Genomic DNA, 53,558 nt, shown 5'->3' on the forward strand with positions numbered 1-53,558 from the left:
ATATAATTGTACAAACATGATATCCAAAATTAAAATAGAAAACGAGAATTTCCTAACAGTGCATGTGATCTCTATTCATCACCTATACACAGTTGAACATAATGAATAAGATACGAAGAGTCTGATAATCAGGTCCCTTGAATGTGAATTGGGAATAAAGGGTTAGAACACCTTCTAAACACACTTTCTTTAATCTAGTGAGACATTTCAAGGTTAAAATCCGAGCAAGGGAGTAGGGATCACATAAGAATTACGATAGACAAGATCTCAAAAAATGGTGTACCAAACATGAGGTAGAAATAATGGATCATAATTGATGATAATCACATATCTATCACAATCACATATCTACGAACAGTTGAATGTGTGTTTCTTTTATTTTCTTGCCCTTGATTTACTTTGCTTAAAGAATGCAAGTTGGAAAGAGATAGAAAGAGTTAAAAGGATACTTATTGAGATTAACCGACAACAATCAAAAGTTTGATGTATCCACACAATTGACATATATATGATCATTGGATCAAAATCAAATGATACATATTTTAAATTGTTGGTATTTTTTTATTTTAAAAAAATAAAAATCATCCAATCTCAATCAAGTGAACAAAGATATATTGAATGCGTCAAATTCGATTCTAAGAATATGATTTAATCAATAAGCCTTTCATGTCTTGAGGATCAAGTAGTTTTCGACATTCGCTCTTCAATGCCTACTTCCTCAAATCATTGAGATACCCTCTTTTAACGACCAAATAATTTTTTGTGATTGTAAATCGGATCAACCAAAACAAATTCAATTTAAACCACGTTTAATTGGATTGAATCAAACCGCATATAATGTTGGGTGAGATTGTTCTTCTAACACTAATCTAAACTACACTATGAACGCTCGATTGTAAATTACAAAGTGTGCATTTTAATATGGTAACCTATGAAGCACATATACTCATTAGATTAGGTGTGTTTCAGTGTCAGATACGTGTAGTGTCCAACACCGACACATATAATTACATTAAATTATAATTTTTTTAAATTATTAACCATTTCGGTATCAATGTCCGTACCATATCTAATATTTGAGTCCGTATCCATGCTTCACCCGTTAGATGAGTGACACCATGCACCCTCCACCTCACCTCACCTCACCTCACCTCTATTAATGGTTTATGAGCAATGGTCTTCGAAAGTACACACACATCATGAATTAATCAGCCTTTTTTTTTCAACTTTACAGTGTTTGCTTTAAGACCAACTGGAACAACCTGCAACCCTTGCAGCTGTACGTACTTTGATCCCTGCATCACTGCTTCTGCTTCACATCTCGTCACTCATGAAATAGTAAATAGTAACCCCATTCTTTACTACTACTATCATTGTTTCCCCATTAATGTTTTTACTGTTTTTACGTCCTTTTTTTGTCTGTTTCCTTAACGAGCTAGTCTCTCTTCTGTATTATAAACAGCTAAAAACCTCAGTGAGATTTTCTCTGATTCCGTAACCCACCACTACAGTATCAGAACAAGAATCACTCGTGAATCCTCTGCCATCTACCTTTCTTCATAGTAATTCTCACCAAAAATAATTAATAATCAAATTTAATAATTTACCTTTAATTGTTTTGAGTGATCACTAGTTACATTAAACCATAATTATAGGCAATAACGAAAAGTAGCTTGTTGTTTTTTTGGTTACAAACTTACATGCATGCCTTTCACTGACCAGGACCTTATCAACTTTTCCTTATTATTTGCCGCCCTATCCTAAATATAATCATAATGATTGAACCATTTGAACTAACACCTATATATATATATATATATATATATATATATATATATATATATATATATGTATGAATAATACACATTTTTTTGAAGAATTATTAATTTTTCTATTGGTTGGTAGTCACACACCTAACTCTAACTAACTAAATAACCCCAAAAAACCCTAGTATTCTTCCATTAATTAATTTGTTGTTTAAAGTAGGCTAATATATATAGGCTCTTACAACAACCCAAAGCATCAATTCATACTTTGTAGTTGTGCAACACACAAGCATGCATATGACACATAAGAGCAAGCACAAAAAAAATAACAGTCAAGTCAAATCAGAGGTCAAACCATATACACACAACACAACACAACTGACCCCATCTGGTCGGATATTATGGGTAACCACGTCTATCTATAGCCAGTTAAATTAGTTCGGTTTGTTTTGAGGCATTCCAGTTTCAAATCAAATACAGTTTCAAACAATATCTCACACACAACAAAAGGAACTCCCCAACAAGCCCTAACCAGTCTTGGGAAGTACACTACTTTCCTTATAGGGGAATCAATCAAAACAACTTAAGTTAAAAAAAACCATGTCAAATGAAGGGTAGTTTTGGAAAATCACATTATCTAGTAAATTAAACCACACCCTCACCACCTTTACGTTTTCTATATCTCCACCTAAACAGTACCATAAACCTTCCACTTCTCATAATTTTCCAAAACCTAACAAACACACACAAGAAGTAGTAACAGTTTCATTGCTTGCTTACTTACTTACTATGGATCCCGACGCATTCACCGCCAGCCTATTCAAGTGGGACCCACGCACCGTCCTACCAACAGCTCCACCTCTCCGTCCCCAACTTCTCGACTACGCAGTCACTCCTTCAACTGCTCCGTCACCTTATTACCCAGCAAGGTTACCAAGAGAACTTGGAGGGTTGGAGGAACTTTTCCAAGCTTATGGAATCAGATACTACACTGCGGCGAAGATAGCAGAGCTTGGTTTTACAGTGAGCACGTTGGTGGACATGAAGGATGATGAGCTTGATGACATGATGAACAGCCTCTCGCAGATTTTTCGTTGGGATCTTCTCGTTGGAGAACGTTACGGCATCAAAGCTGCCATTAGGGCTGAACGGAGACGCCTTGATGAAGAGGAAATTAAACGCCGGGGTCTTCTCTCTGGTGATACCACCAACGCTCTTGACGCTCTCTCTCAAGAAGGTGCATCCACTTATATTTGTACTAATAATTGACTCAAATTATTTTACTGTTATATTAAACTACTGTTCTATAATCTAACATAATAAAGTCAACTAGTAGCTAACTTGATATTACAAATTTATAACATGAACCTAACAATTTTTTATTTGTATATGAAAATGGACGATAAAAAGATGTATTGTGTTAAAAAAGATTGATTACAATGATAGAAAAATTGATTTTACAATTGACATTATGAAATTGATAATTATATCGAGTGCATGATCACTTATACATTGATCCTGAGTTATCAAATATAATCAACTAGTAACTAATATATATACTATATTCTTAATTAAGGTTTGTCGGAGGAGCCGGTGGTACAGCGAGAGAAGGAGGCGGTGGGAAGCGGAGGAGGGAGTACGTGGGAGGTAGCCGTGGTGGAGGAGAGAAGAAAGAGGCAGCAAATAAGAAGGAGAAGGATGAAGATGAAGGGGACTGGTGATCATGGTGAGAATGAAGAAGGAGATGAGGAGGAAGAGGATAACATCAGTGGTGGGGGTGAGAGACAAAGAGAACATCCATTCATTGTGACAGAGCCTGGGGAAGTTGCACGTGGCAAAAAGAACGGTCTGGATTATCTGTTTCATCTCTATGAACAATGTCGTGAGTTCTTGATTCAGGTTCAAGCCATTGCTAAGGAACGCGGAGAGAAATGCCCTACCAAGGTATACTATACCATGCCCTACTAACAACATTACAAAGTTTCATTATTTTTCTTAAATTTTTCATATATTTTTTAATTGTATTTGTTGTATCTATGTGTATCTATCTTCTGAATCTGACTCTGACTTGAATCCAGTCAGATTCTGTGTTGTGTTGTGTAGTTCCTTCACGAACCGTTTGAACAGTACTTTCTTGCCGTGACACGTTCATCCGAACACGTGACGACCCAGGGACTCTCCTAATGGGTTCCACCTCCCCATTCCACTGGGATTTTCATATGATCATATCTCCGTACACTTTGTTTGTTTTATTCATTCATTTATTATCCGGTCACAAACTAGAACCATAACAAAATCATGCATGCATTTTATTATCCGGATCTTAGCTTGCCCTCATAACAAATCCCAATCAAAAATATATCCATGAAATTTTGATACTACTTTGTGTATGGGATAGTATAGGATAGGATGGGGTCTACTTATAATCAAGAAATAAATGATACAGTACATGATTAATAACTTTAGGTTAGTTAATTTATCATTAATTACTTTGAGTGTAGGTGACAAATCAGGTATTTAGGTATGCAAAGAAAGCTGGAGCAAGCTACATAAACAAGCCAAAAATGAGACACTACGTGCACTGTTATGCATTGCATTGTTTAGATGAAGAGGTATCAAATGAGCTGAGAAGAGGGTTTAAGGAAAGAGGAGAGAACGTTGGTGCATGGAGACAAGCTTGTTACAAGCCACTTGTAGCAATAGCTGCACGTCAAGGATGGGATATTGATGCAATATTCAACGCACATCCTCGTCTTTCAATATGGTACGTGCCAACAAAACTTCGTCAGCTTTGTCATGCTGAGAGGAACAGTGCTGCTGCTTCAAGCTCCGTCTCTGTTGGAACTTCCCACCTTCCTTTCTAAGTTAGACTTCAATCAAGCTTGCATGCATCTTTCTGTACTTTGATGATCAGGAATGGATCATCGATGTATGTGTTATTTGTAGAATTGTTATTTGTGTACAAGTGGAAATGTAGAACCTCCCTCATATCGACTGGAATGTAGTAATCTCATTCTAGCTAGAGGACTTTTCTTAGTTATTATGGAAGGAAAAAAAAAATTAATATAAGGTTTCTTTATGCGCCTCATAAATAATTTGCTTGCTTGGGTTACAAATTGGATTCTATGAGGCAATCTTGAAGCTTCCACGCAATTAGAACATGTAAATATTAACTGGATGAACTTTATTCTCAACACATGCAAAACAAATATTATTGTCATTTTTCTGTGATATTTTTTACATTTTTTTCAACCTTATGCACACATCGGAGTGAATACCAAATTTTGTATAATTTTAACTAAAATTTATCATTTTATCTTTTTTAACTAAAATTTAACATTTTCAACCTTATGCTTGTTTTTTTTATATCATTTTTAACTAAAATTTATAAATGTTAGTTGACATTAAATGAGTTGCATATGAAAAAAAAGCATAAAAGATTAAAATAAGCCTAGAAAAGAGTGATTTTGACATTTAAAAGTTTGAATTCTCCTCTTCCCCCGCACTTTTCGCTCGCGCTCTGCAGTCATTCCAAAAATGTCCTTGCGTTAGTTAACTAACGTAAGTGTTAAACTTTGCGTTACTTAACTCACGCTATGTTCTGTCTTAAACAAGGCAGAACACCTCATTTCCTCATTTCTCATCTAAAATCTAAAAAAATCTCAAAAATCTCTCTCAAATCACCCAAAACCAAAATTCTTTCAAGTTCAAATCAAACAACACTCCAATAACAAGTAAGTTTTCATAATCAAACACCATTAACCTTTTATGTTTATATATGTTAGATTTTTTCTCTTAAATTAGAAATTTTTTAGATTTAGGGTTTGTTTAAATTTTGGTTTATTTTGGCAAAAAACATACAATGTTTACATGAAAATGACTTGTGTTGCTTAAGTAATGTTTGCATGTTTATGTTGTAGGTTTTGACTTATAGAGAATTTTTTTAGATTTAGGGTTTGTTTAAATTTTGATTTTGCTTGCAAGATATGATACAATGTTACATGTAAACGACTTATGTTGCTTAATTGTGGTTAGATGTTTGCATGTTAACGTTGAAGTTATCATTTTTAGGGTTTATGTATAATTTGCACTCCAAGTGTTTGATGAAATGTTTGTATGAGTTTTTCATTGATTGTTTTTAATTTCTTATTGTGTAGATTTGAAGCAATGGCCGGGGGGATCGACGTTCATGCACAATTCAACGGCGGAGAACCTCATAGGTTGAAGGTTCAGTGCCTTGGTGTAACGTTAAGAGGTCTCAAGGATGAACTGGATGAATTCAACCAAGGAGTCAACCCCGGAGACACAAGGAGGGTGGAATAGGTTCAATATAAACGTCCAACGCTCAAGGAGGGGAGAATATCATTCACTTGGGTGGAATTAAAGAACGACAAAACGTGACGAGCATGTTTTGGGAGCACAACATGTTCCAGTGGATCGATATGCGGGTAACGTTGCTGAGATAAACTGAAGATATTATCAAGAGTCTGATTTCGTTAGAAGATCGTGATTAGGTAGGGAATGCACCTTCCAACTACAACAATTGTCTTCCTTTAAATGGGGTAATTCAAACTTGCCAAACGGCGGGACTCCAACATTCGACCGAAATTCCCATTGTTCCTTTCAAAAGATTAAATTCTTGTTAGGTTGGTTTAAATGAAGGTATTGAAGTGTCAAGGAATGGACCTCATTCTTTTGACACTTCAATACCTTCATTTAAACCAAACCTAATAAGAATTTAATCTTTTGAATGGAACAATGAGAATGTCGGTCGAATGTTAGAGTCCTGCTATTTGGCAAGTTTGAATTTGCCCCATTTAAAGGTAAGACAATTGTTGTAGTTGGAATGCATGCACATTCCAACTACAACAATTGTCTTCCTCTGGATGGGGTAATTCAAACTTGTTAAACGGCAGGACTCCAACATTCGACCGACATTTCTATTGTTCCATTCAAAAGATTAAATTCTTGTTAGGCTGGTTTAAATGAAGGTATTGAAGTGTCAAGGAATGGACCTCATTCCGTTGACACTTGAATACCTTCATTTAAACCAGCCTAACAAGAATTTAATCTTTTGAATGGAAGACCTAATTCCGTTGACACTTGAATACCGTCATTTACACCAAGCCTAACAAAAATCTAATCTTTTGAATGGAACAATAGAAATGTCGGACGAATGTTGGAGTCCTGCTGCTTAGCAAGCTTGAATTTACCCCATTCAAAGGTAAGATAATTGTTGTAGTTGGAAGGAACATTCCTGAATGTAATGTAATGTAATGATATGACATATTTGTGAACATATATAGTTGACATACATGTCGTTTATGTAATATAATGTAACTTTTTATTCGAATTTATTCAATACGCAATTTTTATTCTAATTCAGGCTGAATTTATTCTAATTCATTTATTTACTTTATTTGAATTTATATCTACCATAAACAGGGTCAAAAAAACGTGAAAAAACTTAACAACAACGTGCAAAACCAATTAAAATGCATTGAACAAAGTCAAGAAAAAACGTGTGTTCTTGAGCTCCAACCACCGGCCAACTTGCGTAAGTTAACTCGTGCACATGTCAGTGGTGGGTGACTTAACTCACGCAAAGATTATAAGGTGCTTTAGTTAAGGCACGCAGCGTGACTTAACTAACGCAGAGGCATTATTGGATTTTCAGCTGGGTGCGAGCGAAAAGTGCATGGGGAAGAGCGGAATTCTAAAAGTTTTGAGATGATTTATTAGATATTTAGAAGAAAATTATACCTTCATAAACTATTTTTTCATAAACCACATTAACAAGCTTAAAAATAATACATAAAGGCATATTTATTTGCATAAGCTCTAAAATAAGCTAATCCAAACAGGGTCTTAGTCTAGAAGTCCTAGCTCAACTGACAAATACCAAAATTGTAAGGCCGTACGTTGTCGTGACCCGGGTTCGAACCTGAGACCTCATAATTGTGTGTGAGTTTAAATTTTAGTGGCTTACCACTTCATTTAAAAAAAAAAAGTTTAATAGTTCGCTGTAATGTTATATGAATGGACCCTTACATCCGTCCAGAGCCGTTCTTTGGGGAGTGCAAAGAGCTCAACCGAGCTGGGCCTCCCAAAGTGATGGGCCTCAAGAAAAAAATTATTGCTCAATATCTCCACCCCCACTCAAAAAAGAAAAATAAACATGTTTCATGTTTCAATTTCTAAGTAAAAAAAATCATGTTCCATATTTCTATTTCTAAGTTAAAAAACACGTCTTTAGTAAAAATAATTGTTAATTTTGATTTTGGTGGCTAATAATCATTATACGAGTGTTATTTTCAATTTAAATAGAAGATTAATCTTTTAAAAAAAATGTAGGTTTTTTTATTAGGGGCCTATTTTTACTATGAGAGCTGAGCCTCCCCAGTTTCATAAGGACGGCCCTGCATCTGTCCATGGTTCTAACAGAATATAAATTTGACGTTTTACCTATATTGTTTGTGGCCATACATTTCTCGCAACACCTTAGACCTTAATCTTCTAGTTATCAAGATTCTCCATATCATTCTATAATTTGTTTTATATACTCATTAATTTGGTGAATAATGTTTTCTCATTTTTTTAATATACTATCTTTTATTGGTTAAAATCATTTTTTTATCAGACTAAATTTATACAAAATTGACATAGTTTGGTGAGATCTATATTAATTTTAACCAATTAATAATGTTAGAAATACGTATTAAAGGGTGTGTTGTTAGCGTCAAGAAGATTCATGTTAGATTTTTGCCATATGAATCACTAAGTAAGGTAAGCATATATATCCACATACAATGATTGTTACTCCATCCATTTAGTTGTTTAAAGATTATTTTTACCTTTCAAAGATATTAATAAATTTTGTTACTTGTGATAGAATTACTTCTTTTTTATTTGTAGACGAAGTGATAAACACCACCTAAAACTTACATGCAACTGTAAGAACTCAGATTCAAATCTAAGTGAAAGTTTCAAATCAAACAATATCAATTTTGTCAGTTGTATTAGATCTTACAAATATATTTGCCCTTTTTTATAACACTCTTAACTATTAGTTATCTCGTTATATATATTTTTGTCTATATGATAAATATTTAAGAGTGTTATTAAGAAAATAATAATTAATGTTTCATTGAACTTTAATGTTATAATAATAAGCCGATCGGAAGTTACTATCCAATCGGAAAAGAACTAATTGAAAGTTATGATCTAATAGATTAATATTTACGATCCGATAAATAAATTTTTTTTTGACAAAACTGAAGGACTTGAAACAAGAAAATTGCTCTTCCTTTTTTTTTTTTTTTGGTGGTGGTGGTCGGGGTTCGAACTCCAGACCTTGCATATTTTATGCATTGTCCATACCAACTAAACTAAACTCACGTGAACAAAATTGCTCTTCCTTTTGTTTTTGCTCATTCACATGCCTATGTGAATTAACTCAAGTTAAAAAATATCCGACATAAGTTAAACGTTAAAAAAGCTGAGAATGAGTAAAAGGAATGAGCAATTTTACAAAGGAGAAAAGAGCAATTTTCTCGGAACAATGCTATTAAGGCCCAATCCATTTTCAAGAGAGACGCGTTTCTTCCACATCAGGCTTCAAATACTCTATTTATACTTGTAGACCCATCATTAATGTCTTGACGCATAAAAAATCCACAAACAATATCAAATATAAGCATGACCTCCATATAATATATACTTTATTTTATTTTATTTTGACAATATAATATATACTTTATTTAGGCATCCATATAATATATACTTTATTTAGGCATCCATATATAATATATGCTGTCACCAAAGAGAGACTGTAGTATTGTGTCCAAATAACCCGTCACAATCTTGCAGATATTCACCAACCAACAGTTTTTCACCAATATTGACGAAAATTTTCATTCAACAGACTGAAAATTTTCAAAACATTGGGCTTATAAGCATTTTATATTTGTATAATTCTTATTTTATTCATTCATTTGTAATGTGCGATTTTGTTTTCTTATACAAGTTTCAGAAGTAAATTAATCAAGCAACTTTTCTATTGTTAAATCTAGATTTTACGTTCCATCAATAGGATGCGTGATGTAGAGATTGTTTTTTATTATTTTTAAAGTATAAACAAAACTTTGTACCAAAAAAAAGTGTAAAGAAAACTGATAAATTTCTAACTCGCTTGAATTGAATCTTTCTTACTTCGGTGGCTGAAAAGGTTAAAGTAATGAGAAACGAATAGAAGTTGGCGGAACTCAGTAGTAAGTAAGCATGCATGAACTTGTTTGTTAATATTACAGAATAATGAAAAGAAGGAATAAGAAGGATAAAGCTGACGTGATGTTGAAATAACGAGTACAGATCAATATAAGATCACTAAAATAATTTTCATGGCAATAAATTAATGATCTAGTCGCCGTAATAGTCAGATCACGAAATTAGTTGATCCCCCATCAACTGGTAAAGGAGAATTCTGGTCAATTTGGTCCGTTCAATGTACCCCCACAATATTATGAGAAATATACTTTTGGATAATGTTTCATGCGCACTCTTCTCTCCATACACACATTGTACCACTCCGATGTGTGAGAGACACAAAAGATGAGTTTTTTGTGTGTGTGGGAACCACGTGGACACGTGTCACAATTGTATGTGCGTGTACAAGTGCTAAATGCCACCTAAGATGGTATATGTATCACTACCCTATACTTTTAGTGCCATTTTTTGCGACAACTTTTAAAACTTTATTTTATATTCTCATTGTATTTTTACTCTTAATATATTGTTTTGATTTGTCTTATACATATATTTTTTTTGTCCCATAAATTTTCCAAAAAATTGTTATTCAAGTAGCATGCGTCTATTAATACAGTATATGAGTTATGTTAATATATGTGTCCTAATGATACATGTTAAAGATTTTATAAATAATAAGTATTTTTTTTTTTTTTAAGTTACACAACTTCCAACATTGGTAGACAATCATGTGTCCCTTTTCCTTTAATATATATAGTCGGACATCATAAATTATACGTAATTGCAAAAAGAAAAAAATATACATAAATTTCAGTGAAAATCATTGCAATGTTTCAAGTTTATTTTTTTTCTACCATAAGTTCTTTTTATTAGAGACGTGTGAGATTACAAATACTAAGACGTGTCAGATATTAAATATCGGAACATCTAACTCATTTTGATTGATTTGATGGTGTTGACTTGAAACTTTGGAGTGTGTTTCTTCTCAATGTCTTAAATTTGATTATATCCGATGTCAATTTAAATGGGTTAGTTTAGTTTTTTTTAAAAAAAAATATAATATAGGTACTTCTCCTAGAATTTGAATATTAGCTCGTCACATAGTCCAACACCTTCCACTACACTCAAACTTATAGCTGAGAGTGGATAAATTAAGTCATAGTGAATAGCTTATAACATATATAAGTTGACAAATGATAATTTAATTGGAGTGTTTGGTACAATTAGTAGCTCAATTAGGTAATAATTGTTAAAATTACATGAAATGACATTTTTAATCAGTAACGGGGATGAGTAACTAATTTGGTTGTGCTAAATGATTAAAGGAGTTAAAGAATCATGATTTGAATTCTAGCAAAAGAAAAAAAATACCAACATAACAATTAAAATATTAACATTTTTTTAGCAAAATTAACATCCTAACAATTGTCATTTCTAAAAAATATGTGCTTATAAGTTTTGTTTTTAATGCATATCCGCTTATAAGTTATCTACTATAATTAAGCTCAAAAATTAACTTTGTCAAAGGGAGTTACGTAGCTCAAAATATTTCATCTTCTTCATCGTTCTTCCTTTCACATTTCTTTTAAAAATTCAAAATAATATTTTCAATTTTTCATTGAAGTAACCTATATTTTTAATCTTGGGTTAAATATATTTTTGATCCCTATAAAAATACTAATTTTTCGTTTTAGTCTTTCTAAAAAATTTCTTCGATTTTTATTTTTAGTCCCCCAAATATTTTCCATCTTCATTTTTTGTCCCTTCTTTCAAGTAAACTCACATGTAGAATTCATATTTTTGAATAAATTTTTGCAAAAAAAAATTATAATATTATAAGAACCTCTCACAAAAAAATTAGATTATTTTAACAAAACATGAATTAAATATGAATTTTTATATTTTTGATAATTAAAATTTCATATCTTATTCATGCTTTTGTTAAAAACTTTAATTTATTTTGGAGGAATTTTTATAATATTCTACCTATTTCTGCAAAATTTCATTAAAAAATACAAAGATTGCCCATGAATTGACTTAAAGATATGGACCGAAAGCATGATCGAAAATTTGCGTGATCGAAAATTTTATAAAAACTAAAAATGAAAGAAATTTTTTAGACAAATTAAAACAAAAAATTAATACTACCGGAGAAAAATATATAGTTAACCCTTTAATCTTTAGGGTTAATTATGTTTCTAGTCCCTATAAAATAGCGACCTTGTAAGTTTAGTCCCTACTTAATTTTAATAGCATTTTTAGTCCCTAATTTTGTTTTTATGCACTGAGTATTAGTCCCTACTCAATTCAAATTTGTTTAATTTATGCTTAAACTCTTAAATTTTTGAACAATTTTTTGCAGACATGTTTAGAACATTACTAAAAGTTCGTCCGCAAAAAATTATTGCAAAATTTGATTTCTACATCCAGATTTTATTACTTTTTATCTTTAACTTTTGTCGTTTTAAAAAATTTATATTTAATTCATTTCATGTCAGAAAATTCTAAATTTTAGTAAACGAACCTTCCATAGTGTTCTAATCTTGTCTCAAAAAAATCGTTCAAAAATTTAAGAGTTTAAGGATAATTAATCAAACTTTGTTTTAGCAGGGACTAAAATTATAAGTAAATTTTTTTTATAGGGACTAAAAATGCTATTAAAATTAAGTAGGGACTAAACTTACAAGGTCGCTATTTTATAGGGACTAGAAACATAATTAACCCTAATCTTTATTTCTTTTCGTTTAAGTGATATTTCACAAAATCTTGTTCCATTTGTAAACGTGTGAGTGAGGTGTGTTGTGGACTCGTTCAATAGTCTAAAGTCAGAGTTAAGGATCTGATACTGACAGTGAAGTTTCACACGTTAAGAATCAAATAATAATACAATACTCCCTCCGTCCCTTGACCTATTTAGAATATTTGCATTATTCATGTACCATGCTTTGATTCTATTTTTCTACTAATATATAAAAACAAAATATAGCATATAAGATGTTGTTAGATTCGTCTCGATTAATATTTTCAAAATATCAAATTTTCGTAATTTTTTCTGCTAGATTATTAAAGAAATTTAAGTTTAAAATTGTGCATTGTCATACGTGACAGAGTCAACTAGGTCAAGTAATATGGGACGGAGGGAGTAATCAGTATTAAAGTCAATTGTTGGCAGATTGATACATACACTTGTTGAAGTTGCAGTTGAAGCTGGACTTTTCTGGTAATCGGTTGCCGAATTCAACGACCCAAAACTACATCAACATACTATATTCTCAAGTTTAATTTGACCAATACAATATCATAATTAACTTCACTGGATTGTCTATGATTTCAATCTCTTCTTTGAATATTGGTGCTAAGCGTGCTCTAATGTTAACGTGTTTTTAGCGGCATAATTTCAATTTAACCTACCTACTTGTGCATGGTAACGAAAAGTTTATTCTTATACTTATATAGTAACTTATAAAGCATGAATATAAACACAGACACCAAATACGATAAGAAGACTGACACGTCGACTTTAATAACAATTTTAAAAAAATTATATAATTATGTTTCGGTGTCGAACACCAATATGTGCCGACATTATGACACGTCTAATTCAAAAAGTGATTGTGGTTAGACGGTAACTTTTTGTTCAAGACACAAAACATGCGGTATGCACTGTGTGAGTGTGATGTGATGTGAACCATTATCATTCGGGCTTCTAAAGTAGTGTGGACGTGTGTGGTTTGTGTGATACTCGTGCGTGCGAGCCCAAGGAAGTAATTGGGGCGGTGACGGTTCCAACTTTTCTTGCATTGCAAGTTCCAACTACTCAATCAATAAGCTCATTTCACACACACATCTAGTACGAGGTGATCCAATATAAGAACAAAAATTGCATTTATTTCTTTGTAAGATCAAAAGATTAATTCATTTAACTAAATTTCTTAATCAAGAATGACATTTTTCACACATTTTTATTGATAAGCACCAATATAATTTAAAAAAAAACATCAATTTTTTTTCCTTGTGAACCCTTCGGTTCTTAGAAGAAGGGAGCCTTAATAATCTGAAGTTTGATCGGAAAGTAACTTGTAACAATTAACAAAAATATGAACATTAAAAATATGAACAATTAACAAAATTTACGTTAAAAAATAATATTCTTGTTATTGACTTGAAAATTAGTCTCATAGCAAATTCAAATAATTTAAATTGTAAAAATACTTTGAGGCGCTATTATTAGAGGTCAAAGCCTCCAAATTAGGATTGATTTGAAGAAAAAAAATTGTAATCCACTTAAAACCATGTCCCTAGATATAGGCATGACAATGGGGCGGGGTGGGGACGAGTTTTACCTTCCCCATCCCCATCCCTGGTTCTCATATACTTACTCGTTACCCTACCCATACCCAACGGGGATAAGAAATTGAATCCTATCCCCGTACCCGACGGGTTCGGGTATCCCATCCCCATCCCCGTACCAGTAGTGATTCATTTTTTAATAAAAAAAGTTCTTTTTTCCAACCCCAATGACAATATTGTAAAGAATTATGTTCCCTTTGTGAGCAGCGTTGACTGCTTGAGAGAGAACCCAGAAAAGTGTCGTCTGACAATGACTTCTTCCGTTTGGACTGGAGTGAAATGATCTAGGGTTGTGTTTGTATTTATATAAAAAGGGGTAAAAAAGAGTAATTTTTATATTCGGGACGGGTATGGGTATGGGTCCGGGGTGAGTACATATAACCCCGTTACCCGTCCCATACTCGTGTTTTGAAATCGGGGAAAACCCAAATCCATACCCAAACCCAGTCAAAACAGGGTGGGTATGGGCGGGTACCCATGGGTACGGGTATTGTTGCCATGCCTACCAAGATAGAAACAAAGATCAAGAGGGAAAACATAATGTTATCATAAGTTAGTTAGAGTGAATCAATAGATCCATATCTTCAAATACACTTATTATTTTGCTCTTTTTAATAGCAAAATGATTTTAATTAATTGGAGAGAGCGTAAGGGCTACTCGAACGGTTACAAAGAAAAAGTGAAAATGAAAGCGAAAAAGCAACCAAGAAAAAACAGCAAACATAAAATACACACAACTTGGAGGAGTCTCACTAAATCAGGCAAAGCAGGCAATACAACAACAAAACAAGATAAACAAACAAAAAAAGACGGTGCATCACAAAATATCATCCTCCTACACGACCTCAGATCGAAACAAAGCCATACAACGCCACAATCAATTAACGGCCCTAACACAAGACAAGTTCCATCCTGCAAGAATGATTCAATGTTTTTTTTACCCATAAGTCATTTTTCAAGAAGAAAACTTTATTTTATCCACCAATTGCTCAACGGTCACAATCTCATATGAGAAGATAATGCTATTACGGGATTTCCAAATAAATCAACACAACTGAAGGTCAAATTAGAGTCAAACCCTGGGGGCATTACTAAATAAACTTAGACCTGACACCAAAAGATCCAAAAACTATATAAGATGTAACAAATATGGGGGCATTACTAACTCTTACACTAACCACCTAAAACTTTATACCTCTAACTAGAAGTACAAAATCACATTTTACAAACAAATGAAGGACGGTTTTAACATAACAACCACAAAATCCGTTCTAACCCTATGCCGAAAAAGATTGTGCCGAGTAGTATCATGTCAATGAGCAACTTCGGAAGATTTGAAAACATATCTGTCTTCCAAAAAGTTCCATCCACCACCGGGGGGGCTTTTTTAATTTTTTTTTTTATATACCACAACTGAATTATATTAAAATGTTCAATAAAATATATACTAATACTAAGCTATGGTCCCATCAATTAATCTAATTAAAATATTTACCGTGTTATTAGATTAATAGACAACTAATATTTGATGTTCATTGGACACCTCCTTTTAGTGGTTTCTATAAGCTTAATGTTAACGCAGCAGGTCCGATAGAGGGTGATAAGTGGGGTATTGGTGTTGTGGTGAGAGATAATGAAGGTGTTGTCGTTGGTGCTAGTTCCTAGCAAGTCTTTTCATTACCAGATTCAGAGGTTGCAGAAGCTTTAGCTATGCGGAAGGGTTTGGAATTTGCAAAAGACATGTCTTTTCTGAATCTTATAGCAGAATCAGATGCTTCTAATGTGGTTTTAGCGTTGAATGCTCACCAACAATCTCCCAACTATGTTGGCTCTATTATTCGAGATTGTATTAGTTTTAAGGGTGATTTTCGTAGTTTAAATTTTTGCATGTTAGGCGTGAAGCCAACCAAGCTGCTCATTATTTAGCTAAATATGCTCTTAAGAATTCAGATTCCATATGCATCGAAGAAACTCCGCCTTGTATTTCTGCAGTCTTGGCATTTGATTTATTGGCAGACTTTCGTTAATGAAATTGTCTTTAACGTCAAAAAAATAGACAACTAATATCACTAGTTTTATATGTTATATTATTTTAAAGGGACATGCTAACCGGTGCCCACGGGGCACTGGTTAAAGATGCCAAGAAAGGAAATAATTATCATAAAAGGAAACATTTTTTTTACTTTTTTAATATTAATTACACAGTTTTTAATACAATAATTACTATATAATTTCCTTTCTTAGCATCCTTAACCAGTGCCCGGGGCACCGGTTAACATTTCCCTATTTTAAATTATCTCATATGATCTTTTCCGCAACATATTTTAAATGGAAAGAACTAGGCATGGCAACAAAACCCATACCCGTGGTTACCCACCCAAACCAAACCCAATTTGACGGGTTTTCCCCGTTTTGACTGGGTTTGGGTATGGGTTTGGGTTTTCCCCGATTTCAAAACACAGGTGTGGGACGGGTAACGGGTATATGTGTACCCATCCCGAACCCATACCCAAACCCATCCCGAATGTAGAAAACTACTTTATGTTGATATCCCTTTTTATTTTGTTTGATAATCGTTGTGATATAAAAACTACCATTGATATTTAAAGGAGCAACTAAATCAATTGGTCTAACAATTGTTAAAGTGAATATATTGTTGGATAATGCATTACAATATTTCTCTAGGGGTTGAAAAAAACTTCTATTTTTTATTAAAAAAAAAGTATTCAATGCGGGGTTGGGGATGGGGCGGGGATACCCGAACCCGTCGGGGACGGGGATGGGGTTCAATTTCTCATCCCTGTTGGGTATGGGTAGGGTAACGGGTAAGTATATGAGAATCGGGTATGGGGACGGTGAATGTAAAACCCGTCCCCACCCCGCCCCATTGTCATGCCTAGAAAGAACCACGATGATATAACTTTGCAAAATATTGCTCAAAAAAAAAAACTTTCCAAAATAAAAGACTATTTTTTTTTGACAAAAAACAAAATGATATTCATTCATTCAAATCGAGAGATTGCATCATTCAACACCACTAAAAACGTAAAGGATGAATCTGCGAACAAATTCACAGCATCCAAGTTAATAGCATATAACGGCATAATGCCTACTAAAATATATGATAAAATTAAAATAACCGGAATATCCATGGCCTCCGGATCTGCAACGTTGACGCCTAAATCTTTGATTGAATAATCGATCTTTCAATATGAATCAAATGAACACCGTAAGAAGACGGGAAATCAAACAACGCCACACAAGACGACGAACAACAAACCACCACACTTAGATGATGAAATCACAGAGAAGAAAACCTAGATCTATGTGAAAATCACTTATTTGGATTGAAATAGAAAGAAAAAGATGAAGATGGGTGATTTCAGGTCAAGAATTAACCCAAAACCACCCCTCAATGAAGAAAATCTGGAAGAGAAAACCTAAGAGAGAAAACTAGGGTCAGCTTGTTGAATAAAAGACTATTTTAAAGCAAAAAATGAGCAAATTAAAACCTAAAATAAAAATAGGGGATTAAAATATAATTTAATCCTTAATGGGTTTTATTCTCTTGTGACAAAAATCTCATGTCTCTCACACTTGTACAATTTTTTTCCTATTTAGTCGATCGTCGTTCTCTTTTTGAATTAATCCCTCCGATTCTCAAGATAAATGGGTCATGGTCATTCAAATTTCGGTGGACAGGTAAGTAAAGTTTGACAATAGAATATTCTATCTATGAATCGAACCCATGTTATCCCGAACAATTCGTCATTTGTTAAAAACATATTTAACCCTAGACCGTATGCAATGTTATTTTTCTACTTTTTCCAATGGTGTTTTTGTTTTCTCTTCCTACTTTTTGTTATTTTTTCTACTATTAAATCAATACTTGTATGATAACCGTACTTTCTTATTAATGTCTCTTATAGTGAATATAGTTATAAGTTTCTTTAAAAAGCAAGAAAATATTAGTTTAGGTTTTCTTATATATCTTTTCCATTTAAAAAATTATTTTTTTAATCAAGTTATGTTCTTCCCCTCAAACAATGTTCTCTGTAATTTTTGGCTCCACCCTGCCAATGACCGATACTATCCACCATCATCGAATCACGTTGATTTGAAGCCTAGAAAAGCCTTTGATATACTACTTGTATTGTACCACTACCCAAAAAAAATACTACTTGTATTGTATGGTAACCATTAAGTGCAAAAATTACCAAATGATTATTCATCAAGACACTACTTATAATCCATCAAATAGAGTTTCGTGATGAATAACCATTATGTAATTTTTGTTTCTCTTTTTGATGAATAAAAGCCGACATTATAGCAGTGATCAACAGAAGCCAACATTACAACGCGTTTTTTGCATTCAATCTTTCCGACCCTTACAGGTTTAAAACTTTTTACGTTCATATACTATGTCCAAGTAGGTTCTATTCTTTTCCTTTACAGGTGACTGGTTAACTCCCTGGCCACTAATAATATATTATAAATTTATTAATATTATAATCTCCTTCGTGTACTCAGGAGTTAAATAGAAATCTATAGTAAGAAATATATAAAAACTTATACTCAAAACTCAAATTTCGTTTTTTTTTTTTAAATGTAGTACAGTTACCAATATGCTTCTTAGATAAACATTTCATCAAAAACATAAATAGTAAATTCAAACATAAACAGTAAATAATTAAAATACAAAATGAATCCTTCTGCAATTTGCTATATACCATTCTCTCTGGCATTGCACCGCGTGAAACCGGTGGTAGAGGATCCCAATAAAACAATGAAATGTCGTGACAAACAAGCAAGAAAACAAATAAACCTTGGGTAGCAGCTCAAATATATATCCTCTTCATTGTCTTCTATCCATGTCATCCCTCCAATTCATTGAAGGGTCAGAAGAGGAAGAAGAACCTCCATATTGCATTGACAATCTCAGAAGCTCTTGTTGCTGCTGAGATAGTCCAGAAGATGAAGATGAAGACGGAGATGTAGTTGATAAAGGTTGAGAATTAGAAACAAACATGTCTCTCCCATAGAAACTAAGCATATCCTGATTGAAGTTGCTACTTCCACTAGCTTGAAGATGTGCTTGTGCGGCATATTGATAAGTATTTGAATATGTATCTTGAGAAAAGTGTGGAAGAGGAACTGGATTAGATTGTTGCTCGTTACTTGTGGTTGACACTAGGTGATGAAATTGTTGGTTATATCCAAATTCTGTTGTACTTTGAACTCTTTCAGGAAAATTGAGCTTTGCTTTGCTTCCTTTGAATCTGAGTGCAGCTTCATCATAGGCAACAGCTGCAGCCTCAGCCGTTTCAAATGTTCCTAGCCATACCCTTGCCGCCTTCTTCGGATCACGAATCTCTGCAGCCCACTTTCCCCATGGCCTCTGCCTCACACCTCTATAATGTCTTCTTCTTACACTCCCTTCATATCAATAGCACATAAATCAATATGTATGCACATTTTTCATAGATGAATGTTAGTAATAAGTTAGTTGCTACATTAGTTTTAGTGTTTAAAACTTTGGACGTAATGCTTCAAACTTCTTTGATTTCTCTTTACTTTTCAATTGAGCTACCTATTTGAGACCAATATATATGTGTGTTGGGGGAAAAGTGCGACAAATAATTACATTTAAAAGATTGAAGGGTACATATATGCACCATAGTCATTTGCAATTTCATATTTTATAAAGTTACAATATAAATCATATGATCTCTATCAAACAATTTAAATGAATGAGTTGAATTCATTGACCACTCAAATCACTCGTTATAGTATGTATTTGAGTGTAAACGGATCCTCTCCGATGAGTTTTTCACTAGAGTGGAGAGTGTCCAGCGGTGATTTTGGTTCTTAAATTTTGTGTCACTCACTCGAACAATAGTGAATCAATGGATACCAAAGGAAATATAGACAGGTGATTTTAGGGTTCATCCCTAAAAACTAACATCATAACCTTTACTTACTAATATTTGTCTATAAAAAAAAGAGCTTACATAAAAAATATCAAAGATGTCATTTGTGAACACTTTGACCGGCAAAAGAGTTGTCATGTGATGTCATGGACATCTAAACAAATATCCTTTTGACACAACCATAAAGGCTAAAAGTGCTAATATCAAGTCTTCAAATCCAATTTGATGAACGCAATATATTAATGTGTATTACACGTATTAATTAAAACAAAAGAAGAAGAAGAAAAAAAGCAATAATCGTAGAGAGGTGTGAGAGTGAGTGCACTTAATTAACTACCTTGATCTTGCTGTGGTGGCTGAGATTGTTCAATATTATGGATTGAGGAAGCTTCATGCATTTCATTGTTGTTGTTGCCGCCCATGACTTGTGTAAGAGCAGATACTATGGCAGACATATCTTGTTGGGACCTTTCAGAAAACACTGGAAACAAATTCTCATCTTCTCTTCCCTCTTCTTCCCATGACTCTCTCCTTCCATCCATCTCGATCCACCTAAATTAGCAACTGATAGATATAGATGCGGGAAGAATTAAGGATGCAATTCACTTTGAATTCTTAACTATATATATCTTTCTTATTTTATTCATCATGGTGGCTGAGGAAGATCGATGTCATGGAACCCTCAAAATATATCTAACAGTGATGATTTGTAATGAAGATGTTGATTTGGGATGAGAAGAGAGAAGGGGAAGTTTTAGGGTTTTGGTTGAGTGATATATTTATATATGTCTCGAAGCCTTGTCATTGTGTGAAACTTTGAAAATAAGGAACGGACTGTAGAAAACAGAACCCGCCGAAAATAAAAAGGTTTTTCTTTTTTTTTTTCGGAAATCCTTATCTTTTTGTAAGAAATAAAAGTTGCTACAAACAAATTGCAATTTGTACACATAGTTAAATATTCCACTCACACTAGCCTGCATTATGACTTCGTATATAATTACCTTTTTTTTTCTTCAGAAATAAACATCATATAAAATTACCTAATTAATAGTCTAATTAACATATTATACGTAAATTACATTGTAGGTTAGTGGTTCTCCTTATCTTGCAAGCGTGTCTCTCCTAATCTAATCTTTCTTACAACAAAACTTAAATAAATAAAATTGTTTATTTTACATTAGTTTTTGTTATAATATCTCATTTTGAAAAATAAACAAACAAATAGGAGATTTGTGAACTATTTGTGAAACATTAAGGGTGTTTTTTTTAAAAAAAATATATAGAAGGAATATCAAGTTCATTTTGTTTTAATCCTCCGATTAATAGATAAAAGAATTCTAGTAATATGGAGTTTGGCCTAGAGAGAGGTAAATTAGAGCCAAGATATCAAATTTGAATATAACTTCTATCTTCAAATCTAAAATAGATATAACTATACATAAAAGAAATATTGAATGTCTCTGTTAGCATAACTCAATCAATATTTGGTAGAGACATTGTGTAATATATGCAGGGTCAGAGTTCGACTTGTTTACCTTAAAAAGGATAAAATTTTAGCCGTTATGTTACTTGACAAAAAAATGTTGAATTTTGGTGTGCAATCATTTTTATATCTAAGCTACCATTTTAATCACGATTTTACGCTAATAAATGGCAAAACTGGAAGAACAATTGTGTACACTAATAATGTAACTTTTTTTACAAAATGCATCAACTCAAATCACAGCGGCCACTTTTTTAGGTTAGTTCTTAAATTATCTTTACAAATATGGTGAATTTTATGATGCTTGAGCGAGATAATTCTTGCAGCATGCACAATGTTATAAGTTTTAGATTGTAAATAGCAATTTGTAATATTAGTATGAGACTCATTAGACAAATCCTATTAGGTTTTCTTTTCACTATTTAAGCTGATTTTTTTTTTCAATCACACCTTTAATATATCAAAATTCTCTTTTACAACATGGTATCACAACCAATGAATCTTGCATAGGCTCTCATACCATCTTATATTTTTTTATTTAGTCAAGCTCATCCTTCCAAAACCAAAGTGTCGGTTGCTCAAGCTTTATAAACACTACATAAGTCATATCTAAAAGCAACATGTAATTAAATTCACCCCTTCTCACCCAACACAATGAAGGGATTAGAGGCTACACTAAAGATAATCTGAAAATGCCGCAATTAGAAGGCTAGGGGTGGACCATAGTGAAGGTGGAATTTCTACCACAAGTTTGTTTCCACTATTGGATCAATAAGTCTAACCATTGGATCAAATGTGTTATATCATATGACTTATTGATTCAATGGTAGAAAATGCCATTGTGTACGGTGCAAGACTAATTTACTTGTGTAAATAAAATCAAAGCGTACAAATATCTATTTGATGTGATAAAATTGGACACATGTCTTCCACCAAAAATAAAATAAAATAATAACTGGAACACATGTATAAAAAAAAATCATACCATTGATGCATAGAAATTAATCTCATTTCTATTTCAATATAATTTTAAGAATATAAAAGCATTTTTTTTCAATTTTCTTGGAAGCTCACTGGTAGGTTGCACTTCTTAAATCTATTAATGTAAGCCTCTGAATTTTAAATTATGAAATCAAGTCTAAGAAGACCATTCGTGTCCAGTTAGACAAATTCAACTACATGTACTCGTCCCTATCCAAAGTCTACCCATTGACATCTTAACTCCGTAAACCTCTTACATTAGCATACAACAAGAATTGAAGTACCCCGATGCCCAATAGCCGAATATTATAAAGTGTAATATAGATCCTAATGGGACCAATAACCAGTCAATGGCAGCAAGCCAAAAATCTTAATTTCGCTGGAAATTTGGTTGAATACAAATTTCCTGTTATATCAAACACCGAAAGCCACTATCCCCTATAACTAGCTGACAGATTAGCAAAAAAAAACGTAAGTCACCTACCCCACGTCAGTATAGTCGAGCAATAGGTTCATGTGCCACTTGTTTATGTACATATGGCGGAAAATGGAACATGTCAAATTGCATTTCATTACAAGACTCAAAATTTGGACAAGAAGTGGTTCAGTACAGAGAATGCAAATTTGTCTCTGGTGTTGAAGTGGTCTTCTTATGTCGGCATATATGGCTGACAGTACTCACTTCCTATTGCAGCTTGTTGACCAGTGGATGTCACCTCTTGTATGGGTCCAGACCTGGGAAACAGTTAGCCCCATTAGGCATTAACAAAATTCACTTCACATTAGTCAAGTATGCTTGTTCAGTAAAGAATTGTAAATGCTTAAACTGATTTTCATGCTTTGATAAGGATGTGGGGCAACGTTTTCTCCAAAGAAAATTTTAAACATAGTTTCGTCCAATGAATTTCAGTTAAGAGAACTAATATAATCCTTATATCAGACAAAGGTTGCAGATAAAATTTAAAGGATTACGGGGATTGGAATATATTTAACCCAAGAGAAGTTTGAAAAATACCCTTGAACAGCATATGTGCCAGGTAAAACTTGTTGAGTGAGATATGGATAATAAAATGATGATGAAGCATGTGATTGCATTGCGACATTGGTATGGTTCATATTCACCAAGGAACCGTAATATTTTTGTACATTTTGGGCAACCTGATATGCGTGTTGAGCATCTTGAAATGATTGAGCATAACTGCCACTCGCATTTGCCGCAGAGGGATAGTAACCAGGTTGCGGATTTTGGATTTTCTGATGAGTACTCTGAGGATCCAACAGCATTTGGGCATGATTGCTGCTCACATTTTCCGCAGGAGGATGAACACCAGGTGGTGGTGGGTTTAGGTTATTCTGTTGAGGATGTTGAGGAACTTGCAGTGATTGGGTATAACTGCTATTCGACATCATAGAAGTATGAAATTCAGGTGGTGGATGTGAGACATTAAGATGTGCTTGTTGAGAATATTGCAGTGATTGATCATGACTATAAATACTACCCGCAGTCATCACAGAAGCATGAAATTGAGGCTGTGGACGTAAGACATTTAGATGTTGATGTTGAGAATGTTGCAGAGATTGAGGATGGCTTCCACCCATAGTCATCATGGAAGAATGAAATTCAGGTTGTGAATGCTGAGAATTTTGAATTGACTGAGCTTGGTTAAGGATATTCCCGTGTGCGTATCGAGGATATGGCAGTGATTGAGTATAACTGTTGACCATCCTGGTTGCATAAGTGCCCTCTGGAGTATCAGTATTTGCTAGTGCATGAACCTGATTCCTTGAAGCTTGGGATGGCACAGACTGAGCAGCAACTGAAGAAGCCAAACCAGTAGGCTCCTCAGGTCGATTTAGATGTCTATAGTTCACCAGCCTAGGAGCTTCGGTAGGTGACATCCTAGACAAAAATGTATCCTCACAGAGAGATGCCCTTGATGTCTGATGAAAAACGCCATTTGTTGGGGACAACATTGAGGCTGATTGCATTTCGTTAAAACCAAGATGTCTAGGTGCAGTTGACAGTACATGTAAAGGGCGAAACATTTCTAATAGACTTGTTACCTGCAACATTACAACAAACTTCAAGTAAAAAAGACAGTGGTAGTACTAATCCGAAAAAATTTCCTTTTACTCAAAAAGAAAAGGCAAAACAAAGAAAGCAAAAACGGAATGTAACAATTGCAGAGCTTACCTGTCTGATATTGAGTTCAGGATTAAATTTGTTAGAGTGTTTCTGATAATTATCTTTTATAGCATGTTTAAAGTCATTCTCTGGCAAGGGCAAACAGTCTTTTAGAATTTTGAAACTCACCTGAACAAAATAAAAAATACTGTTGATAAAGAGAAATTGCAAGAAAGTGAAAGAATATAAGAGCCTGTTTGAAACACTTCCCAAAAACTCTTTTTTAGTTTTTAAAAACTTGAAAATTAAAAACTTGTTTGCTAAACTATTTTTAAAATTACAGTTTTGGAAACTGTTTTGAATTTTTTTAGTTTTAGGGACTAAAAAACTAAAACATGTAAAAGGATAACCATTGTGAGAATAGGACTTGTATATTTCAAAAACTGAAAACAAAAACTATTTCAACCAGGCCCTAAGTGTGTGTGTGTGTCTGTGTGTGAGGCATATAAAGCGGCCCCCTAAAGTATTATTTCAGGCTACGCGACTGGTGGGAACACGAGAAGTGGAAACCGGATGATGAACACGACTTTCAAACAAAAAATGCACCAGTAGACAGTGGGTCCACCGAGTAGGCAAGGACTGGAGCTACTTTTCGTTAGGCTCTAGACACCATGTTGAGAAAGGGAGAATACGAGAGAACAAGTGAAAGAATGTGTGTGTGTGTGTGTGTTACACAGCAGAGATATATTATACACATACATAACGAATTACAATAAATACAAATATTATTGCTACTATTTAGCAGGGCCGGCCTAAGGGCCAAGCAACCCAAGCAAGGGCTTTAGGCCTCAAAATTTTGGGTGAAAAAAAGGCCTCAATAAAATTAATTTGGTTATAAGTATATAATATGATAGATAAATTACAGACATTTTCATAACATAACTGATTACTGAAAAAGCCTCAATTACTTTTGGTCATGAATTCAAATTTTGGTCTCCACAAAATTGATTTTATATAAATATTATGTTAGAAAAATATATTTTTAAAGGCCACATTAATTTTTTTGCTTTTGGCCTCTTAATCTGTAGGGCCGGCCCTGCTATTTAGGATATGCATATGATACTACCAGCCATAGCTACTTCACTTATGGGCGTCATTGCTAATGAACGTAGGAAAAGGGGAAAATGGAGCATTAATAGATACAGTGCAGTTGATGTTGTCACCGTCAATTTCAAGTACAGGTGTTATGAGAGGCACCTGCTGATTAGACGCCAAAAAACTCGAGGTATTGACTGACTTATGCAGGTAATTGACAAACATCGACCAAAACAAGAAAAAAGTTGGATAAACAAGCAAGCCAGCCGAAGACTGCAACAATATCAGTGGTAATACATATGATTTCCACATGAACCAGATCAAACTGTCACAGTCAAACATATTTCTCCATATGTATTCACAAGTGAATCAACATCCAGCAGGCTAGTTATAGTCTTGAAGTGTCAACAATTTAACCCATTAACTTAAGAACTAGTCATTTATTTAAGTTTTTTAGTATAGCCAAGGTGGAAAATTACTATATAATTGGCATATAATGCATGCATTTAAAATGAATTATTTCTTCTTTCCACTCACTAAAAACATGATTGATGCCAAAAACAGTTGGGTGATGCTACGAACACCACTTCGATAAACTACTACCTCAGGCCAGAGGGTGCCAGTTCTACAAAGAGGTCACATTTTTAGGGAGGAGTTGATGACTTTGACAAGTCGGTTTTTTAGGCTACAGTTTGGATCATCAGTAATTTAAAAGCTCACCTGAGCAGGGAACTTTCCCCCAAAAGCATATGGTTCAATATTTAGCATTCCGGTTGAGGTTGCTAAATATATACCATAAAGAAGCTTCACATCAGTGTCAAACAGAAAAAGGTGCATGCCCGGATTGATCCTCTCCACAATATGCTTTCTCCCTGCAGGAAGCGCAAAAACCCGGTAGCTATAGCACTCTGGTTTTGTCATTCTATTGCACATGAAAATAAACCCAGCAAGTTTATCCGGAGTATCCGTGCCCACTACTTCTGCTTCCATTGAATCACTGCATGAATTAACAACAGATTAATTCTAAAGGTCTTATTTTTCAAATGAACCAGTTCAACCATCGACTATTACTAATATATCACACAATACAAAAAATATTACAACTATGGTTGAACCATAAGCCACTATCTTCACCGGCTGAACAATCAATCTGTTTGTAATAACACTGGTTCAAATCACTAAACAAATAAACAAGGGAAAATAGAACGAGAGAAATGAATATGTAGATGCTGCATGCAACCAATGAATCAGTTGCACAAACATACACCCTGATTAGACTAAAAATGTCAAATAAGATTGAAGAAACTTTGCCAGTAAAAGTATATACAAATATATTCTGTTTCTCTCATCAAAGGCATTACCAACATCATTATCTTTTCCTTTTACCTCCCTCTCACAATTAAAGGTACCATTATTTGAAACAACTATTCAATAAACAAGCATAACCACATAATATAGTATTCGCATTTAGATCTTGGTTATTAGAAATTTCAAACCAAGAAGACATAGGCTCTGTTTGATTAAAAAAAAGTAGTGTTTGGTTAAAATTAGCAGCTGAACAAAGTTATAAATATGAAATGACATAAAAAGTAATTTATTTGTATTTTTCAATTAGGGTGGCTTATCAAAAAAAGTTACAAGCTAGTAAACAAAAAGCTATAACCTGACCAAGAAAAATTGTTACCAAACGCATCTTTTTTTGTGATATGAGCTAATAAGCTATAAAATAAATACACTGTCTGTGAGCTCAACATTTGTTTTGCCAAAAAGAGGCATAGAATTAGTACCAAATTGAGAAATGAAGACAAAATCAAGTAAAAACGTCAACATAACATGAAAGGAAACATATTGAAGAAAATAACAAACCTTTTCGTGTCAAAAACAACATCTCCATCATCAATTGAACTTTAAATCATCAAAATAAATAAATAAATAAATAAAACCTAGTAAAAGCAGTTACAGTGAACAATAAACCCCAAAGAAAATTTAATGTAGAAAATTGAAACGGCAATTTGTGCGCAACAGAAAAAAAGCATCGTTTGGTGAAAGAATGAAAGGAAATGAAGAAAAAGAGAAAGTGTGAGGCATGTTTTTTACCTCAAAGGAAAATGAAATTGGGAAATGCAGAAAGAAGAGAAGGTATGTGTGTGTAACTGTATAGTAGCAAGCACAAATCTTCTCGCAGGGTAGAGGAGTCCTTAACCTTGTGCTGGAAAATAAAATGACTCGTCTTTGCTATGCATTGCTACGTGTACGTTGGACCCCACCTCAAATGGATTCAGTTTTTTCTTTTGGTCAAATCAAATCTATTTACCTGAAACAATTACTTAAGTTTTTTTTTGAAGGAAAGTTTTTTTATTTATTTATTTTCATTTGTGTGTCTAAATAATATTGGGGAATTAGTCACTTTAGTCCCTGAATGGGGAACGATTCGTCAATTTAGTCCCTGAATGCAGATAATATGCAAAACAGTCCCTGCATGGTCAATTTCAGGGACTAAAGTGACTAACGAAGTCTACATTCAGGGACTAAATTGACTAACGGAGTCTGCATTCAAGGACTAAATTGACTAACAAAGTCTACATTCAGGGACTATTTTGCAATTTATCTGCATTCAGGGACTAAATTGACGAATCGTTCCCCATTCAGGGACTAAAGTGACTAATTCCCCAAATAATATTATTTGTGGGTAAGCCAAACAGGATTCCTCCACTCCATATCTAAATAAAAGCACAAATTGCATATTTTAACTCTTGTTAAATTAAAGTTAATAATGTAGTTAGTAATAGTATGTCTTCTCTTCTCTCAAAAACAATGTAGTTAGTATGTCTATTTTATAAACATTCTTTGTATAAGTATGCTATAATTGGTTTTGAAAAGGGTCTTTTTGTCAAATGAATACTTAAAAAGGAGTCTCTTTGAGATATTTGTTAGACAAATCTATTTTAAAGTTATGTTTGAAATAAAAGAAAAATCAATTACTTTTCATCGTATGAATTGATAGAGTTTGACGAGGGTGTCTGACAAACACTAAATAAAAACTTCGTTGCTATGTAAATATCTAATGAGTCACCAGTGATCAACAAATTTTTTCTATTTTTTTACAAATAAATATATAAATCTATCCATTTCGTTCATAACGATATCAACAATGTATACATTGCTGAACAAGATAAAATGTGTGCATATTAACCGTGGATAATGTTTCTTATCCAAAGAGTGGAGAGTGAGTCACCTTATTAATTTGTTTTCAAATAAAATTTACACATTTTAATTTAAAATTATAATGTCCCCACATGTTTTAACAATTTGTCTAGCCTAACACAAATTGTTTTGACAAAAAAAAAACCATACAAAATGCCATGATTATTCCTTAGCTCAACCATCAATTTAGAGTCTTAACTCAAAATGTCGCATGTTAAAAACCAAGATCATGAGATCCAGTTAAGAGGTGCCTAAATGTTCATTCTTTAGGCTTGCATTTATTTTCTTCTCCATGAGGGAAGTTTATCGGTTTCTTGGGGTTGATTTTGTTAGGATTGGTTTTACCTTTAGTAATTTGCTCTCTAGTCCTTTAGTGATGTTTTCTTTTTTGTCACATAACAATTGAGTGGGTATTGGTATTGGAATACAAAAGAATGTTTTGCACATGTGTGGTAAGCTCTCTCAATCTCCTTTTGGTGCCTAATTGGATTCATCAGCTTAATTTAGGTTTCGTAGATTTTAAATTGGATTCAAAACTAGTGGAGGATAACTTCTTCTCTACTAAAAAGGATATAATGAAATTTGGTGAGATTATTCCAAATTGCAATTAATGATTTTCTTAAGACGTGATGTATCACCTCAGGCTACAACGACAAATTAGATGGAGATAGTAGTAGTAAAATGCACTTTTGCCAACATCTAAGCATGCCTTTCCCAATCAAAATTTTCCTAATTTACCGTTCCAAATAAATTCTTTTCTTTACTCAGTCACATCTTACACAACCCACAAAATTTCAAAGTTCCAACTAAAATCAATATTTCTTCCTACAAAAATTTGATGCAACATAAGAATTTAATATTCAGCACCAACAAAAGGATGGGAGACAGAACACTTTACTTCATCAGGGTGTGCAACCCAATGTTGAGATCAGATGATATAGATATGAGAAGAGGAATAGACTGAAGCCACAAGGCTCCAAAGACTCTTTTCTGGTGAGCTTTTATAGATTGTGACGGCCTGTTAAGATTATATCTTATATCAAATATGTGAATCACAGGATCCGCTGAACCAGATGTTATATAAAGACCATCAGGAGACCAAGCCTGATTAATCAGAGCTGATTGAGATTCACTGCTTTCTTGTTTCCACCCAAAAGCATGAAGTTCTGTCCGCCTCAATCTAATATCAAATAATCGAAGCTGCTTCTCATGAGTCCTGATAGAAAGAAAAGTAGTTAATAACTAAATAATACCCAAGAACGGCCATAGAAGAAAAATCTTGGTGTCAAGTGGAAATAGGATCAACATGGTATTGTTATGTTCCTATCTCTCTTTTCTTGACAAAAGTATGTTCCTATCTTAAAGGCACACTATGTCCTGAATTCAATGTAGAATAGAAGATATCAATCAATATTATTATCAAGTAGGTTACAACTTTTAACTATCACTCCATCCAAGAACATGAATAACAAAAGGGAATTTTCAACTCTAAACCACAACAATTGAACATACTCTCGTCCTTATATTGAAGGGGGTGGATGTGCCACGCAACTACTGAATCATGGGCCAACCATCTCATTTGTTTTGCCCATGTTTATAAGGCAGAAGAAAGACCCAAATGTCATCCGCATAAAAAAGACAACTACATCCTACTATTTCAAGCACATTCCATGTATAGAAAAGGAAAAGCACTACAGATCACAATAAAAATTTTCACCATAAGGATGTTGCATACAAAACAATATTTACATGCCCTTCATAGAGATTCCATTTTTTCCAATTAAAAGACACAGGTGTGAGATAATAGAATGGTGGCGGTCAAGTAGCGTGGGAGTTTAAAGTCAAAGTAAGCGAACCAAAATTCTTTTTGTTTCCAATTCACTGAAGTTCACAGGTAACTTGAGCAATTGGAATAATTTTTTCACACTTTAGTAAGCAAAGAGTAATAATAGTTCAAATTTCTGCATCAAATCTTCTATCACTGTTTTTAAGTGAACATACTTAATCTTCCCTAAAACAAAAAAAAAAAACGAGACAGATAAAAACGTCAGATTTGAAGCATGTTTAAATTTCTGCAATCCATGGCAAAGCCTGTAGAAAATAAAAGCAAAAAGGTTTAACAAATGGGACATTGAAGCAGACGCAACTTACCCTGTTTGAACCATAAACAAGTTGAAGTCAACCGGATTGGGAACGACACTCATGCATTTACTATCAATCTGATGAGTGAACTCTGCTCTTCCTGCACCAACATCAAACCCAAATATTCTCCTGTCTGCACCTGCAGATAACACAATCTGCTTCTGCTGCATACCAGCAACACCCATGACAGCAGAAGAATGAAGATTCCTGTGCAATGGTCTTGGCTTCCATTTGTCCTCATCATCCTGCTCGCGCCAAAGTACAACAGCATGATCACTTCCACCAGTTACAAAACATGTGTCTTCCCAGGGCATAAAAACAATGCCATTGATAATTCCCTTAACATGGGGCTTGTCCTCTAAGAATTTCACACGTTCTACCTGTCAATTGCATATAAATTTTGTGTATATCAATAGCAATGACCAATAAAAGAAACCTAAATCCAAAGTTTAAATTTTATGTCAGGGTATGAGTTGAAAGCCATACCCCTTTAATTTTATTCCAATTTGTAACTGATATTTGTGAGTCTCCACTATCAGCAGTATATACTGAAAAGAGCCTGTTTCCTTCCGGGTGCCAAGCTATATCTTCTGGCCATCTCCTCTGTTTTTGGGACGCACAATCAGTAGAGTTAAGCAGAGAGGCTGATGATCTACAAAATAATAGGCAGGATGAATAAAATATGAATTAGATTATGCGGGTGGGTCAACTTTACAATATTTTCAAGTTCAGCTACAATGCTCTACACTCCTAAACATCATGTCTACTGAGGAAGAAACCATCAGTGATAGAGGAAAGAAGAATGATATAGTCAAAATACAATTAAATGGGAAGAAGGAAATGTATGAGATGACACGGAACAAAGAAACTTGAAAAAACAAACAAAATGGAAATCAAGTGTCATAAAGTTTTCCACACCAAAACCTTGCATTCAGAGAGTAGAAGTTGTTAAAGGAATAGCCTAGCTCAAGCTCACAAGAGCTTGTATACTCCCTCCCACTTCATATATTAAGCATGTAACAAACTCTCCTATAGTTGTAACTAACAATCTGACAGCACAAATTGTTCTAAAGAGTTCTAAGGGGATAACAAACTGACAGGCTGTCAGTTATTTTGTTACAACTATAGGAGTTATTTGCAAGCATATTATATGATATGGGAGGGATTAAATGATTCTGTTGATACATTCGAGTAATTAAACGTTTTACAATTAGTAAACTATATTTACTGTCAGAACCTACATTTTCCACAAAAATGGATCTATTAAAATTATGACTATAAGCAAGTTCATAAATATACTCCTGAAAAATAAGTGGGTATAGGAAGTCCTGTTGGCGAGATCTAGCTCGTTCTAAATATACTTGATATTCCTTCATTTTAGAAATTCTATTTGGTCAACGGATCAGAGATTCATTGGATTATCAAATGATACATATTGCGATACAGTCTATACAAGCTCACATAAGCTCGACCTAGGCTATTCCTCTAATAAAAATTGATAGAGAATAGACTGTCAGCAGAAGCAGAAGCAGAAGCAGAAGGAGCAACCATAGGGAGTACACTACAGACAAATTATGCTTGTGCAGAAAATTGATCTGTATTAGAAAGATTCCCTGTTCCCAATTTTATATCTAGCATATCTATTGATAGCAACATTGTCACATAAAAAAGAATAGAAGCACTCCAAAGTGGCACCAGAAAGATAAATCAGGGCATACCCTTTGGCTTGGACTTTCCAGAAGTTGACCAATCCATCCAAAGCACTGCAACACTCCCAAAAAGTAGCAATGATCAGACTAAAAGATTATATCTATCGTGCATTACCAGAAACATATATTACAAAAGAGACAAAAATGACAAGAGTTATTGTTCAAACCACTAAAGGTCGTCTCATAAAAAGATATGATTCATATGAACCAATCGCCAGCGTTTATGAAATAAAATAAAATAAAACTTTTGTACAAGATTCAATACAGTTAAAACTCTATAAATTAATAATGTCAGGACCGGAGAAATTTATTAATTTAGAGAGTTATTAATTTATCGATAAATTAATAATTATTAATTTAAAGAGTTTTTAAGTAATTATACTGTACATACCAAACAAAAAGGCAAATTAGTCTATGCCTCTTAGAATTACGTTGCAGCGAACCTTGGGACTCAACGTAAATTAGTAACTACTGTGTTCATATGCATTGGAAATCAATAATGACTTTTGAAGTATAGTAAATGTAAACAAGAGGAACAAATGTGTTCAATTTTTTTTTTGAGAGAAACAAATGTGTTCAATGTATTCTTAATATATTTTTTTTCAGTTTCTATGAATTATTAATTTATGATTTTCTTGGGACCGAAAATTATAAAGGGATCTCCCGAAAAATTATTATCTTATTATTTTATCGAGTTTTTTAATTTTTTCATTAGCCCAAGTCGGGACCGGACAAATTTATTATTTTAGAGAGTTTATTAATTTACCGAGTATTAATTCAAAGAGTTTCTACTGTATTTCTGTGTAAATCTTGATAGAGAAGCATACTCACGAGGAAACTTGTCATGTAGTTTCCTAGCTACAACTTTCTTTTATACTCTAGTTAATGCAAAAATATATTTTTAGAAAATGGTTACTGATAAAAGAAGCAGAAAGAATCATATTCAAGAGATATTCATACAACAGAGGCCTCGCATAGGCAGTCGTGCGGATGTTGAATTTTATTCAAATATAAGCTTAAACCAAAACGGTAAAAACTTCCATTTTAGAATTTACATTTGAACCTCTCATTCTATCTTGATTGGTAAACTTTATAAGTTGGCCCATACCCTAAAATTATAAGCCTAGATATTGATTCATCATATTGCAAATTGCAGTTTAAGTACAATTGTTCCCTGTTAATAACATTTGACCTCGTGCCTTCTGCAGCCAAAAGCTGGGAGATGAAAAGAGACAGGTAAAATGAGAATTTTAAAAAGTGAGAGATTTACCTATTAATCATTATTAACGAGTAGACTTTCAACAAATCGCAGAAAGGCAATTTTTTTTAAGAAAATAATCCAATTACCTGGTCGCAAAAAGCTGATCATTAGCGGGACACAAAGCAATACTCCGCAATTTCCTCTTGTGCTGACTTGAGATGTGGTTGCTTGATTGGCAGTGTACTAATTTCTTTGATGAACTCTTGCGTATTAAAGGAATCAATTCCTGGTGTTCTTTTTGTTCTGGAAAAAGAAAACAAAATTTTTATGCATCACAATTACAACCAAAATCAACCTTGAGACAAAGACAACAGTAAAAAGCCAATACCGGATATGAAAACCAAAGAGAAGCACATAACCTTAGATACAGGCTACAGCCAATATACCAACTAAATATACAAAGAGCCAGTTCAGTTCAGATAAGCTTTCCAAGCACCTCTTACGGAAGAACAAAAATTACTAAACAACAGCTTTTCATATAAGTTGAAATTAGCTTCCACATTTCAATTTTTCAAAAACTCTCTAATTTAACTTTTCAATAGACGTGTATTAAAGCTTATAAGCTATGTCGCAATGACACTTCAGATTGAAAGTATGCCCGACATGTATCAGTGCCCGACATTAATACATCAACACATGTGAGTTACATTTAATCAACTGCAACAGCAACAGCAACAACGAATTACCTAGTTAAGTAGGGTTAGTTATGAGATATGTTTAATCACTTCCATTTTTTTAAATTATTACCAGTGTTGTGTATGACGTCTGAGCCTGCGTCAGTGCGTCATAGCCTATAAAAACATTCTTACTGAGCAAAAACAATAGAGTCATTTAAACAGGGAATATATCACAAACCAGAAACTAATCCAAACAAAACCTAATCTATAGACAAATAAAAAAATCAACTAAACAAACAAAACCTAAAACCTATAATCTATAAATGAATGTCTTACACTTCATATTGAGAGTGTGTCTGACATATACGACATCAACACATATGCGTTACATTTAATCAATAGCAACGACAACCAAGTCTTATCTCACAGAGTAGAGTCGGCTATAAGTTACATTGAATCACTTCCATTATTTACATTATTACCAATGTGTGTCTGATGTCAGTGCTTCATAGCTTATAAGAACAATCTTACTAGGCAAAAACTACAAAGTAATCTATCACAAGCTAGAAACTAATCCAAACAAAACCTAATAAAGAGACAAACAAAAAAAAAAAAAACTAAACAATCAAGACCTAATACCTATAGTCAATAAATGAATATCTTACCAAATTTTCTTTTTGTCCCTTTATCCTTCCCTTCAACATTTTGCTGATCTATTTTCGACTTATCTGATTTCCCTCCACTAACCGAAGAAGTATGAACCGACGAAACAGCTACTTCGGAAACAGAACCTTTTCCCGATGACCGCGAAATCTTCGGTGTAACAGCAGGAATAACAAGTTCAGCTTTAGATTGCTTATTACTTTTATAAGAACGTTCATTCCTATCAATTGGACTATTCGATCTACGCTCTTTCTTGACAGCTATAATTCCATTATCATCATCATCTGAGTTAGTTATTTTTTTAGTTGTTTGACCTCGAAGACGAGCCAGTTTGGATTCTGAATCTTTTAATCTCTTTTCCGCATCATCAAGCTGCATATATTAATTAATTTCACAAACTTAGGTTAAAATTACAAAATAAATTTAAATATTCAGAAACAAGGGTTTGGATTGGAGAATGAAGAAAATGACCTGATTTTTGGTATAGGCAAGACGGTGACGGAGATTGTTAACTTCGCGGGTTCGATGTTCGATTAAAGCGACTAATGCTTCTTCTTGTTCTTCTCTGCTCGTGATTTCGTTATCTTCTTCTTCCATTTTCTCGATTATTTCATTACTCGAGTGTTCTTTTTCTCTTTCTCGCTTCCTCTAAAACCTCGCTTTCTTGTCTGAAGAGCACGTTGTAACGGGATTCAGCTCCGCCAATGTCTTTTTCAATTCTTATTTTTCAAGAACCTGAAAAGTTTTTCACCAAAGGGGCTTTATATTTTATTTTATTTTTTAAAGAGAGATTTTTTATTTTTTATTTTGTCAAGTAATCTAATGCCTATTCACACGTATTATATGGGGGAATGTGAGAAATCTAGAGTTCGAACGCTATGTATACAATGTCTCTGATGTCTAATGCCTAACAATTGAGATACACTTTCAATACTTATATCTCTTTTACTAGCGAAAAAAAAGATATTAATATGTTCTATTTATCGTTTTTCTAATGCGTTTAATCATATATAATAAAGTAAAATTAATTTAACATTTTTCTTAGAGGAATCAATATGCCATACTCCCTCTGTATTTTATAAAAAAAAATATTAATATGTTCTATTTATCGTTTTTCTAATGCGTTTAATCATATATAATAAAGTAAAATTAATTTAACATTTTTCTTAGTGGAATCAATATGACATACTCCCTCTGTATTTTATTATAAGTCGTTTTGATCTTTTTAAAAATATTTTTATATTGAAAAGAAAAATTGTGGGTGATTTTACAAAATTATGTCAAGAAATTTAGTTAATTTTGTGTTGAAAAGAGAAATTGTAAGGGATTTTACAAAATTATCCTTTATTAATGATATGGGAAAAAGAAGCTAAAAGAATGAAGAGGAGATAAAGTAATTAATGGTAAAGGGTGTGATAGAAATGCATTGATATTGTAAAACGACTTATAATAAAAACATTAAAAAAAATCATAATCTAAAAAGAATCTAAAATCAACCTCTAATGAGAAGCGGCTGAAGAGTAGTTTCTAAATAAATAATTTTTTTTAGAAGAGAGAAAATAAATGTCAAAAGATTATATTAGTTACAAAACATATCCATTTTTTTATAGTTGTATCCAAACAAACTAAATTGTTTTTTTAAGTGATTTTTATTACGATAAACAAACGCAAAATAGATTATGATTTTTTATTAAATCTTTAAAAAAATAGTCTTTAAATTATTCAATGTCAAAATCACTTTTATTTTAATTTGTAACAAACAGACCCATAATCTAGAGATGTTAAAAAAATCTGAAGCCATTTATGTTCTTTTACTATCGTAAAAATCATTTTTTTTAAGATTTGAAGCTCTAGTATTTGAGTTCCTTGTTTTTTGAAAGAAAAAAAAAATTGAAAAAACCACTACAAATAGCTTTATTTTGAGGCTAATTTTTTTTTAACAGAAGATTTTGAAAAAACTACTGCAAATAGCTTTTATTTTGAAGATTCATCTCTGATTAATCTTCCTCTCGGAGGTTGTCGTTACAATTGGTTTCGGGGAATAGTCATACTAGGGGTGTTCGTGGTGCGGTTCGGTTCGATTTTGAGGCTAAAAGTCATCCGAACCGCAAGATAAATAAGTATGCGGTTTGGTTTGGTTCGGTTGACTTTTAAAATAAAATCCGAACCAAACCAAACCAATGCGGTTTGGATTGGATCGGTTGGTGCGGTTTTTTTAGACAACAATTTTTTTTTATTCCAACATTAAAATCAAATTAAAAAGTTAAAACACAACATATTTTCAGCAATGTTTTACATTTCATCCAACAATATTCCCAACTACGTAGACCAAATTTAAACGCAGACAAAAAATAAACCTATTTTGTAAGAAATACAAAAGAATAATTTTTTTTATCATTCTCCAAGAGTTCAAGTAGTACATAAATACATTTTTGAAACAAAATGCAAAGAAGAAACATAACAAGAGAAAAAATATGTCATTTTATTAAAGTTTCCATTGAGTTTTCTATGAGTATTGGTTCAAGCGATGTATATTTAATTAGTTTTTTTTTCTTATATTGCGGTTTGGTTTGGTTTGGTTCGGTTGGTAAAATCAAAACCGCAAACCGAACCAAACCATGCGGTTGAGTAAAAGATTGATCTGAATACATCCGAACCAAATGCGGTTTTTTGCTGTTTCGGTTTGGATTGGCTCGGTTTGCGGTTTTTTATTGGATTGGTTCGGTTTTGAACACCCCTCAGTCATACCATGCGCAGAATTGACAGGTTCTTAATTTGAAAGCAATGGGATCTAACTTGGCCCAATTACCCTCGACTCGTAATTAATTTGAGAGCGGTGGGATCTAACTTGGCCCAATTACCCTCAACTCGTTTTGAATTGTAATATTTTTTGAGTATTACTTTTCCCACCCTATGTCTTTCCTCGCGCGCCCTATTTTTTTCCAAAATTACCCTCGGAGCTTTCCGGATTTTATAATCCAGAATGATGTTTTTCCAGAATTTTTTTGATTTTAAGTTTTCTATTGCTGTGGAATTGGTTGCTAACCCTTCAATCATCTTCATGATGAACCAACATCTGGCCTTGATGCTAGAGCCGCTGCTATTGTGATGCGAACTGTGAGAAACACAATAGACAAGGGAGAACTGTTGTGTGCACAATTCACCAACCAAGCATTGATATTTTTTAAGCTTTTGATGTGGCAAGTTAATTTGGAATTTGAAATCTTTACAATTCATGACTCGTGATTCCAATGCTTTGAAGTGAGTATTGAAACTTTACTTTTCTCATTCATCACAAGAGTTATGGATATGTCAGCTTCATACTTTGAGCATTGTTATGTAGAGAAATAAGTACTCCAACACCAGGTTCCAAGGATTTATTCTTCCCAACAAAATATCCCAACCATTTTTTATGCAATTCAAAGCTTGTTTCTGGAAAAAAGTATTGGTCATACTAGAGAAATCCTCCATATAATCACATTCCGGATTATAAAATCCGAATTGTTTAACGCATTCCGGATTATGTAATCCGGAAACATCATTTTTCACCCTATTTGTTGACTTTCAACGGGGTGATTTACATATTTCGGATTATATAATCCGGAATGTGTAAAAACATCCGGATTATGTAATCCGAATCCATCCATTAAAAATTGAAATCAACAAATTCCTTCACATGGATTAACCAAGAAAATAGGAATGAGACTTCCACTTTGATTAATACCAATAATCAATCTTCTAGTGGAGCAAAAGTTAGGTCGGAAGCTAGTGCAAGCACCTCAAGTTATGGTTCAACTAACAAACAACAAAAACCTAAGAGTGTTGAATCTACTCAAGCACCAACTAGTAAACCATCAGATTCTTTAGTACCACCAGTAAGTTCCTCTGGTACAGCAACACTAAAGAGTAGCAACAGTTTAGAAGATCTTACAAAGCCTTTGTTAGAGAATGGCAAACAGGGGTGTTTGATTTGAGGAAGAAGATGGGGAAGAAATTGGAAGAGAAAAGGTGTCATATTGAAGAAAAGAGCAGACCCTTGTCATATCGATTTTGTCCAGATTTTAAAATCCGGAAAGCATTAACAGGAGTATTTTTGAAATTTTTGCAGGGCGCGTGAGAAGACAGTAGGGTGGAAAAAGTAACACTCATATTTTTTTACCAATTGTCCCATCATGCTTTTTATTGACGAAGAAAATTGGGGCGTAACATCGCAACAACATTTATTTCATCTTTTACATACTGAAGGTACCTGACTTGCGTACCATCCTTGCGGGCGTAACATCGCCCACGAATACAATTTAATCCATCACATCTTCAAGACCACCATCTTGCCACCTATGTCACACCACATTCTTTATTACAGATTCAACAAGCTAGGCATTTTCAAATTTGATATTGTCTCGTTTGTGAGTAGCTACTTATGTGAAAGAATACTATATGATAGGAATGTGATCGGAGGACACTCTTGCTAACTTGCTATCTCGTTGACAAGCTTGTGGTTGAGAAACTGATCAAACCATTCAGAAGTAGCCATAACTCTATCACGGTGCTCCTCAATAGCATTATCCTTACCTAAACTTTTGAACCATGTGTAGGGATACCCTTCCAACATTATACCAGTGAGTGTTTCAAAATCCAACAACCCTCCCATTTCAGTGCTCATTACGACCCCAGTCGTCCTCCATCAATAAAATATCGTTAAAATCACCTATCATGCACAAGGATCCGGTTACAATGTTGCCAAATTGGGAATAAGATTCCATTAGTTTCTTCTTTCTCCGGTATCAGGCATGCCATAAAAACTTGCGAGTGCCCAACTTTATTCATAGTTTCACATTTGAGACTATTTTTCAACTGCATGACATCATGATCAGATATCTCTATAAAAATATTACATTATCAGTTTATAAATTAGTACTAATAAACTCAATAATATGTGATACGACTTTTAACTCGTGCAATGATCTGTCACTATCACGTTAATAAGGCCCATTTCATCACGTTACGTCTCATTGAAGTAATGTGTCAGCAGTGGGATGGGAATTAAATGCCATTGTTTTGTTATGAAAAATAAAATAATAATATTGCACAGTTTTCATCCAAGCATTCATTTTACTTGAAAAAATCTGTAAATAAAGTCATGAATAGTCTCTGCTCATAAATTCATTCCTGAAAAATGAACCTCATAATAACGATGATTTACTGCATGTGTTCATTTTCTCCTGTTGTAAAAGAATATTGTCAGATCTTACTATCAAAAGTTATATATATAATGACATGATTCTCAAGCCATATAAAAAACTCATTTACATGTAAATGGCATTCAATTCAGCCTTAACCATTTAAAAAATTTCTACTTCTAAAATTGAATCGAACACCATTTACATGCAGAATAGGTTTGTGCACTGAGAAATGAATTCACAAACAACGCACAAAATAGAAATATACGAATCAAAATGAAAGTTTCAATTGAATAACCTCCTTCAACAATCCCAACATATAGACAAAAATCCTATAAAGACGCCAATGCTCAGGGATACAAACAAAATTACATATGAACATCAGAAACAACAATAATGAAAACAAAATGAGCAAAGAACCCTTGAAACACACAATGCACTATCTCAAGGGAACTGCAAATTGTGCATTCAAAGCTAACCAAAATTTTAAGCTTCAGTTAAGCAAGTCTCTCTAAACTTGTAAGATGGTAGAATGGTTCCATACAAAAATTTAGGTAAATAAAGAAGATACTAGAATCATCGACTTCATTCCAGTTATGTACCTCGACCTTCAAAAACTTTCAAGGCTCCTCTATAAGTCCAAAATTGTGAGCCCTCGTTTCCTACCGGCTGCTCCAACTCTTCTCTCTCTCACACACACAAATAAAATGTAATATACAATGACGGAGTTGACATGGCACGCAGCATTGAACTGTTAGTGCTTGAGGCTTAAATCAGTCAGTGTCTCTTGAAGAACTTGGTGAAGAATCTATTCCACTTGCAAACTCCTCTGCATTTGCCAAAGTTGAAGAATTCCCTTGACTACGGCTCTCCTCGTTGCCACTACTACGTAATTTTCCCGGCCTTACTCTAATATTTGCACCCAAGGGAAAAGGCTCCTGCACGAAAAAAAGAAAAAATGGTCAAAACCACAATAACATAGCATTTTATCGTGTTATCAAAAACCAGCTCAAGTAAGAATTATTTCTAGAATCATGCACACAAGAAACTCTTTCTTACCTTATTACATTAAGTACTTAAAAAATAGGCATCTAACGTGTTAATATTAAATATGACTAAAAAAAATCTTACTAAATGAGAAAGCCTCTAATGTAACTACTAGCATTGTACAGGCATCAACCCAACTATAAATGTTAACAAATTAATCCAGAAATACGAAGCATGATATCTGTCAGAAGAATGTCGGTAATAAGCAGGCAACAGGAAAATAGTTATAGGTAAAGAACAAGCAGATTTACCGGATCACCAGCATTTGGACCATCTGTATGGAATAGAATAGGGCGGCAACGTTTATCTTCATTCATCAGGCTTGAATTCTGGAAATGAGCAATAAGAGCAGATTTTCCTTGAATTCGGGCATATGCAAGTACTGCTACCTTTTCACTGTTAAACTTCTCCCATTTTTTCCCATGAAAAGCCTGCACAAGAAACAGATTAACTCGAAATTCATATTGCATAGATAAATATAACTCATAAGTACATAAGAGTTCTCAAGTAACCTGGTGGAATGGAATTATTTGACCAGGATCAATCATGTTGATGAATGCATAGCCAACATTACACTTGTTCTGCAAGAATTTGTACAACTGACTTAGAAAACATTTATGATTGCTACACTTATCATCAAGAGTCAACCAACACCAAACAAATACTTACTTTGAAATCAATTGGCAAATACAGAAAATCATAAGTTCCCCGACAACTCTCATCTATGGCTGTAAGAAGCATCTTTGAAGTATACCTGCCGAGATATTAATACATATGTCAAATAGGAAAGAATAAATCAATAGATCAAAGCCAAAGAATTTGCACGCTTTACTCCTAGGAAAATCTGTTTAAGGTAAAAACCAATTAATCAATATAAATAATAGAAGAAAAATATGCACAGGCAAGTAAAAAGTAAAGGTGTATTCTCGTAAGTGTTACCAAGCAAAAGAGCAAGACAAGATTGGCTAACTAATGCATCAAAGTGAAAAGGGCAAGAGCCAAATAAACAATTTGTAAAACAAAGATGAAAAGATAACAGTTCGAGCAGAAAAATAAATTGTACAAGAAGATAGCGAGAAATACTTGTTGGGAATATTTTTTATCATCAGCGTTGTTCGGTTGTCTTCCCCACGCGATATGCGGCCTAGGTCGAGTTCAAATTGTTTTTTATCAGCATTGTTATTGTTCGCTTCACTTCTACGATGATAGAAGTTTCTCATTCGTTCATTGGTAGAATCAAATTTCGACATTGAAGTCATGGGAAGTCTCCCAGGGAAGACATGTGACAACTGCTTAGGAGAGCCATGCCCAACACTGGATGTCAAATCGTTACCATTCCCACCAATATGAGAAAACATGTTGCTTGAAAGATCCGGAGGATGCAACTGCCAGCTACCATGAAAACCTGCATTTCCTAGAGAACCCAATCTAAAACCAGGAGCATCAGGAGACTCTCCCAAGTAAGAATGTTGTCTTTCCCAGGGTGATCCCGTAACAACTGGTGCTGATCCAACATGGTGGTCAATATGTGATGCTCTCAGCATATGAGCCGGTGTCCTGGGAAAGCTAGGCATCTGAGGAAGACCAGGAGAACCAACGCCATTAACAAAAGATGGCGTTTTCTGCCAAACCACAGCATTTGATGGAGATTGCTGACGCAAGTTTGAGCCATTCCACATATGATAAAGCTGATGATGGGGAAGGCTCCCATTTCCTGATGTTAAAAATTTCAAAATAAAACAAAGATTTCATGAACTAACACTCAAGTAAAGAATTATTAAATCCAAATTTGATACCTTTTCAGCCTCTTACTACCCAGCTTATACTACTTATAGATAGAAAGGTCGACCCCATGAGAACCAAGACAAAGATTGAAATCCAAATGCTTATTCTCTGATACTTAGACATGCAAGTTTAAATTTCTTCAAATCAATAATTCGCTTTTTAAATAATTTATATTTGTCTTACAAAAGAGTGAAATTATTTAAAACCAAAACTGTCATTAACTGTAACAGTAGAGTCCAAAGGTTTTGAATTCCTAGGAATCTAGGATGCCATTTAAAGTAAAACAATAAGTTTAACCTTTTGAAATAAATTCATCTTTCCCTGTCATAGAGACAAGGAACCATTCTGAAAATGTTGCAAACAAAGTCTGATTATCCATGAAGCTTTTTAGGCACGTTAAACTTACCTCCTGCATTAAAATCTGCTAAGTTCCCAGTTGAGATCATTCCCTGAATATGCCTGCCATCAGATGCTTCTGTGGATCCAGTTCCAATATTGGCAGCCATTTTAATGGTGTTTGACAAATTGTAAGGACTGCCATTAGCTAAACCATCACGATACTCAGGCAAAGAATGAGGGTGCAATCTTGGAATAGATGCAAATTTCATTGCATCAACATTACTGGAGTCACCAGATACTTTTACAGCAGATGCCCCTCTTGCGGTGTTGGAAATACTAGAATTCACGTGAAAATTTGTGTTATCGAAGAAAGCATTCAAAGGCAGCTGTGATGCAGATAGGAATCTTTGATTATATCCATTTTCCAAGCCTCCACCAGATGCAATAACTCCAGACGATAGTCCGGCTGTAAATTATGTCTAGTGAGACCAAGTAGATCTTAGCTTCTAAAAACATGATAAGTAAAAGAAGACAAAATCATACCCTTCTGTCTTAAGAATAAGATGTCATTGAGATTATGACCAAGATCAGGTTCATCTTGTCCCTTTTGAGATGGCTGAGTCATACTACAAAAGCAGGGTTTCCATGATTGTGTGATCAGTAACATTATAATAGAACAACTTCACTCTATTAACCACTAAAAAGCAAGAATACTATATAAGGTAACAAGAATAAATATGCAGGCTATAAATAAAGACTTCATCTACAAAACATATATCAAAGATAGGCAAATTTAAAAAGTAAAAAAGAGTTTCAGAAGTTACTAAAAAAAGAAGAAAATGAAACGCAAAATAAATAAATAAAAGAGTTAATAGCCACCATATTGCAATCCTAGGATGACCAGGTTCAAGCTTGATCTGCTTTCCAGCAATGCACATTCCATTCAATGAACGGAGAGAAGCTTCTGCACCTCGAACATCATAAAATTCAATATATTTGATATGATTCATCTCTGGATATTCATAGATCTGCAATAACAGACATAACACTTAAGAAGCTGGTATCGTCTTTTGATATACAAGCACCAAAAGGGGGCGAAAACCAACAAAGAATAACTTACCTCTTTGATTTCTCCATAAAATCCAAAAATACGTTTTAGTTCGTCTTTCAAAACAGATGAATCAAGACCAGATATCATCAGTGTACCATGGCCAATATCCTTCTCTGTAGGATTTCCCTAATATGTCATCAGGTTGAGAAATATAAATAACCAGAACATGAAAAATAGGAATACAGAGCAATTGAACAAGCAAAGCACATAGCAGTAATTCTGAAAGATGCTAAGACAAACAGCATAAATACCGTCTTTAACCAAATAAATGATAATAATGGAAAAGGAATTATACATACATGAGAAGTTACTAAACAAGATGATACCTTTGGAATTGAATAACGTATATCCAGTTTCCTAGAACTCAATGTCCTATTTTGAAGTGCTTTCATTGCATTTTGTGCTGCCCTTAGGTCATAGTAAGAAATCATAACAAACCCACGATGCTTGGAGGCAGTATAAAGGGTTCGGATATCTCCATATTGCTGGAAGAACAAACAAAATAGTTCACTTATATGTCACTACAAGTCGTATACAGCACTTTATTTAAATTCCTATATAGCATCTACCGCTGTAAAAAAATAAAGACAAAAGGCTCACCTCAAAGAGAGCCTTTAGCTCAGAGTCTTCTGCATTGCTAGTAATGTTTCCAACAAAAAGTGTTCTAGAAGATTGTTCACCAAAAGAACTTTTGCCTTTAAAAGCCCCAGAGTAAGCAGGATCACCATCCAAGCCACTGATTCTTTTTCCTGAAAGTTCATCTCCTTCCAACTCCATGCCTCCACCACTGCTGAACAAATCAAAATCTTCAAAATCATCACTTGCTCTAGCATGAGCACTGCTTCCTAAACCATCAGTGACACCGGAAAACAGATCATCTTCGTCGGGAAGGAGATCCCCTATAGTGTCAGCCTCAATTTCTTCAAGAGATTTGTATGGTTCTTCCTCAGGAAGAGAACCAGCAGTAATATTCTGATCAGACTGAACACCATTTCCCAAGAACCTCACTGCACCAAGATATGCATACAAACACCCAATCTCAGAGATATATGGGAATACCATTGAACTCAACAAAAAACATGAATAGAAAAGTTCCCTTTTCTGGTGGGGTTCTGGCGCGCGTGCGAACGTGTGTGGGGGTGGTGGGATGATACATTAGCAAATCAACATAAAAAAATACTTGCATCGTAACAAAATTAAATGGTATAATACTCATGATACATGTGTCGAACTAACTATCTTAGCATGCATGAAACACATTCTTACACTTTTGGCTAAACATATCGGACAGTGAGCTTGAGAATAGACTGCTTTCACGTGCGCCTGCATTGGTGACAATCTTGTTCCCAATTAAACCATATGAGCTAGATGCTGGCTGCCTATGCACATCAGACCATGATCTCGGGTGATAATTCAAAGATTCCTTTGAATCCTTCAGCGAATCTACCATGCCAGCTTGTGCACCAAAATGTACGTTTTCTAAAACTTCCCCGGATAAACTAGTCTGTGACATTGGCAAGCCTATTTTTGCATTTCTTTCGAGGGTTGATGAAGTGTGCAAAATGCCTCCAGGTGAAGCTGCCATTTCACTCTTCCCTGAAAATTTGAACATAGAACTTGCTTTATCCAACAAATGAATTACATGTCCATTAAATGAACTGCTTATTTATGGAACACAAGTAAACACACACGAATATGGGTACACGCATATATTATATTATTACTACATCCAATATCATCATGATTAAAAACAGCAAAATCATCATAACATCTACAGAGATAAGAGTATGTAAGTTTGCTGAGCACAGCAACTAAATTCATAAAATCACCATTAATTACGCAAGCTATATCACAATGAAAATAACATAGAAAAACCAAAAAGAAATCTATTAATACCACTCCCTACAAAATGAAATAAACGATGCTAGTAAACTCCATCCATAGTTATTTATTCTAAATGCGATAAAACATCTATACCATCCTGGGCAACAACAGTAAAAGTTCAAAAATGGAAAGTACAGAGTCTGTTCAATTAAAACTAGAGAGGTATCAGGTAAGGTACACAAAAATATGGAAAATGTGTCTAATAAATTAACACATCAAAAATCAAATTGATCACACTTGTTAATCTCTAAACTCAAATGTGAAACAGTGATCAAGGTCTGAGTGTCAACTATCTGTCTTTGGTTAGTAGATATATATGGAGTGTTAATGTCATAGTAGGAAACCAGCATGACATATAGGACTCTACTGAACAAATAATGAGTTGATTGACCTCACCTTGTGGATAATCATCATGAATAGATTTTGGCTTCCTTAATCCAACATTCCTCTGCACATGAAAAGTCCAAGACATGTTTAGAAAAAAAAAGGCAATAACATTGAGGCTATGAAGTACATGAGATCGAGAAGTCGGTTAACAATTTTATAAAAAAACACTCAAAGTCTTGGATTGAAAAAAAATGTGATAAAACCAAAATGAGACAATTCGGAAAATAATTACCTCAGAAGCATAGGAAACATCATCATAAAGATGGGATGAAGCAGTAGTAACACCCCTCTGGTTCATTATTTCAAAAGGCATCCTATAGCTTATCCAGAAATTATAGAAAGAGAAATGATACAGAATTATATCCTCACTTGCTAGCTTTGTTGAACTCTACTCATCATCATCTGTTGAAAAATTCAAGGTCACATGCTTGAAAAAGGAAAGAACAGAAAACAATAAATAAAAGGTGACATTGGCATAAACAGAACTTGAGATCATTTCTCACCCAAAAAGTAACATTTATATTAGACCTCTACTAACATCAACCCATACCATACTCTCAAACAAAAAAGGAAAGTAGAAAAAATAATTCACTAAAGAAACCCTATTTAGAGGCTCTATTTCTAGATTCAATTGCAAAATTCAAAGAGATTAGTGCAAAATTAGGACAAATATAGTTGTACCTTCAACTAAACACTACCAGAAGGAAAGGACAGCACAAAATTCTTACCTACCAACTACCTAATTGATTGCCAAAAACAATATTTATAGAAAATTGAAACAAAACCATCTTTGTAAATTTGCAAAATTCTCTTTCTTTTTTTTTTTTATCAAAAATAAAAATAAAAAATCATCTAGATGAAGCTTACAATGGTCCACATCGGTTCTATCACAAAATCAGACATGAAGAGAGAGAATTTCACAGAAAAACCTTAAAAACAAACAGATCAAGAACAAAAAATACATATTTTTTCCATAAAGGGTCTAATCTAAACAACATTAACAGATCAAAAACATGAACATGGAGAAATTCCTGATCAAAAACCCAAATGGACATAAAAACCAAACAGCCAAAACAAAAAACATGAATATTTTGAAGCTGATAAATTCACACCTTGTCAACAATTCGAACAAAACCAAGCTAGCAGAAAAATCCAAAAATCTTCCTTATCAATGTTTCACCATAGAATTGAGCAAAAAACAAAACAAAACTGAATCTCAAAAACCGTCTACAGCATAAGGAATTCAGAAACAAAAGATCTCATGATGTTTGGTCCAACAAAAACCTTGTTCCTTCCACATTGCAATATCAGATATATTTTCTCACAAAAAAAGATAAAAATGGTGAATAATTCTGATATTAAAGGTTCATTTTTGAGAAAAAAATCATCTGAATTGTGTGAGGTTGAAGAGAGAGAAAATGGGAAGAGTAGAGGCGAATCTCCGGCGAGGTTGTTATGCTCGCCGGTCGCTCTCTGGTTTGGTTTGGAGAGAAAATCAGACAAAGAGAAGAAGAGAGGTTTTTTTTGTTTTGGTCTTTGTGATGAAGAAAGAGAAAAGAAAAAGAAAAGAATAGAAAAAGAAAAGGAGGTGTGTGTTAGTTGGCTTTCAAATTCTATCACATTAAAATTATAAGATAATAATAATAATCTTATTATTAAAAAAAAAAGTGCTATAAATGTAGGAGAATAAATAGGCGCAGAGAGATAGTGTTTGGATTGCAAACTTGTAATAAAATAATAATAATAATAATAATAATAATAATAATTTGTCAATAAAATAATTTTTTGAAAGAAGAAAACAATAATAACAATTTAAACCTTTTTTGTTTTGGTTTATTTACATGAACTCTTCTCGCCAAAGAACATGAATCATCAAAAAAGATAGAGTAATATCGCGGTGAAGGTGAATTTATGAAGAAATTTGCTCTCTTTCATGGAGGTTTCGTCGAAAGAAGCTTCTCAATAAAAGGTTTTAGTCGAAATTCATAAATTTATTGTTATGGCGAATGTACATGTAAAAATATTGCAACGCTTAAGTCGGTGTGTTTGAGAGGGTTAAAATAAAAGGTTTTGCTTACAAATGTCCTAAAGACATTGTTTAAGGAATCCACAAAAGAAAATTGTTAGCATTTTCCTAAAATAAATCACACTTTGTTTGATACTGGTGTGTTATTTATGTAAACATAAGGAGGTAGTCTCATTTTAAAACATGTACAAAGACATATACCCTGAATCAAACTAGTATCTTTATCATAATTATGAACAAAAACATGCCAAATAAAATTATGTATTTTCTTCAAATTTTAGACCAAATACTTCAACAACTTTTCCTCTAATAAAGGTGGGAAGGAGTATATTTGTCGTAATATGTTTTTTTTAAGGATTTGTCATAATATGTTAATAAATAAATATGTGTTTTCGTGAGCTTAACTCAGTTGGTTAGGACAATGCATAAAATATGCAAGGTCCGGGGTTCAAACCCCGGTCACTACCAAAAAAAAATATGTGATTAAAGTCCCTTAAAAAAATGTTATTAAAATGTTTCTATCAAAATTAAATGAATAATGTTGTTATATTTTTTGATAAAGAAATAGAGATAGAACAAAATGAACCTTCAAAAGAAATATTTATTGTAAAAGAAAATATATCTATGTATTTATCAGGAAAATAAAAGTTTAAGATCATCATATCATATGGAAGGTAAATTGCAACTTACATAGAATGCTAGGATGACAAAATAGTTGTAGACGTGGCACGAAATAATAGTTTTTTTTACGAAATAATATCTGTTTTATTGAAAGGACGAAATAATAGTTGTATATACTAGTGTATTAATTATTGATTGATGATTGATTGATTCATATGTTCAATGTAGTAGTAGAAAGAAAGGAGTATTCGTGTGTCTTAAGATTAAATTTTATCTTTTACACACAAGCTATTGTAACTGTTGTTTCGTTCGTTAGAATTTTATTAATCTAAAAGAGGTGGACATGTGTGTAAGATAAGGATGTTTTTGGATAAGGATGTTTTTGATAAAAAAATGTCAATATTTATCCTAATGTGTAAAAGAATTCCATCATAAATTAAAACCAATAAGGGTGGGTGGAACTAAAACAAGATTCATTGGGTTCTGCTAATTAATTATAGAATACAATAATAAAAAATGAATCCTAATTCTCCAATTTTGCTAATGAATGACCGTTGAATTATTGATGATACAACTATTGTTTTAAGAAAATGCATTATAACTTTTTAAGAATTTAATTCTTTCACAATACTTTTTGGACAATGATTAATTATATTTTATTTAATATTTTAACATTCTCTTATGATTTTTTAATAAATTCATAATTATCTTAGTTTCATACAAAGTTTAAAGAATTTCCTTAATTGCATAAGAAAAATCATAATTATCTTATCTTTTTTTTAGAGAAATGATATTTGTACAACCACTTTGTGACAACTTTTTGACAACTTTCTCTCTCATACTCACATTATACTCTTATTCTCTCTCTTCCTTTTTCTCTCTTCATTGTTTTTGACCAATGAAAAGAAAGAAAAATGAAGTTGTCTAATATAGTTGTTCAAATAACACTACTCTTTTTTTAATATCTCATAATATTTTAATATTAATTTGAAGATAGTAATTTGGAGGTGGAGTGTACATCAATCTCGAGGAGGCTCAAGAAAGTCTTTCCTTGTTTGAAATCCATAGCAAGATTGCGAGATAACGAAGGCAAGGAAAAATTGTTGGAAAATTGTTGTTCACACATTTGAGAAGGCTGTGTCACACATGTAAAATATGGTTTTACCCCCTCGACAGTTAAGTACCGAGGATTTTAAAATCCGGCTGCAGTTAACTGCCGAGATTTTCCTCGGTAGTTAACTGTCGAGGAATATTGAACATAAACAGAAGCAAAAACGAAACAGAAGCAGTTTCCAGTTTCCTTCTTCTTCTTCAAACACATCCCAAATTCTCTCCAAATTACATTTTCACGAATTGCAAGCCAATCATCCCCACATTATCACAAGTAAGTATCATTAATCATTGCAATGTTAATGTTAGTTTGTTTAGGTTTATTTTTTAAAAAAATTAGAGTAGTTTGCATGTGGTTAGAGTTGATTTTAAAATTGACAATTTGATGATTGCATGTGTAGTTTTTGAATTGATAAATGAATGTAGTTGTTGTCTATGTTGTTTAAATGATAATGTGGCTTTGAATGGTGGCAAATGAACACAATTTGAATATGTTTTATACTTTGCACACAAAGTGTTTGATCAAATGCCTCAATGAAAATTATATTGATTATTTAGTTAGTTTAGGTTATGGAAATGATAGAAGTGATGTTAATTATAGTTTGATTAAGTGTATATTGATTTTTTAGTGTATTTAGGTTATGATGTAAATGATTAAGTGTATAGAAATGATTAAGTTATGATAGAAATGATGGACATAATGATGATTGTATGAATGATTTTATTGTAAGTGTATAGAAATGATTAGTTTAGGTTATTGATTTAATTGTAATGATGATTGTATGAATGATTTTAGGTTATGGAAATGATGTTCATTGTTGTTAATGTTAATGATTGAGTTATGATTAGTGTGTTTGATGTGTTTGATTATGTTATGGAAAATGATGTTAATTTATTAAAAATTTGTGTAGATATGGCCGATCAGGACCCCATTGATCCATCTAAGATGATTGGTGGTAGGCGTGCGATGACTCAAAGCCACCAGAAGGAGAGGTAAAGGGGGCACATCCCAAAGAGGGGAAGAGGTCGGAGGGCGGATGGTTCAGGGACTTCTCAGGCATCTGAGGCTTCTCAGGCACAGCCTGAAGAGTCGCAGGTGGTTGACCCGACCCAGGAGGTGGAGTACCTGAATTATCAGGATCACCATGATGTGACTGATGGTGGGTACGACGAGCAGTATATGCCAGGGGAGCCAGACGAGGATGACATTGCAGCAGCGGCTGCCCCAGAGGTGTTTCCTGCGGACGCTCCCTTTCCTGGAGGACCACAAAACCTATCTCTGCTTCACTCTTATGCCAATCATGTGGCATTGCCGCTTTGGTATAATTCACAGAACGTAAGTGTAATTTTTTTAAATGTTCTTTCCTTATGTTTAATTATGTGTGTGTTTGTTTAATTATTATATCAACTTTTATATGTGTTTTTTTTATTCTTTTCTTTATGTTTAATTATTTTCTTTATTTTTTCTTTCTTGATTTAAATTGTTTTTGTTATATGTTTTCTTTATATGTGATTTTCTTTATATGTTTTCTTTATTTTTATTTTAGCATTTGTTAAGTTTTATATTTATTAGTTAAATGTTTACATTGTTTAAACTATGTTTATTTTTCTATTTTTTCAGTGCCGCAAGAAGCGTAATGTAAAACCAATTAATCATGGCCCTAACATTTTGAGTCTCGGACGTCCAAACGACAATCAGAGATGGTTTTGGGATCCGCTTAGGGAGAGTGGCTTACATGACTTGGTTTTCTTGGGCTACGCCATTGTGCCTCACGCTTTGCTGATGACTCTATGCGAGAGGTGGCATCCCGAGACAAGCACTTTTCACATGCCCATGGGGGAGATGACTGTGACTTTGGACGATGTCGCATGTCTTATGCATGTCCCGGTGGAAGGGCGGATGTTGGGCCACCGAAAGAAGATGTTGAGATCGGAGGGAGAGGCACTACTGGTGAGGCACTTGGGTGCGTCACAGAGGGAGGCAGAGAAAATCTGCAATAGAGAGTATGGTGGGTACATTAGTTATCCAAAGCTGAGGGAATTATATACGACGCAACTTGGTAGGGCTAACATATTGGCAGATACTGAGGATCCAGAGGAGTTGGAGGAGTTGGGGAGGGTTAGGACTTATTGTGTGAAGTGCTACCTTTTCTACTTGGTTGGATGCTTGTTGTTTGGGGATAGAAGCAACAAACGCATCGAGTTGATCTATTTGACAACTATGGAGGACGACTACGCGGGGATGCGTACTTATTCGTGGGGAGGGATGGCACTTGCATACCTGTACAATGAGTTAGCTGAGGCCTGTTTGCCCGGAGACAGGCAACTTGGGGGAAGCGTGACACTGCTCACTGTAAGAAAAATTAAATTTAAATTTTATTTTTTTATTAACTTTGAATTAAATTTTTTTTGTTAACTTTAAATTTAATTTTTTTTTGTTATATATCTTCCGTGCGCAATTATTTATAAATGTGATT

The 53,558-nt window shown here is 33.6% G+C and overlaps 5 protein-coding genes across 6 annotated transcripts; 1 reads left to right on the forward strand and 4 right to left on the reverse strand.

Moving 5' to 3' along the window:
- The first annotated feature begins 2,029 nt into the window (after positions 1-2,029).
- Positions 2,030-4,858, forward strand: LFY (floral meristem identity control protein LEAFY). Its single transcript, XM_085755667.1, has 3 exons — positions 2,030-3,003; positions 3,343-3,710; positions 4,268-4,858. The coding sequence occupies exons 1-3, from the start codon at positions 2,556-2,558 to the stop codon at positions 4,628-4,630; spliced, it is 1,179 nt and encodes a 392-aa protein (XP_085611793.1). The 5' UTR covers positions 2,030-2,555; the 3' UTR covers positions 4,631-4,858.
- A 14,092-nt stretch (positions 4,859-18,950) lies between these two features.
- LOC146941843 (Integrase-type DNA-binding superfamily protein) lies at positions 18,951-21,147 on the reverse strand. The gene is made up of 2 exons (XM_085755686.1): positions 20,649-21,147; positions 18,951-19,817 (listed from the first exon to the last, which is right to left on the reverse strand). The coding sequence occupies exons 1-2, from the start codon at positions 20,851-20,853 to the stop codon at positions 19,237-19,239; spliced, it is 786 nt and encodes a 261-aa protein (XP_085611812.1). The 5' UTR covers positions 20,854-21,147; the 3' UTR covers positions 18,951-19,236.
- A 1,970-nt stretch (positions 21,148-23,117) lies between these two features.
- Positions 23,118-28,201, reverse strand: LOC146941844 (uncharacterized). Of its 2 annotated transcripts, none has more exons than XM_085755687.1 (5): positions 28,093-28,201; positions 26,716-26,992; positions 24,970-25,089; positions 23,791-24,839; positions 23,118-23,510 (listed from the first exon to the last, which is right to left on the reverse strand). In XM_085755687.1, the coding sequence occupies exons 2-5, from the start codon at positions 26,983-26,985 to the stop codon at positions 23,426-23,428; spliced, it is 1,524 nt and encodes a 507-aa protein (XP_085611813.1). In that variant the 5' UTR covers positions 26,986-26,992; positions 28,093-28,201; the 3' UTR covers positions 23,118-23,425. The 2 variants fall into 2 exon arrangements, with proteins under 2 accessions (XP_085611813.1, XP_085611814.1); XM_085755688.1 differs by lacking the exon at positions 28,093-28,201 and adding an exon at positions 27,862-28,057.
- Positions 28,202-29,886: 1,685 nt separating this feature from the next.
- Positions 29,887-36,328, reverse strand: LOC146941845 (transducin family protein / WD-40 repeat family protein). The gene is made up of 7 exons (XM_085755689.1): positions 36,063-36,328; positions 35,594-35,963; positions 34,398-34,554; positions 33,060-33,104; positions 31,828-31,993; positions 31,351-31,721; positions 29,887-30,415 (listed from the first exon to the last, which is right to left on the reverse strand). Exons 1-7 carry the CDS (start codon positions 36,186-36,188, stop codon positions 30,094-30,096), a joined length of 1,557 nt encoding a protein of 518 aa, XP_085611815.1. The 5' UTR covers positions 36,189-36,328; the 3' UTR covers positions 29,887-30,093.
- Positions 36,329-41,036: 4,708 nt separating this feature from the next.
- Positions 41,037-48,867, reverse strand: ML1 (MEI2-like protein 1). Its single transcript, XM_085755685.1, has 15 exons — positions 48,437-48,867; positions 47,557-47,726; positions 47,334-47,385; positions 46,320-46,649; positions 45,654-46,060; positions 45,380-45,538; positions 45,063-45,179; positions 44,822-44,970; positions 44,486-44,568; positions 44,010-44,408; positions 42,902-43,532; positions 42,488-42,572; positions 42,331-42,399; positions 42,070-42,249; positions 41,037-41,709 (listed from the first exon to the last, which is right to left on the reverse strand). The coding sequence occupies exons 2-15, from the start codon at positions 47,635-47,637 to the stop codon at positions 41,545-41,547; spliced, it is 2,907 nt and encodes a 968-aa protein (XP_085611811.1). The 5' UTR covers positions 47,638-47,726; positions 48,437-48,867; the 3' UTR covers positions 41,037-41,544.
- Positions 48,868-53,558: the final 4,691 nt, after the last annotated feature.

This window comes from Medicago sativa, chromosome 3 (assembly GCF_051527215.1).
Source record: "Medicago sativa cultivar Bolivia chromosome 3, Bolivia_mono, whole genome shotgun sequence".
Lineage (NCBI taxonomy): Eukaryota > Viridiplantae > Streptophyta > Magnoliopsida > Fabales > Fabaceae > Medicago > Medicago sativa.

What these genes read in the sequence shown, in the direction of transcription:
- LOC146941843 (XM_085755686.1), bottom strand. Translation starts at nt 20,853, where the DNA reads ATGGATGGAAGGAGAGAGTCATGGGAAGAAGAGGGAAGAGAAGATGAG. An exon ending in GCCACCACAGCAAGATCAAG is followed by an intron (nt 19,818 to 20,648) that starts GTAGTTAATTAA and finishes ATTGATATGAAG; the next exon opens with GGAGTGTAAGAAGAAGACAT.
- LFY (XM_085755667.1), top strand. Translation starts at nt 2,556, where the DNA reads ATGGATCCCGACGCATTCACCGCCAGCCTATTCAAGTGGGACCCACGC. An exon ending in TGACGCTCTCTCTCAAGAAG is followed by an intron (nt 3,004 to 3,342) that starts GTGCATCCACTT and finishes TTCTTAATTAAG; the next exon opens with GTTTGTCGGAGGAGCCGGTG. An exon ending in GAGAGAAATGCCCTACCAAG is followed by an intron (nt 3,711 to 4,267) that starts GTATACTATACC and finishes CTTTGAGTGTAG; the next exon opens with GTGACAAATCAGGTATTTAG.
- LOC146941845 (XM_085755689.1), bottom strand. Translation starts at nt 36,188, where the DNA reads ATGGAAGAAGAAGATAACGAAATCACGAGCAGAGAAGAACAAGAAGAA. An exon ending in TGGAAAGTCCAAGCCAAAGG is followed by an intron (nt 31,994 to 33,059) that starts GTATGCCCTGAT and finishes ATTATTTTGTAG; the next exon opens with ATCATCAGCCTCTCTGCTTA. An exon ending in ATTGGAATAAAATTAAAGGG is followed by an intron (nt 31,722 to 31,827) that starts GTATGGCTTTCA and finishes TGCAATTGACAG; the next exon opens with GTAGAACGTGTGAAATTCTT.
- ML1 (XM_085755685.1), bottom strand. Translation starts at nt 47,637, where the DNA reads ATGCCTTTTGAAATAATGAACCAGAGGGGTGTTACTACTGCTTCATCC. An exon ending in CATCCTAGGATTGCAATATG is followed by an intron (nt 44,569 to 44,821) that starts GTGGCTATTAAC and finishes CTGCTTTTGTAG; the next exon opens with TATGACTCAGCCATCTCAAA. An exon ending in AGCAGATTTTAATGCAGGAG is followed by an intron (nt 43,533 to 44,009) that starts GTAAGTTTAACG and finishes TTTTAACATCAG; the next exon opens with GAAATGGGAGCCTTCCCCAT.
- LOC146941844 (XM_085755687.1), bottom strand. Translation starts at nt 26,985, where the DNA reads ATGGAAGCAGAAGTAGTGGGCACGGATACTCCGGATAAACTTGCTGGG. An exon ending in CTGAACTCAATATCAGACAG is followed by an intron (nt 24,840 to 24,969) that starts GTAAGCTCTGCA and finishes GTAATGTTGCAG; the next exon opens with GTAACAAGTCTATTAGAAAT. An exon ending in GGCACATATGCTGTTCAAGG is followed by an intron (nt 23,511 to 23,790) that starts GTATTTTTCAAA and finishes ACTGTTTCCCAG; the next exon opens with GTCTGGACCCATACAAGAGG.